Source organism: Triticum urartu, chromosome 7A, assembly GCF_056163025.1.
Source record: "Triticum urartu cultivar PI428250 chromosome 7A, HENAU_Tu73, whole genome shotgun sequence".
NCBI classification, from domain to species: Eukaryota; Viridiplantae; Streptophyta; class Magnoliopsida; order Poales; family Poaceae; genus Triticum; species Triticum urartu.
In genome coordinates this window covers 43,823,757-43,895,845 of record NC_141879.1, presented here as the reverse complement: position 1 = coordinate 43,895,845, position 72,089 = coordinate 43,823,757, and the positions used below count along the sequence as shown (strand labels likewise).

The window sequence follows — 72,089 nt, the reverse complement described above, 5'->3', positions numbered from 1 at the left end:
GTGTGTTCTAGGGTGCCTCTACCTCAGTATATAAAGGACCAAAGGGGGGAAGGCTGGCCGGCCACAAGGGGTGCGCCAGGAGAGTCCTACTCCCTCTGGGAGTAGGATTCCCCCCCCCCCAATCCTAGTTGGAATACGATTCGCGGAGGGGGAAAAGAGAGAGAGGGGGCCGGCCACCTCTCCTAGTCCTAATAGGACTAGGGGAAGGGGGAGGCGCACAGCCCATGTAGGGCTGCCTCTTCTCTTTTCCTCTAAGGCCCATCATGGCTCATTTAGCTCCCGGGGGGTTCCGGTAACCTTCCCGGTACTCCGGTAAAATCCCGATTTCACCCGAAACATTTCCGATATCCAAACATAGGCTTCCAATATATCAATCTTTACGTCTCGACCATTTCGAGACTCCTCATCATGTCCGTGATGACATCCGGGACTCCGAACAAGCTTCGGTACATCAAAATGCATAAACTCATAATATAACTGTCATCGTAACCTTAAGCGTGCGGACCCTACGGGTTCGAGAACAATGTAGACATGACCGAGATACGTCTCCAGTCAATAACCAATAGCGGGACCTGGATGCCCATATTGGCTCCTACATATTCTTCGAAGATCTTTATCGGTCAGACCGCATAACAACATACGTTGTTCCCTTTGTCATCGGTATGTTACTTGCCCGAGATTCGATCGCCGGTATCCAATACCTAGTTCAATCTCGTTACCGGCAAGTCTCTTTACTCGTTCCGTAATACATCATCTCACAACTAACATATTAGTTGTAATGCTTGCAAGGCTTATGTGATGTGCATTACCGAGAGGGCCCAGAGATACCTCTCCGACAATCGGAGTGACAAAACCTAATCTCGAAATACGCCAACCCAACATGTACCATTGGAGACACCTATAGTACTCCTTTATAATCACCCAGTTACGTTGTGACGTTTGGTAGTACCCAAAGTGTTCCTCCGGTAAACGGGAGTTGCATAATCTCATAGTTATAGGAACATGTATAAGTCATGAAGAAAGCAATAGCAACATACTAAACGATCGGGTGCTAAGCTAATGGAATGGGTCATGTCAATCAGATCATTCAACTAATGATGTGACCTCGCTAATCAAATAACAACTCATTGTTCATGGTTAGGAAACATAACCATCTTTGATTAACGATCTAGTCAAGTAGAGGCATACTAGTGACACTTTGTTTGTCTATGTATTCACACATGTATTATGTTTCCGGTTAATACAATTCTAGCATGAATAATAAACATTTATCATGATTATAATGAAATAAATAATAACTTTATTATTGCCTCTAGGGCATATTTCCTTCAAACCCACCATGGGCCAAGGCCCGCTGGATCTAGCGAAGAGGAGCTGGGCAGGCCACGAAGCGGCGCGCTGGGCGTGGAGGCGCGGTCAACGAAAACAACGCTCGTCCTCTCCTCCAGGAGATCGAGCAAGGCAGGGAAAAATAGGGCGCGTTCATCTGCCGATAGAAAGCAGAGCAGCGGCGGCCTAGGACTTGCGGTGGAGGACGGCGGGCATGGATCCGGCGGGGTGGAGCTGATCTGACCGGCGGTGAGGTTGAGGAAGCTCCAAGCGGCGGTGGCTCCCTACTACGGCAAGTCACAGAGAGAGATGTAAGGGGAAGAGAGAGAAGAGGCCGGAGAGAAGAGAGGTAGGGTGCGGGGACGCCTGGTGGTGCTTGCTCTGGCGAGCTCTATCGCAGAGGCGGCGGGGTCCAGTAGGTCAGGCGAGGAGAGGTGGTCATGGACGAGGAGGAGGTTGTGGCCTCGGACGCTCGCGGGTGCAGGGACGCGCGAAGCAGGTGGTTGAAGGCGACTGGAGGCTGGAGGCGACGCTGGTTGGGGATGAGGAGGCCCTCAAGGCAGAGGCGCACGAAGCTCGGGCGGCCGGCGACTTGACTCCGGTGATTCGGGGCTGATGAATAGCTCCGGCGCGAGGCCGCCATGTGAGGGGGGATCGGGGACGAGGGATTGGTCAGGCGGGGTAATTGCCTCGATCCGAAACTAGATCGAGCGCTAGATAGGCGAGCGTAGGGATCGATGGAGGCAGGGGCTGGCGAATTGGATCGGGGGAAATGAGGGGATCCCGAGGAAGAAAGGTAGGTGGGTGGCGGCGGCTCGGGAATGAGTGGTTGGATGGGACATGATCCCTAGATTTTAGGGTTTTGTCTGGTTATATAGGTAGGGGATTAGATGTTATACTATTTGGTCCCTCTGATAAAAATCGGACGGTCCGAGAAGAATAGGTTAGGTAGCCCAATAAACAAAACGGAGATGTTTTGTAGACGTTTGGGGATGATCCGGATCCAACGGTGACGACTGAGAGGGTCGGGTTCGGGGAAGTTTCAGACACGCACGCGAGGGGTCGGTTGGAACTTGTGGGCTGTGCAGAAGGGCTCGAGCTGAGAGAAGAGAAGAGAGAGAGACCCAGAGACCGAAAACGTCCGACGATTTGACCGACTATAATGTCGCTATAGTTATCCGTTGGGGCGTCAAACGGACTCTAAATGCGATGAAACTTGGTACGCGGCCTACTGACAACATAACAACACCGCATGCCAGCTTTCAACCCATTCCGAGAACATTTTCTGGCCACTTACAAAATAATATTTCGGATGTGCCGCGGGCGCGTGCAAGTGTGTCTGGTGATACGTCTCCAATGTATCTATAATTTTTGATTGCTCCATGCTATATTATCTACTGTTTTGGATGTTTATGGGCTTTATTATACACTTTTATATCATTTTTGGGACTAACCTATTAACCCAGAGCCCAGTCCCAGTTTCTGTTTTTACCCTGTTTTAGGGTTTCGAAGAAAAGGAAAACCAAACGGAGTCCAATTGACCTGAAACTTCACGGAACTCATTTTTGGAAGGAAAGAAGCCCAGAAGACTTGGAGTGCATGTCGGGGGATCTGCGAGGAGGTCATGAGGTAGGGGGTGCGCCCACCCCCTGGGCGCGCCCTCCACCCCCCTGGGCGCGCCCTCCACCCTCGTGAGCCCCTCGTGCCCCCCCTGACGTACTTCTTCCGCCTATATATCTCCATATACCCTAAAAACATCCGAGAGCACATTAGATCGGGAGTTCCGCCGCCAGAAGTCTCCGTAGCCACCGAAAGCCAATCTAGACCCGTTCTGGCACCCTGTCGGAGGGGGAAATCCCTCTCCGGTGGCCATCTTCATCATCCCGGTGCTCTCCATGACGAGGAGGGAGTAGTTCTCCCTCGGGGTTGAGGGTATGTACCAGTAGCTATGTGTTTGATCTCTCTCTCTCTCTCTCTCTCGTGTTCTTGATTTGGCACGATCTTGATGTATCGCGAGCTTTGCTATTATAGTTGGATCTTATGTTTCTCCTCCCCCCTCTACTCTCTTGTAATGAATTGAGTTTCCCCTTTGAAGTTATCTTATCGGATTGAGTCTTTAAAGATTTGAGAACACTTGATGTATGTCTTGACGTGGATATCTGTGGTGACAATGGGATACCACGTGATTCACTTGATGTATGATTTGGTGATCAACTTGCGGGTTCCACCCATGAACCTATGCATAGGGGTTGGCACACGTTTTCGTCGTGATTCTCCGGTAGGAACTTTGGGGCACTCTTTGAGGTCCTTTTTGTTGGTTGAATAGATGAATCTGAGATTGTGTGATGCATATCGTGTAATCATACCCACGGATACTTGAGGTGACACTGGAGTATCTAGGTGACATTAGGGTTTTGGTTGATTTGTGTCTTAAGGTGTTATTCTAGTACGAACTCTAGGGCTGTTTGTGAAACTTATAGGAATAGCCCAACGGATTGATTGGAAAGAATAACTTTGAGGTGGTTTCGTACCCTACCATAATCTCTTCGTTCGTTCTCCGCTATTAGTGACTTTGGAGTGACTCTTTGTTGCATGTTGAGGGATAGTTATGTGATCCAATTGTGTTAGTATTGTTGAGAGGACTTGCACTAGCGAAAGTATGAACCCTAGGCCTTATTTCCACGCATTGCAATACTGTTTACGCTCACTTTTATCATTAGTTACCTTGCTGTTTTTATAATTTCAGATTACAAATACCTTTATCTACCATCCATATACCGCTTGTATCACCATCTCTTCGCCGAACTAGTGCACCTATACAATTTACCATTGTATTGGGTGTGTTGGGGACACAAGAGACTCTTTGTTATTTGGTTGCAGGGTTGCTTGAGAGAGACCATCTTCATCCTACGCCTCCCACGGATTGATAAACCTTAGGTCATCCACTTGAGGGAAATTTGCTACTGTCCTACAAACCTCTGCACTTGGAGGCCCAACAACGTCTACAAGAAGAAGGTTGTGTAGTAGACATCGAGCTCTTTTCTGGCACCGTTGCCGGGGAGGTTAGCGCTTGAAGGTATATATTTAGATCTTGCAATCGAGTCTTTTAGTTTCTTGTTTTATCACTAGTTTAGTCTATAAAAGAAAACTATAAAAAATGGAATTGAATTTGTCTCATACGCTTCACTTTTTAATATCTTTCGTGAGTATGATGGTAAGGAAAATTGTGCCAAAGTGTTAGAAGAAGAATGCATTAAAATGTTTGGCACTAAATCTTTGAATGATGAGCATGATTGCAATGTTGTTAGTACGAATTGTTTGAATATCCATGATACTAATGATGATTGCACTAGTTATGATGAAAATGTCTCCTATAAACATGTCAATTTTTGTGGAGTGCATTGGGTTTGTAAGTACACACCAAATAGGGAAGATAGATATTGCAAGAGGCATAAGTACTTAGAAACTAAATTGTTGCAAGAAGAGGTAGATGAATGTGCTGAAAATTTAATTTTTCTTAGCCCTACTTGTGAACTTTGCAATGAACGTGATCATTTTAGTACCCAATGCAAATTGTTTCATGATCGTATCGTGTCCAAAAATTGTGATGACTTGATTTCCCTTGCACATCATAATGAACTTAGTTTCCTCTTGGGTTATGAAGAAATTAAATGTATAACTAAGGATATTCCAAAATTTGCCCTTGATAAAGTTCTTCATTTTGATCTAGAGAAAATTTATATGTATTGTGTGGTGAATTGCATTGAAAATCCTTATATTGCCAACTACATAAAGAAAAGAAAACAAATAGAAGATGAAGAGAATACTAATGAAAGGGAAGAGACTTCCTAATATCCTCATATTATTTCTTATGATGAATTAGGTAACGAGGAGGAGCCTCCTATTCAACCAATCTCATTAATAAGGAGCTCCAAAAAGAGGATTGAACCCACACATGATGTGGTGAAGAAGAAGAAAAGAAAAAGGAAGAGAGGTAAAAAGATTTTTCTCCCAAATAATGCTGCCCCTATTACTATTGTGCCTCATGAAAATATAATTGTGGAAGATAATTATACTTCTTATGATCTTGAAAATCTTTTTGGCACTTGCTTGGAAGAATATGATAATTGCTATACTATTGGTGCTATCCATACTATTAATTATGAGAGTGAGTATGCTTATGATTTGAAAAGGCCCAAGCTTGGGGATGCTATGTTTGATGAAGATGATGTTTTTGAGAATATATTTGCTGCAATTAATGTTTGTCCTCAGCTTGGGGATGCTACACTTAATGAAGATGATATTTTTAGTCTCCCAAGTTTTGATATGCAAATTTATAATGATGATAGCATGCCTCCTACCTATGATGATTATTGTGATGATACTTATGCTATAAAAAGTAGTGATTATATTTATAAAACTTGACATGATTATGATTACCCCTTCTCTGAACATTACTCTTTTAATGTGGAAACAATTTATTGTATCCAAGTCTCTTATGATACTCCCACTATTCCGAATGGGAAGAATTTTGCTTATGTGGAGAGTAGTAAATTTTCTATGCTTGTAGATCATGAAAATAATGCTTTAGGTGCTGGTTATATTGTTGAATTCATTCATGATGCTACTGAAAATTATTATGAGGGAGGAACATATGCTTGTAGGAATTGCAATAATATCAAGTTTCCTCTCTATGTGCTTAAAGTTTTGAAGTTATGCTTGTTTTACCTTCCTATGAAAGTTTATTCTTGTTCTCATAAGTTGTTTGCTCAAAAAATCCCTATGCATAGGAAGTGGGTTAGACTATGTGCTAGTCATATTCTTCATGATGCTCTCTTTATGTTTCAATTCTTATCTTTTATGTGAGCATCATTGAAATCATCATGCCTAGCTAGGGGCATTAAATGATAGCGCTTGTTGGGAGGCAACCCAACTTTATTTTTGTTCTTTGCTTTTTGCTCCTGTTTAGTAATAAATAATTCATCTAGCCTCTGTTTAGATGTGGTTTTATGCTTTTAATTAGTGTTTGTGCCAAGTAGAACCTTTGGGAAGACTTGGGGAAAGTCTTGTTGATCATGCTGTAAAAAACAGAAACTTTAGCGCTCACGAGAATTGCTGCCATTTTTATTTGGAGAGTGCTATTTAGTTAATTATTTTTGCATATGATTAATACATAAATTACTCAGGTCCAGCAATTTATTTGATAATTTTATGTGCTCCAGAAGTATACGTTTGATTCAGATTACTACAGACTGTTCTGTTTTTGACAAATTCTGTTTTTCATGTGTTGTTTACTTATTTTGATGAATCTATGGCTAGTAAAATAGTTTATAAACCATAAAGAAGTTGTAATACAGTAGGTTTAACACAAATATAAATAAAGAATGAGTTCATTACAGTACCTTGAAGGGGTGATTTATTTTCTTATACTAACGGAGCTTACGAGTTTTTTGTTAAGTTTTGTGTTGTGAAGTTTTCAAGTTTTGGGTAAAGATTCGATGGAATATGGAATAAGGAGTGGCAAGAGCCTAAGCTTGGGTATTCCCAAGGCACCCCAAGGTAATATTCAAGGATAGCCAAGAGCCTAAGCTTGGGGATGCCCCGGAAGGCATCCCCTCTTTCGTCTTCATTCATCGGTAACTTTACTTGGAGCTATATTTTTATTCACCACATGATATGTGTTTTGCTTGGAGTGTCAATTTATTTTGTTAGGATTTGCTTGCTGTTATCTACAACAATTTTTTGCATCTTTTATTTCAATAAAATTGGCATTGATAGCCTTTACTATGCCTATGTTACAAGTATACATGTTGTTGTTTGAAAACAGAAAGTTTACCGCTGTTGCAATAATTCCCTAGAAAAGTCAGAATGTGATAAAATTTTGAAACATTTTGCATATTAAGCTCTGATAAATTTACTACAGTGGGAATTTTCTTTCATAAATTTTGGAGCTAGGGAAGTATGGATGTTGCAGCATTCTTTACAGACTATCCTGTTTAGGCAGATTGCTGTTATGTTTGCATTGTTTGCATATGGTTGCTTCTTTAATGATTCTATTTGAGGATAGGACTATTAAATATGCAGAGGCATTTAGTATGCAATGTTGAATAATAATTTTAGTGATTTGCTACAATAGAGTATGATAAGGTTTTTGCAATGGTTTATACTAACTTATCTCACGAGTCCTTGTTGAGTTTTGTGTGGATGAAGCTTTTGAGATTTAGGGAGACCATGATATGAGAGGAATTAAGGAGACACAAAAGCTCAAGCTTGGGGATTCCCAAGGCACCCCAAGATAATATTTCAATAATTCTCAAGCATCTAAGCTTGGGGATGCCCCGGTTGGCATCCCACCTTTCTTCTTCAACAACTATCGGTTAGTACCGGTTGATCCTAAGTTTTTGCTTCTTCACATGATGTTTGCTATTCTTAGATGTCATTTTATTTTGCTTTGCTTGATGTTTGAATAAATTACCAAGATCTGAAATTATTAAATGTTAGAGAGTCTTCACATAGTTGCATAATTATTTGACTACTCATTGATCTTCACTTATATCTTTCGGAGTAGTTTGTCATTTGCTCTAGTGCTTCACTTATATCCTTTTAGAGCACGGTGGTCGTTTTATTTTATAGAAATAGATGAACTCTCATGCTTCACTTAGATTATTTTGAGAGTCTTAATAGCACGGTAATTTGCTTAAAATCCTAATATGCTAGGTATTCAAGAATAATAAAATTCTCTTATGAGTGTGTTGAATACTAAGAGAAGTTTGATACTTGATGATTGTTTTGAGATATGAGGATGGTAATATTAGAGTCATGCTAGTTGAGTAGTTGTGAATTTGAGAAATACTTGTGTTGAAGTTTGTGATTCCCGTAGCATGCACGTATGGTGAACCGTTATGTGATGAAGTCAGAGCATGATTTATTTATTGATTGCCTTCCTTATGAGTGGCGGTCGGGGACGAGCGATGGTCTTTTCCTACCAATCTATCCCCCTAGGAGCATGCTCGTAGTACTTTGTTTCGATAACTAATAGATTTTTGCAATAAGTATGTGAGTTATTTATGACTAATGTTGAGTCCATGGATTATACGCACTCTCACCCTTCCACCATTGCTAGCCTCTCTAGTACCGCGCAACTTTCGCCGGTACCATAAACCCACCATACACCTTCCTCAAAACAGCCACCATACCTACCTATTATGGCATTTCCATAGCCATTCCGAGATATATTGCCATGCAACTTTCCACCATTCCATTATTATGACACGCTTCATCATTATCATATTGCTTTGCATGATCATGTAGTTGACATCGTATTTGTGGCAAGGCCACCGTTCATAATTCTTTCATACATGTCACTCATGCATCATTGCACATCCCGGTACACCGCCGGAGGCATTCATATAGAGTCATATCTTGTTCTAAGTATCGAGTTGTAATTCTTGAGTTGTAAGAAAAATAAAAGTGTGATGATCATCATTATTAGAGCATTGCCCCAGTGAGGAAAGGATGATGGAGACTATGATTCCCCCACAAGTCGGGATGAGACTCCGGACGAAAAAAAAGAGGCCAAAGAAGCCCAAATAAAAAAAGAGGCCATAAAAAAGGAGAAGGCCCAAATAAAAAATAAAAAAATAAAAAAAAATGAGAGAAAAAGAGAGAAGGGGCAATGCTACTATCCTTTTACCACACTTGTGCTTCAAAGTAGCACCATGATCTTCATGATAGAGAGTCTCCTATGTTGTCACTTTCATATACTAGTGGGAATCTTTCATTATAGAACTTGGCTTGTATATTCCAATGATGGGCTTCCTCAAAATGCCCTAGGTCTTCGTGAGCAAGCGAGTTGGATGCACACCCACTAGTTTCTTTTGTTGAGATTTCATACACTTATAGCTCTAGTGCATCCGTTGCATGGCAATCCCTACTCACTCACATTGATATCTATTGATGGGCATCTCCATAGCCCGTTGATACGCCTAGTTGGTGTGAGACAATCTTCTCCCTTTTTGTCTTCTCCACAACCACCATTCTATTCCACCTATAGTGCTATGTCCATGGCTCACACTCATGTATTGCGTGAAGATTGAAAAAGTTTGAGAACATTAAAAGTATGAAACAATTGCTTGGCTTGTCATCGGGGTTGTGCATGATTTAAATATTTTGTGTGGTGAAGATAGAGCATAGCCAGACTATATGATTTTGTAGGGATAACTTTCTTTGGCCATGTTATTTTGAGAAGACATGATTGCTTAGTTAGTATGCTTGAAGTATTATTATTTTTATGTCAATATGAACTTTTGTCTTGACTTTTGTCTTGAATCTTTCAGATCTGAATATTCATACCACAATTAATAAGAATTACATTGAAATTATGCCAAGTAGCACTCCGCATCAAAAATTCTGTTTTTATCATTTACCTACTCGAGGACGAGCAGGAATTAAGCTTGGGGATGCTGATATGTCTCCAACATATCTATAATTTTTGATTACTCCATGCTATAATATCTACTGTTTTGGATGTTTATGGGCTTTATTATACACATTTATATCATTTTTGGGACTAACCTATTAACCCAGAGCCCAGTCCCAATTTCTGTTTTTACCCTGTTTTAGGGTTTCGAAGAAAAGGAAAACCAAACGGAGTCCAATTGACCTGAAACTTCAGGGAACTCATTTTTGGAAGGAAAGAAGCCCAGAAGACTTGGAGTGCACGTCGGGGGATCTGCGAGGAGGTCACGAGGCAGGGGGGCGCCCACCCCCCCTAGGCGCGTCCTCCACCCTCGTGAGCCCCTCGTGGCCCCCCTGACGTACTTCTTCCACCTATATATATCTCCATATACCATAAAAACATCCGAGAGCACATTAGATCGGGAGTTCCGCCGCCAGAAGCCTCCGTAGCCACCGAAAGCCAAACTAGACCCGTTCCGGCACCCTGCCGGAGGGGGCAATCCCCCTCCGGTGGCCATCTTCATCATCCCGGTGCTCTCCATGACGAGGAGGGAGTAGTTCTCCCTCGGGGCTAAGAGTATGTACTAGTAGCTATGTGTTTGATCTCTCTCTCTCTCTCTCGGGTTCTTGATTTGGCACGATCTTGATGTATCGCGAGCTTTGCTATTATAGTTGGATCTTATGTTTCTCCTCCCCCCTCTACTCTCTTGTAATGAATTGAGTTTCCCCTTTGAAGTTATCTTATCGGATTGAGTCTTTAAAGATTTGAGAACACTTGATGTATGTCTTGCCATGGATATCTGTGGTGACAAAGAGATACCACGTGATTCACTGGATGTATGTTTTGGTGATCAACTTGCGGGTTCCACCCATGAACCTATGCATAGGGGTTGGCACACATTTTTGTCGTGATTCTCCGGTAGGAACTTTGGGGCACTCTTTGAGGTCCTTTGTGTTGGTTGAATAGATGAATCTGAGATTGTGTGATGCATATCGTATAATCATACCCACGGATACTTGAGGTGACATTGGAGTATCTAGGTGACATTAGGGCTTTGGTTGATTTGTGTCTTAAGGTGTTATTCTAGTACGAACTCTAGGGCTGTTTGTGACACTTATAGGAATAGCCCAATGGATTGATTGGAAAGAATAACTTTGAGGTGGTTTCGTACCCTACCATAATCTCTTCGTTCGTTCTCCGCTATTAGTGACTTTGGAGTGACTCTTTGTTGCATGTTGAGGGAGTTATGTGATCCAATTATGTTAGTATTGTTGAGAGGACTTGCACTAGCGAAAGTATGAACCCTAGGACTTTTTTCCACGCATTGCAATACTGTTTACGCTCACTTTTATCATTAGTTACCTTGCTGTTTTTATAATTTCAGATTACAAATACCTTTATCTACCATCCATATACCGCTTGTATCACCATCTCTTCGCCAAACTAGTGCACCTATACAATTTACCATTGTATTGGGTGTGTTGGGGACACAAGAGACTCTTTGTTATTTGGTTGCAGGGTTGCTTGAGAGAGACCATCTTCATCCTACGCCTCCTACGGATTGATAAACCTTAGGTCATCCACTTGAGGGAAATTTTCTACTGTCCTACAAACCTCTGCACTTGGAGGCCCAACAACGTCTACAAGAAGAAGGTTGTGTAGTAGACATCGAGCTCTTTTCTGGCGCCGTTGCCGGGGAGGTTAGCGCTTGAAGGTATATATTTAGATCTTGCAATCGAGTCTTTTAGTTTCTTGTTTTATCACTAGTTTAGTCTATAAAAGAAAACTATAAAAAATGGAATTGAGTTTGTCTCATACGCTTCACTTTTTAATATCTTTCGTGAGTATGATGGAAAGGAAAATTGTGCCAAAGTGTTAGAAGAAGAATGCATTAAAATGTTTGGCACTAAATCTTTGAATGATGAGCATGATTGCAATGTTGTTAGTACAAATTCTTTGAATATCCATGATACTAATGATGATCGCACTAGTTATGATGAAAATGTCTCCTATAAACATGTCAATTTTTGTGGAGTGCATTGGGTTTGTAAGTACACACCAAATAGGGAAGATAGATATTGCAAGAGGCATAAGTACTTAGAAACTAAATTGTTGCAAGAAGAGGTAGATGAATGTGCTGAAAATTTAATTTTTCTTAGCCCTACTTGTGAACTTTGCAATGAACGTGATCATTTTAGTACCCAATGCAAATTGTTTCATGATCGTATCGTGTCCAAAAATTGTGATGACTTGATTTCCCTTGCACATCATAATGAACTTAGATTGCTCTTGGGTTATGAAGAAATTAAATGTATAACTAAGGATATTCCAAAATTTGTCCTTGATAAAGTTCTTCATTTTGATCTAGAGAAAATTTATATGTATTGTGTGGTGAATTGCATTGAAAATCCTTATATTGCCAACTACATAAAGAAAAGAAAACAAATAGAAGATGAAGAGAATACTAATGAAAGGGAAGAGACTTCCTAATATCCTCCTATTATTTCTTATGATGAATCAGGTAACGAGGAGGAGCCTCCTATTCAACCAATCTCATTAATAAGGAGCTCCAAAAAGAGGATTGAACCCACACATGATGTGGTGAAGAAGAAGAAAAGAAAAAGGAAGAGAGGTAAAAAGATGTCTCTCCAAATAATGCTGCCCCTATTACTATCTACCATCCATATACCGCTTGTATCACCATCTCTTTGCCGAACTAGTGCACCTATACAATTTACCATTGTATTGGCTGTGTTGGGGACACAAGAGACTCTTTGTTATTTGGTTGCAGGGTTGCTTGAGAGAGACCATCTTCATCCTACACCTCCTACGGATTGATAAACCTTAGGTCATCCACTTGAGGGAAATTTGCTACTGTCCTACAAACCTCTGCACTTGGAGGCCCAACAACGTCTACAAGAAGAAGGTTGTGTAGTAGACATCATCTGGGCTCAGAACGGACAGCGGAAGGAACTGGGGGAACCCTGACGAATACAAGTTTTGAAAACATGATGATGCAATGCACATGATGCAATGACAAGATGCACACGCAAGCGAATGACATGGCAACGACGGAGAATAACTGGGAGACACCTGGCGCATCGGTCTCGGGGCATTACAACACTCCACCACTACGAGAGGATCTCGTCCCGAGATCTACGATGGCACCGGAGGGAAACGGAGGAGGAAGAGAAGAGGTAAAAAAAGTTGCTTCTTTGAGAAACGAGTGAAACCAAAGAACCTTGAGAGGTTAAACAATTGGAAAGAAGAATACAACGGAGATGAACGAAGTTGACAATCTCTGTCAGAAAAGAGGAACAAGGAAGAACAAATTCGGGCAGCACACCGGTTGAAAAGAGATGCAAGACTTGATAAGGCGAAAAGTGTTGGGGAACGTAGCAATTTCAAAAAAAATTCCTACGCACACGCAAGATCATGGTGATGCATAGGAACAAGAGGGGAGAGTATGATCTACGTACCCTTGTAGACCGACAGCGGAAGCGTTATGACAACGCGGTTGATGTAGTCGTACGTCTTCACGGCCCGACCGATCAAGCATTGAAACTACGGCACCTCCAAGTTTTAGCACACGTTCAGCTCGATGACGATCCCCGGACTCCGATCCAGCAAAGTGTCGGGGAAGAGTTCCGTCAACACGACGACGTGGTGACGATCTTGATGTTCTACCGTCGCAGGGATTCGCCTAAGCACCGCTACAATATTATCGAGGATTATGGTGGAAGGGGGCACCGCACACGGCTAAGAAAACGATCACGTGGATCAACTTGTGTGTCTAGGGGTGCCCCCTGCCCCCGTATATAAAGGAACAAGGGGAGGAGGCCGGCCGGCCCTATAGGCGCGCCAAGGAGGAGTCCTCCTCCTAGTAGGAGTAGGACTCCTACTAGGAGGGGGAAGGAAGTGGGGAGGGAGAAGGAAAGGGGGGCGCCGCCCCCCCTCTCCTAGTCCAATTCGGACCAGGGGGGAGGAGGCGTGCGGCCCACCCTGGCTGCCCCTCTCTCTCTCCACTAAGGCCCATATGGACCATTACTTCTCCCGGGGGGGGGTCCCGGTAACCCTCCGGCTCTCCGGTTTTCTCCGAAATCACCCGGAACACTTCCGGTGTCCGAATATAGCCGTACAATATATCAATCTTTATGTCTCGACCATTTCGAGACTCCTCGTCATGTCCATGATCACATCCGGGACTCCGAACTAACTTCGGTACATCAAAAACTCATAAACTCATATAACTATCATCGAAACCTTAAGCGTGCGGACCCTACGGGTTCGAGAACAATGTAGACATGACCGAGACATGACTCCGGTCAATAACCAATAGCGGAACCTGGATGCTCATATTAGCTCCCACATATTCTATGAAGATCTTTATCGGTCAGACTGCATAACAACATACGTTGTTCCCTTTGTCATCGGTATGTTACTTGCCCGAGATTCGATCGTCGGTATCTCAATACCTAGTTCAATCTCGTTACCGGCAAGTCTCTTTACTCGCTTCGTAATACATCATCTCGCAACTAACTCATTAGTTGCAATGCTTGCAAGGCTTATGTGATGTGCATTACCGAGAGGGCCCAGAGATACCTCTCCGACAATCAGAGTGACAAATCCTAATCTCGAAATACGCCAACCCAACATTTACCTTTGGAGACACCTGTAGAGCTCCTTTATAATCACCCAGTTACGTTGTGACATTTGGTAGCACACAAAGTGTTCCTCCGGCAAATGGGAGTTGCATAATCTCATAGACATAGGAACATGTATAAGTCATGAAGAAAGCAATAGCAACATACTAAACGATCGGGTGCTAAGCTAATGGAATGGGTCATGTCAATCACATCATTCTCCTTATAATGTGATCCCGTTAATCAAATGACAACACATGTCTATGGTTAGGAAACATAACCATCTTTGATTAACGAGCTAGTCAAGTAGAGGCATACTAGTGACGTTTAGTTTGTCTATGTATTCACACAAGTATTATGTTTCCGGATAAGACAATTCTAGCATGAATAATAAACATTTACCATATAAGGAAATAAAATAATAACATTATTATTGCCTCTAGGACATATTTCCTTCAGTCTCCCACTTGCACTAGAGTCAATAATCTGGATTACACAGTAATGATTCTAACACCCATGGAGCTTTGGTGCTGATCATGTTTTGCTCGTGGAAGAGGCTTAGTCAACGGGTCTGCAACATTCAGATCTGTATATATCTTGCAAATCTCTATGTCTCCCACCTGGACTAGATCCTGGATGGAATTGAAGCGTCTCTTGATGTGATTGGTTCTCTTGTGAAATCTGGATTCCTTTGCCAAGGCAATTGCACCAGTATTGTCACAAAAGATTTTCATTGGACCCGATGCACTAGGTATGACACCTATATCGGATATGAACTCCTTCATCCAGACTCCTTCGTTTGCTGCTTCCGAAGCAGCTATGTACTCCGCTTCACATGTAGATCCCGCCACAACGCTTTGTTTAGAACTGCACCAACTGACAGCTCCACCGTTTAATGTAAACACGTATCCGGTTTGTGATTTAGAATCGTACGGATCAGTGTCAAAGCTTGCATCAACGTAACCATTTACGATGAGCTCTTTGTCACCCCCATATATGAGAAACATATCCTTAGTCCTTTTCAGGTATTTCAGGATGTTCTTGACCGCTGTCCAGTGATCCACTCCTGGATTACTTTGGTACCTCCCTGCTAGACTTATAGCAAGACACACATCAGGTCTGGTACACAGCATTGCATACATGATAGATCCTATGGCTGAAGCATAGGGAACATCTTTCATTTTCTCTCTATCTTCTGCATTGGTCGGGCATTGAGTCTTACTCAATTTCACACCTTGTAACACAGGCAAGAATCCTTTCTTTGCTTGATCCATTTTGAATTTCTTCAAAATTTTGTCAAGGTATCTGCTTTGTGAAAGTCCAATTAAGCGTCTTGATCTATCTCTATAGATCTTAATGCCCAATATGTAAGCAGCTTCACCGAGGTCTTTCATTGAAAAACTCTTATTCAAGTATCCCTTTATGCTATCCAGAAATTCTATATCATTTCCGATTAGTAATATGTCATCTACATATAATATCAGAAATGCTACAGAGCTCCCACTCACTTTCTTGTAAATACAGGCTTCTCCAAAAGTCTGTACAAAACCAAATGCTTTGATCACACTATCAAAGCGTTTATTCCAACCCCGAGAGGCTTGCACCAGTCCATAAATGGATCGCTGGAGCTTGCACACTTTGTTAGCTCCCTTTGGATCAACAAAACCTTCTGGCTGCATCATATACAACTCTTCTTCCAGAAATCCATTCAGGAATGCAGTTTTGACATCCATCTGCCAAATTTCATAATCATAAAATGCGGCACTTTCTAACATGATTCGGGCAGACTTAAGCATCGCTACGGGTGAGAAGGTCTCATCGTAGTCAATCCCTTGAACTTGTCGAAAACCTTTTGCGACAAGTCGAGCTTTGTAGACAGTAACATTACCGTCAGCGTCAGTCTTCTTCTTGAAGATCCATTTATTCTCAATTGCTTGCCGATCATTGGGCAAGTCAACCAAAGTCCATACTTTGTTCTCATACATGGATCCCATCTCAGATTTCATGGCTTCAAGCCATTTTGCGGAATCTGGGCTCACCATCGCTTCTCCATAGTTCATAGGTTCATCATGATCTAGTAGCATGACTTCCAGAACAGGATTACCGTACCACTCTGGTGCGGATCTTACTATGGTTGATCTACGAGGTTCAGTAGTATCTTGTTCTGAAGTTTCATGATCATCATCATTAGCTTCTTCACTAATTGGTGTAGGTGTCACAGAAACTGGTTTCTGTGATGTATTACTTTCCAATAAGGGAGCAGGTACAGTTACCTCATCAAGTTCTACTTTCCTCCCACTCACTTCTTTCGAGAGAAACTCCTTCTCTAGAAAGTTTCTGAATTTAGCAACAAAATTCTTGCCTTCGGATCTGTGATAGAAGGTGTATCCAATAGTTTCCTTTGGATATCCTATGAAGACACATTTCTCCGATTTGGGTTCGAGCTTATCAGGTTGAAGCTTTTTCACATAAGCATCGCAACCCCAAACTTTCAGAAACGACAACTTTGGTTTCCTGCCAAACCACAGTTCATAAGGCGTCGTCTCAACGGATTTTGATGGTGCCCTATTTAACGTGAATGCGGCCGTCTCTAGAGCATAACCCAAAAATGATAGCGGTAAATCAGTAAGAGGCATCATAGATCGCACCATATCAAGTAAAGTACGATTACGACATTCGGACACACCATTACGCTGTGGTGTTCCGGGTGGCGTGAGTTGCAAAACTATTCCACATTGTTTCAAATGTACAATAAACTCGTAACTCAAATATTCTCCTCCACGATCAGATCGTAGGAATTTTATTTTCTTGTTACGATGATTTTCAACTTCATCATGAAATTCTTTGAACTTTTCAAACGTTTCAGACTTATGTTTCATTAAGTAGATATACCCATATCTGCTTAAGTCATCTGTGAAGGTGAGAAAATAACGATATCCGCCACGAGCCTCAACATTCATCGGACCACATACATCTGTATGTATGATTTCCAACAAATCTGTTGCTCTCTCCATAGTACCGGAGAACGGTGTTTTTGTCATCTTACCCATAAGGCACGGTTCGCAAGTACCAAGCGATTCATAATCAAGTGGTTCCAAAAGTCCATCAGTATGGAGTTTCTTCATGCGCTTTACACCGATATGACCCAAACGGCAGTGCCACAAATAAGTTGCACTATCATTATCAACTCTGCATCTTTTGGCTTCAACATTATGAATATGTGTGTCACTACTATCGAGATTTAATAAGAATAGACCACTCTTTAAGGGTGCATGACCATAAAAGATATTACTCATATAAATAGAACAACCATTATTCTCTGATTTAAATGAATAACCGTCTCGCATCAAACAAGATCCAGATATAATGTTCATGCTTAACGCTGGCACCAAATAACAATTATTTAGGTCTAATACTAATCCCGAAGGTAGATGTAGAGGTAGCGTGCCGACCGCGATCACATCGACTTTGGAACCATTTCCCACGCGCATCGTCACCTCGTCCTTAGCCAATCTTCGCTTAATCCGTAGTCCCTGTTTCGAGTTGCAAATGTTAGCAACAGAACCAGTATCAAATACCCAGGTTCTACTACGAGCATTAGTAAGGTACACATCAATAACATGTATATCACATATACCTTTGTTCACCTTGCCATCCTTCTTATCCGCCAAATACTTGGGGCAATTCCGCTTCCAGTGACCAGTCTGCTTGCAGTAGAAGCACTCAGTTTCAGGCTTAGGTCCAGGTTTGGGTTTCTTCTCTTGAGTAGCAACTTGCTTGCTGTTCTTTTTGAAGTTTCCCTTCTTCTTTCCTTTGCCCTTTTTCTTGAAAGTAGTGGTCTTGTTTGACCATCAACACTTGATGCTCCTTCTTGATTTCTACCTCTGCAGCTTTCAGCATTGCAAAGAGCTCGGGAATAGTCTTATTCATCCCTTGCATATTATAGTTCATCACGAAGCTCTTGTAGCTTGGTGGCAGTGATTGGAGAATTCTGTCAATGACGCAATCATCTGGAAGATTAACTCCCAATTGAATCAAGTGATTATTATACCCAGACATTTTGAGTATATGCTCACTGACAGAACTGTTCTCCTCCATCTTGCAGCTATAGAACTTATTGGAGACTTCATATCTCTCAATCCGGGCATTTTCTTGAAATATTAACTTCAACTCCTAGAACATCTCATATGCTCCATGACGTTCAAAACACCGTTGAAGTCCCGATTCTAAGCCGTAAAGCATGGCACAATGAACTATCGAGTAGTCATCAGCTTTGCTCTGCCAGACGCTCATAACATCTGGTGTTGCTCCAGCAGCAGGCCTGGCACCCAGCGGTGCTTCCAGGACGTAATTCTTCTATGCAGCAATGAGGATAATCCTCAAGTTACGGACCCAGTCCGTGTAATTGCTACCATCATCTTTCAACTTTGCTTTCTCAAGGAACGCATTAAAATTCAACGGAACAACAGCACGGGCCATCTATCTACAATCAAACATAAACAAGCAAGACACTATCAGGTACTAAGTTCATGATAAATTTAGGTTCAATTAATCATATTACTAAAGAACTCCCACTTAGATAGACATCCCTCTAGTCCACTAAGTGATTACGTGATCCAAATCAACTAAACCATGTCCGATCATCACGTAAGATGGAGTAGTTTTCAATGGTGAACATCGTTATGTTGATCATATCTACCATATGATTCATGCTCGACCTTTCGGTCTCCGTGTTCCGAGGCCATATCTGTATATGCTTGGCTCGTCAAGTATAACCTGAGTATTCCGCGTGTGCAACTGTTTTGCACCCGTTGTATTTGAACGTAGAGCCTATCACACCCGATCATCACGTGGTGTCTCAGCACGAAGAACTTTCGCAACGGTGCATACTCAGGGAGAACACTTCTTGATAATTAGTGAGAGATCATCTTAAAATGCTACCGTCAAACAAAGCAAGATAAGATGCATAAAAGATAAACATCACATGCAATCAATATAAGTGATATGATATGGCCATCATCATCTTGTGCTTGTGATCTCCATCTTCGAAGCATCGTCATGATCACCATCGTCACCGGCGCGACACCTTGATCACCATCGTAGCATCGTTGTCGTCTCGCCATTCTTATGCTTCCACGACTATCGCTACCGCTTAGTGATAAAGTAAAGCATTACAGCGCAATTGCATTGCATACAATAAAGTGACAACCATATGGCTCCTGCCAGTTGCCGATAACTTGGTTACAAAACATGATCATCTCATACAATAAAGTTTAGCATCATGTCTTGACCATATCACATCACAACATGCCCTGCAAAAACAAGTTAGACATTCTCTACTTTGTTGTTGCAAGTTTTACGTGGCTGCTACGGGCTTTAAGCAAGAACCAATCTTACCTACGCATCAAAACCACAATGATAGTTTGTCAAGTTGGTGCTATTTTAACCTTCGCAAGGACCGGGCGTAGCCACACTTGGTTCAACTAAAGTTGGTGAAACTGTCACCCGCTAGCCACCTTTATGCAAAGCACGTCGGGAGAACCGGTCTCGCGTAAGCGTACGTGTAATGTCGGTCCGGGCCGCTTCGTCCAACAATACCGCCGAACCAAAGTATGACATGCTGGTAAGCAGTATGACTTATATCGCCCACAACTCACTTGTGTTCTACTCGTGCATATAACATCAACACATAAAACCTAGGCTCGGATGCCACTGTTGGGGAACGTAGTAATTTCAAAAAATTTCCTACGCACACGCAAGATCATGGTGATGCATAGCAACGAGAGGGGAGAGTATGATCTACGTACCCTTCTAGACCGACAGCGGAAGCGTTATGACAACGCGGTTGATGTAGTCGTACGTCTTCATGGCCCGACCGATCAAGCATCGAAACTACGGCACCTCCGAGTTTTAGCACACGTTCAGCTCGATGACGATCCCCGGACTCCGATCCAGCAAAGTGTCGGGGAAGAGTTCCGTCAACACGACGGTGTGGTGACGATCTTGATGTTCTACCGTCGCAGGGCTTCGCCTAAGCACCGCTACAATATTATCGAGGATTATGGTGGAAGGGGGCACCGCACACGGCTAAGAAAACGATCACGTGGATCAACTTGTGTGTCTAGGGGTGCCCCCTGCCCCCGTATATAAAGGAGCAAGGGGAGGAGGCCGGCCGGCCCTATAGGCGCGCCAAGGAGGAGTCCTCCTCCTAGTAGGAGTAGGACTCCTACTAGGAGGGGGAAGGAAGTGGGGAGGGAGAAGGAAAGGCCCCCCCTATCCTAGTCCAATTCGGACCAGGGGGAGGAGGCGAGCGGCCCACCCTGGCTGCCCCTCTCTCTCTCCACTAAGGCCCATATGGCCCATTACTTCTCCCCGGGGGTTCCGGTAACCCTCCGGCTCTCCGGTTTTCTCCGAAATCACCCGGAACACTTCCGGTGTCTGAATATAGCCATCCAATATATCAATCTTTATGTCTCGACCATTTCGAGACTCCTCGTCATGTCCGTGATCACATCCGGGACTCCGAACTAACTTCAGTACATCAAAAACTCATAAACTCATATAACTGTCATCGAAACCTTAAGCGTGCGGACCCTACGGGTTCGAGAACAATGTAGACATGACCGAGACATGTCTCCGGTCAATAACCAATAGCGGAACCTGGATGCTCATATTGGCTCCCACATATTCTAGGAAGATCTTTATCGGTCAGACCGCATAACAACATACGTTGTTCCCTTTGTCATCGGTATGTTACTTGCCCGAGATTCGATCGTCGGTATCTCAATACCTAGTTCAATCTCGTTACCGGCAAGTCTCTTTACTCGCTTCGTAATACATCATCTCGCAACTAACTCATTAGTTGCAATGCTTGCAAGGCTTATGTGATGTGCATTACCGAGAGGGCCCAGAGATACCTCTCCGACAATCAGAGTGACAAATCCTAATCTCGAAATACGCCAACCCAACATTTACCTTTGGAGACACCTATAGAGCTCCTTTATAATCACCCAGTTACGTTGTGACGTTTGGTAGCACACAAAGTGTTCCTCCGGCAAATGGGAGTTGCATAATCTCATAGTCATAGGAACATGTATAAGTCATGAAGAAAGCAATAGCAACATACTAAACGATCGGGTGCTAAGCTAATGGAATGGGTCATGTCAATCACATCATTCTCCTAATAACGTGATCCCGTTAATCAAATGACAACACATGTCTATGGTTAGGAAACATAACCATCTTTGATTAATGAGCTAGTCAAGTAGAGGCATACTAGTGACGTTTAGTTTGTCTATGTATTCACACAAGTATTATGTTTCCGGATAATACAATTCTAGCATGAATAATAAACATTTATCATGATATAAGGAAATAAAATAATAACATTATTATTGCCTCTAGGGCATATTTCCTTCAAAAAGAACTTGAGCAGAGGACACAACACTCCGGTTAAATGGATAAGCACGAAAATAACACGATCCTCACAACTCAAGATGATGAGAGGAGAGAGAAACAACACAATGCCTCCGGAAGAAGAAAGAATGGAATGAAATGAACGGAGGGAAACCAGATCTTGAGAGAGCACGCTTACAACATATTCCCGAACGGAGTTATTGGATTATCAACAACGAAAGGATAAGCTTGATGTGGGCTTATGGAAGACAACTCAAAATTGTGAGATGAAATTCTGCCATTAACGAAAGATTGGATTGATATCAAAAAGAAGACGAGAAGCTTATTTCACTGGGAGGATAAATGAAGAACTTGGGTCATTGATAAGCACCATAATAGCAACCATCCTTAAGATAGGCTTTAAGTGAAATATCACTCAAGATAACTCCAATGAAGAGATTGATTGGTTGCAAAGGATCTCAAGAACGAATTCAAAATGATGGGTTTAAAATATGTCATTCTAGACATCTTGTGAATCATGAAACACGAAGGGAAATCATCAACAATGACATAACACCACCTCAAATGATAAGGTAGAAAGAATTGCACTTTGAATGCAAGATGAAGAATGCTTGAACTCCTCAAAACAAGACATGTGTTGAGCACCATGTTTATTTGAGAGTATAGCTTGGCGTATCAAAATTCCCAGAGAAATCTTGAAGAACGATCGAAGATTGAAAAGAATCCTTGACGAACCACCATGTAGAAAACTGTCGAATAACTCCGGATGGACAAAAAGAAGGTCGCAAGGAAAGGAAGCTTGAAAAAGAATAAGATGAATCCTTGCATTGATTAAATGTAGCTTCGCGATGAGATAATGCGGAAAATATGGAACTCCGGAAAAGAAAGATGAACAAATGAAATCGAGAATTTTGATGAACCTCCGGAATAAGGAATTGAATTTACTCGATGAAACAAGAATAAGAATTACATTATGATTATCCTTCACCAATTTAGGTTGATGATAAGCAACGGATTTGGCATACTACTTATTCTCGTAGAAAGGATTAAGAGAGGCATAGCGCAAACTTGAGAAGGTCTTCAACGATCCATCGGTAGGATTGAAAGAACGAATGAATTGATATGATAACCAAGGAAGAGAACTCTTGAACGAACCACCATAAGAATTAAAAATGAAAGAAGAAAAGAGAACGAATCACCGGGAGGAATTAGAAAATGAATGAAGATACTTGAAGCAATTTAGATACAAGAGAAACGAAGAGATCATGAACTGACTAGAGAATACTTGAGCGATCCACCGGTAAGATTTGGAGAATGCGAGCTGAAAGCTGAAATGAATACTTCTGAGGTGATGGCCTACGGAGAATCAAACTGAAAAGACTCTTGAATTGCTCCGGATGGGTGAAAATAATATCTCACAATCGAAAATAATTGTGAGGATGGCATCAAGCTTGAACTACACATCTTTGGAAAAACGGTTGAGGATTTAAGAGGAGCTCTTCTTCGGTCTTCAAAATCTGAGAATGACGACGAGAAACACCATCATGAATTGTTGACGCACTCCCGAATGAAAAATAGAAAGGTTGAACCAACGATGAAAAGAATTTGACAGATCTTGGAGAAATACATATGACTGATGATAATTCATTCTTACGTCAAACTTGGAGAAGAATTTGAGAGTAACTCTGGGAAGATTAGAAGAGTGAGGTAAGATCTTGGGAAAAGACCTGTGGGTTAGGGCCCACTCAAAAGAAACACCTTTAGAATGAATTTGAAGAGAGATCGCACCGGTTGAATTAAATGGATTGAATGAGATAACAACCTCGAAATAACTTGAATGGATCCAGAGTGTAACCGTGAGTCTTCTGAGATATCTTCAGCACTCCGGAACAATTGAATAGCAAGAGGGGAATGATTATGAGGTGCACCGGCATGGGGAAGCATTTGAAACAAGGAAAGGAATGATCAACACTGAAAGCTTGAATTTAGCCCACCGAAGAAGAAGAGAACGAAGAATGATGAACTTGAAGCTCCGTTAGCATCTTCCTGAGAATCACCAGATAAAACATTGACGGAAAAAGAATGGAGAGACTTTACATCAATAAGATGGATACTTGATTAAGAAAACTGAGTCCTCGGAGAAAAAGGGTGGGAGGGCGGGAAAACAAAGGCAATTTGGGACGGATGAAACAAACAACGTTGAGAAGACTTGAGTTGATCTTGCGGATGTTGAAAATGATCGGATCCACTTGAAGAGAAGCACCCCGGTTGAAAAGGAATTGGCATGACAATCTCGATTATCATGAAGGATTGGTATACACATAGAAGTATGAGAACATCGCTTAGGAAAGGTATGGAATCAACATTTGACTTTGAAGCAACTCGAATACCACAACTCAAAACAAAACAAAGGATTGACTTGCAAAATAAGCCGGAAACAAACATATGATAGGTCCCATATCGTATCATGTGTCTGTTGGAAAGATATTCTAGGAGCTACTTGAATTCCCACTTATAAACTCCCGAAACTTTATGGTTATGCAATCAGGTGTTGGGGATACAGGGGAAGCATAATATCTCACCCAAAACTAACAAATCCTACATCCAGTTGTATCCATCCTTCAACACATAACCAAGAAACCTTCGGAAATCGTTTACCTCAACCTTCGAAAAGCATCCGTTATACAAGTTATGGCAATACTCCCGAACTCCCGCCCCAGTACTGGGTGGCGTCGAGGTTATCTCACCAACAACTGCATAAAAGAGATTTTCGATGTCGGCGCAACTCAGGTATTCCAGAACTGCAACGATAAAATTGTGACGACAACACCTCGGAGCTCAACTCCCCAGGACATTGCCACAACCCCTAAATGTCAGGAGGCACCAAGAACAATGTTCTCGCCACAAAACCATCGAAACAATTCCAAGATACACGCGTGATCCTTAAAAACAATTCATGAAATTTGAGAAGAGAAGAGTCAAAACTCTATGTCAGGAGGCCTCACCAGAGCAACAAAGGGACCGAGGAGTAAAAAGAATCCTACTCTCCGATATATATAATCCTATAAGACTCAAAACATTTTATTTCTAGACTCAACAATGCCAGCGATTTGATCAAGCAGGGGCTCCTAAGTCGGGGAAGGCTCTGATTACCAACTTGTAACACCCACGATGCGGCTATATCTCCCACGTGTCGGAGCACGACTTAGAGGCATAACCGCGTAGTAGGCATGTCTCAAGAGGGGTAATCTTTACACATCCCATGTACTGAATAAGAAAGGGATAAAGAGCTGGCTTACAATCGCCACTTCACACAATTACAAGAATATAACATTACATCATCGAGAATACAATCAAGGTCCATCCACGGAACCAAAATAAAGTCAACCCCAAATGCATAGGATCCCCGATCGCCCCAACTGGGCTCCACTACTGATCGTCTAGAAAGGAAACATAATAACGTCCTGAATCCTCATCGAACTCCCACTTGAGTTCGGTCGCATCCCCTGGACTGGCATCATCGACACCTGCAACTGGTTTTGGAAGTAATCTGTGAGTCGCGGGGACTCAGCAATCTCACACCCTCGCGATCAAGACTATTTAAGCTTATGGGGTAGGAAAAAGGTAGTGAGGTGGAGCTGCAGCAAGCACTAGCATATATGGTGGCTAACTTACGCAAACGAGGGCGAGAAGAGAAGCAAAGCACGGTCGTGAACTAGAAGTGATCAAGAAGTGATCCTGAAACTACTTACGTTCAAGCATAACACCAAAACCGTGTTCACTTCCCGGACTCTGCCGGAAAGAGACCATCACGGCTACACACACGATTGATTCATTTTAATTAAGTTAAGTGTCAGGTTATCTACAACCGGATATTAACAAATTCCCATCTGCCCATAACCGCAGGCATGGCTTTCGAAAGTTTAAAACCCTGCAAGTGTGTCCCAACTTAGCCCATCACAAGCTCTCACGGTAAACGAAGGATATTCCTTCTCCCGAGAAGACCCGATCAGTCTCAGAATCCCGGTTACAAGACATTTCGACAATGGTAAAACAAGACCAGCAAAGCCACCCGAATGTGCCGACAAATCCCGATAGGAGCTGCACATATCTCGTTCTCAGGGCACACCGGATGAGCAATCCGTACAACTAAAACCAACCCTCAAGTTTCCCCGAGGTGGCGCTGCAAGGGGCTTTAGTTCGGACCAACACTTAGAGAAGCACTGGCCCGGGGGGGGTTAAAATAAAGATGACCCTTGGGTTGGCCGACCCAAGGGAAGGGTAATAGGTTGTTAGGCAAATGTAAAACCAAGGTTGGGCCTTGCTGGAGGAGTTTTATTCAAAGCGAACTGTCAAGGGGTTCCCATAACACCCACCCGCGTAAGGAACGCAAAATCAAGGAACATAACACTGGTATGACGGAAACTAGGGTGGCAAGAGTGGAACAAAACACCAGGCATAAGGCCAAGCCTTCCACCCTTTACCAAGTATATAGATGCATTAATTAAAATAAGAGATATTGTGATATCCCAACATATCCATGTTCCAAACATGGAACAAACTTCATCTTCACCTGCAACTAGCAACGCTATAAGAGGGGCTGAGCAAAGCGGTAACATAGCCAAACAACGGTTTGCTAGGAAAGGTGGGTTAGAGGCTTGACATGGCAATATGGGAGGCATGATATAGCAAGTGGTAGGTGTCGCGACATAGCAATAGAGCGAACAACTAGCAAGCAAAGATAGAAGTGATTTCGAGGGTATGGTCATCTTGCCTGAGATCCCGCAAGGAAGAAGAATGAGTGCATGAAGAAGACAAGCGGACATAGTCGAACGAATCCTCACAAACGCGACGTTATCGGAACTAACCCGAAGAAGCAACACCGGAAAGAAGCAAAAATATAGTAAACAACCACCACATAAGCATGACATGATGCACAACCAAGTATGATGCATGTCCGGTTTAATGAGGCATGGCAATATGGCAAAGTGCACAAGTAATTCTACAAATTAAGTGGAGCTCAATATGCAACGAGTTGCATATTGACAAAACACCACATTCCAGTTATTTAGTTCGATCTCGTTTATGTACCCAACAATATTAAATGTTGATTAACATGGCAAGAGGTGGAGAAAATGAAAACTACCTATCTAGGCAAGTTTAAATGAGGCCGGAACAACAAGCAGCAAGTCCCGAAAAATCCTCATGAGCATATTATAGATTTGGTACTGTTCTGCCCTAAACACAATTTTAGAGTTATTAAACATGCAAAGTAATGACACCATGTCAAACTAGACATCTTTCTACCCCAAATTCATATAAAGTTTATTAAGTTTGGAGCTACGGTTATTAAGTTATGAATTTAATCATTTTAGCATGGCATTTAAGCAATTTAATGCAAACAGCAGTTTAAACATTTTAAACATGGTTGAAAGTTGCACATTATGAAACTAGATGAAAAACTAAGCATTTTTCATATATAAAACATTTTAATATGATGCACGGTTGATGAGTTTTTATATGCATGAAGTGCAAGGGTTAATATGCAAAACTGTAAATCCCTGGTTAATTAGCAAAATCGCAGAACCTAAAAAAACATCCACTGGGCTGAAACTTGCTGGCCCAACAGGAACAGGGGATCTGGAGGGGTCTGCTCACATTGGGCCTAGCAGGCCGAAACTGAAGCTGGGCCAGAGAGGAGGCACACTGGGCCGGTGGGGAATCATCACGGGCCGAAACAGCGAGGCTAGCCCAACAGGAGGAAAAAAAGAAGGGGTGCATGGCAACCCACCATGGGCCAAGGCCCGCTGGATCTGGCGAAGAGGAGCTAGGCAGGCCGCGAAGGGGCGCTGGGCGTGGAGGCGCGGTCAACGGAAACAACGCTCGTCCTCTCCTCCAGGAGATCGAGCAAGGCAGGGAAAACAGGGCGCGTTCGTCTGCCCGACAGAAAGCAGAGCAGCGGCGGCCTAGGACATGCGGTCGAGGACGGCGGGCGTGGATCCGGCGGGGTGGAGCCGATCTGACCGGTGGTGAGGTTGAGGAAGCTCCAAGCGGCGACGGCTCCCTGCTACGGCAAGTCACAGAGAGAGATGTAAGGGGAAGAGAGAGAAGAGGCCGGAGAGAAGAGAGGTAGGGTGCGGGGACGCCTGGTGGTGCTTGCTCCGGCGAGCTCTGTCGCAGAGGCGGCGGGGTCCAGTAGGTCAGGCGAGGAGAGGTGGTCATGGACGAGGAGGAGGTTGCGGCCTCGGACGCTCGCGGGCGCAGGGACGCACGAAGTAGGTGGTTGAAGGCGACTGGAGGCGGGAGGCGACGCTGGTTGGGGATGAGGAGGCCCTCAAGGCAGAGGCGCACGAAGCTCGAGCGGCCGGCGACTTGACTCTGGTGTTTCGGGGCTGATGAAGAGCTCCGGCGCGAGGCCGCCATGTGAGGGGGGATCGGGGACGAGGGATTGGTCAAGCTGGGGCTGGCGGATTGGATCAGGGTAAATGAGGGGATCCCGAGAAAGAAAGGTTGGTGGGTGGCGGCGGCTCGGGAATGAGTGGTTGGATGGGACAGGATCGCTAGATTTTAGGGTTTTGTCTGGTTATATAGGTAGGGGATTAGATGTTAGACTATTTTGTCCCTCCGATAAAAATCGGACGGTCCGAGAAGAATAGGTTAGGTAGCCCAATAAACAAAACGGAGATGTTTTGTAGCCGTTTGGGGATGTTCCTAATCCAACGGTGACGACTGAGAGGGTCGGGTTCGGGGAAGTTTCGGACACGCACACGAGGGGTCGGTTGGAACTTGTGGGCTGTGCAGAAGGGCTCGAGCTGAGAGAAGAGAAGAGAGAGAGACCCGGAGACCGAAAATGTTCGACGATTTGACCGACTATAATGTTGCTATAGTTATCCGTTGGAGCGTCAAACGGACTCCGAATGCGATGAAACTTGGTAGGCGGCCTACTGACAACATAACAACACCGCGTGCCAACTTTCAACCCATTCCGAGAACATTTTCCGGCCACTTACAAAATAATATTTCGGACGTGCAGCGGGCGCGTGCAAGTGTGTCTGGGCTCAGAACGGACAATGGAAGGAACTGGGGGAACCCTGACGAATGCAAGTTTTGAAAACATGATGATGCAATGCACATGATGCAATGACAAGATGCACACGCAAGCGAATGACATGGCAACGACGGCGAATAATTGGGAGACACCTGGCGCATCGGTCTCGGGACGTTACACGAGGCTCAAGGTTTGTGCACTCATCCCATATTCTCTTGTGCATTTGAATTCAACCCATTTGTCACTGTCAAGTTTTCCATGTGGAAAATGTATGTTGTCTTCTTATCTCCTTTGCTCTGTATAGCATTCGATCAAGTACAGACACATACTCCCTCCGTCCTAATATAAGTATTTTATAGGACGAAGGGAGTACTTTTTAATCGATTACCTCCAAGTCTAATCCACTATTATTATGCATTTATATATGCAGCAAAAATGATATAAACTCATGGGGGAGTTTCGAGGCACTCCCTGACTAATCTCTCAGTCAACTAGGAATTAAACAAGTCAAAGTCAACTGACATTACTGACTAATCTCATGCGATTTTTCGAGGCACTCCCGATAGTTGAGCCGGTCAAACTGCGTACCAGGTTGTCCTTCTCCTCATTTGCATTTGTGTAGCCGTACTGGGCTCAAATTGTGTTTTCTTTCCGTTCTCTTTTCACTCGTCTGGACTGGACCTTATTTGTCTGTCTGATTGTAGTTTGATGACTAGCAACAGGGGCCCGAAAGTGTCTTTCTCAGCTTGAGCTCATTTAAGCTCGGGTTGACAGTAAAATTCAAACAAACTAAAAAAATTTAAAGAATTCTGAAATGTTTCTGTGATGAACCTTGACAAATGTTTTCAATGGTTGCAAAGTTTCATTATGAAATGGAATTCGTAGAACTCATGGCAAAAAAAAATGATGCTCCAAAAAAGTATTTTTTGGAAAATTGATATTTTTTGCCATGACTTCCACGAATTTCATTCCATGATAATACTTTGAAAGCATTTAAAATATTTGTCAAAATTTTCCATAATATGGTTTTAGAATTTTTTTGGAAATTTGTTCCAGTTTTTGCATTTACTGTTCACCCGAGCTCATATGAACTCGAGATCAGTTAATCCGTGTCTGCGGCCTAAGGAGGCACCTCTCACAGGGCACAGGGCAATTTATCACCTTGCGTGAGACCGAGCAGGCACTTGCCTACAGTGATTGACAAGCTACGTCGGCCCAATTGTTTCCAGCGCGTTGGTTCGATTTTCTTTGATTTGTCATTCTTTTTTCTAGTATTTTTAAAAAAATCTCTATATTTATATTTCCAAATTTATAATCTAATTAAAAAGAGTGAAATAAGTTTTTTGAAATTTTTTAACACGTTGTAAATTATTTGTGGCTGTAACTTTAATAAAAGTTTGTTGCATGCAAACAATATTAGTGGCATATAAAAACTGTTCACTTGTTTTAAAAAATGTAATTGACATTTTTTACAGATGAATTACAGTAAATTTTTTAATTCAGAAAAAATGATTCCGACCATTAAAAAAATATGTTACATTTTTGAAAAAAAACATGCTTTAAAAATATGTTTTCGAAAGTTTCAGGAAATATTTGATACAATGTAAAACATGTTCGCATAGTATAAATATGTTTTTTATCGTTAAAGAAAATTTTTAAATGTGTACTTGAAAGATGTCTAACGTTCAATCAAAAAATCATCAAAACCATGTATTTAATTTCTTAAATATGAAGATTCAAAATGTTAAATGTGTATATACATTTTTATATGTATACAAAAATTTAGAACGTCTATGAAAAATATATACTTAAACAAATATATTTGTAAAAAATGTTAATCATGTTTTTTCAAAATGCTAAACATTTATAAAAATGATCCCCTTATATACAAAAACTTTAAATGTTTATGAGATAGTAAGACATGTTTTGAAAAAATTAAAACCAAAAAAATTTGTGAGAACCAAATAAAGAAACAAAGAGAAAACCAAATAAAACCCAAGAAAGAAAGAAAATTAGTAATAAAGGGAAAACCAAAAGCGAAGCATTGAAAACCTAAAGAAACTCTGAAAGATAAAATAAATGGAAAATTTTGTACTCCCTCCGTTTTTATTTACTCCGCATATTAGAGTTGACTGAAGTCAAACTTCGTAAAGTTTGACCAAGTTCATAGAAAATAATATAAACATTTACCATAACAAATTTATACTATGTGAAAGTACATTCAATAATAAATCTAATGATGTTGATTTGTTATCGTATATGTTAATATTTTTGTTTATAAAATTGGTCAAAGTTTACAAAGCTTGACTTTGACTAAAGCTAATACGCGAACTAAATAAAAACGGAGGGAGTATAAGTACCAATGAATTAGTGCCATCGGCATTTCACTTTAAGAATAAAGATGAGGAAAAAAGTTTACCAAGACTTACACTCAACTTTACACTAAAATCACAGTTTTATGGAGTGCAAACAACATTCATATAATACTGTGACTTCTGCACATATTACATAGTATTGTGTGTCTACATTTACTTACAGTCCCAACATGCCGAAAATACCTACAAAAGAAAAAAATACTAATAAAGTAAAAAAAAAGAAGGACACATAAAAACAAAAAGTTCACCAGTCCAGAAAAAAAACAGAATCTCAGAGCCAGAATCAAGGGCCAAGAAATTGACTGATCCAAATTCAAAATTCAGGCAATTTATACCTAAAGTGAAATGTAACACACCAAGCAAGACATCTCTGGTGACCAACAAGTAACTTGTGAACCAAGCAACGATGTGATTATGATGGAACATAGCTTATTATATTGGCTGCTCCCTTGAGAAGAAAGCGTTGAAAAAATATCCAGGAATTAGACGTTTGTGAGCCCTGAGCTCGAGAAGCGCCCATAAAAGCGGTGCACCGCAGGCATCTTACCTAGCATACACAAACAAAGAGAATTTAAAACAAAAACGATGTTTCTCCACCACGTCCAACCTCTACTACTCACTAGTCTTGCATTTTCCGTTCTGCCCGCACGCGCACACCCCATGATCCTCACAAACACCTCGTCTAAAGGGTTGCCTTGACGTGTAGCTATTGGGCCTGTCCATTTCCATCTTATTTTCTCCGGCTATTACAGACAGATTCGCTCGCTCACTTGTTTGCTTCTTTAGTTTTTTCTTTTATTTTTTCTTTCGGTTTTCTCTGCTTCTTCAACGGTTATGTTTATTTTTCTGTTTTTGTTTGCTTCTTTCTCAGTTTTCACTGTTTTTTTGCTTTTATTTCTATCTTTGTTCTTGCCTTACATATGTTTTGTTTGTTTTTGTTTGTTTCTTTCACGGTTTTCACTTGATCCATTCGATTGCATTGGTTTTCTTTGGTTTTTATTCTCTCTTTTTTCGGTTTCTGTGTGTTTCTATTGTGTTTCTTCTTTTTCTTTGTTTCTTTTTAAATTTCCATCGGTTTATTTTTTTGTTCAACACAAATCAACTATTTTTGTGTACATCATAAATGTATTTTATGTACACATTTCACATATTTCAAATACATGATTAAAATTTATCAAAAACTTATATTTTTATGTCAGGCTTTTATACACATTGTACATTTTTGGTATATATATCTCATACACTTCAATATATGTTTAAGATTTTTCAAATTCAAGATTAACATATTTCGAAAACATGGTCAAGATTTTTCAATACATGGTTATTTTTAATAGCAATAAACATTTTTTTTGCACACAATGTAAATTTTTTGTATACATTAGAAACAATTTAAAATAATTTTTGGACATTTGTTTAAATACAAAATTACTTTTTTAGATATATGTTTTTATGTCTACTTTTATTGAATGTCGATTATACTTTTTTTGCATACGCGAGGACCATATTTTTGCATGTTAAATATTTTTTCAATATATGATCAATATTTTCTCATACACATTGTATTGGTTTGTAAAGTATATATTTTACATATACATGATAAATATTTTCTCTATACAAATTTAACATTTTTCATATACATGATCAACTTTTGTGTATAATTTTTTTGTATACACAACAAAAATATCTCTATATACATTTCACATTTTTCAAATGTTTGCTTAAGATTTTATTTAAATAATATATGTAAAGTGTTTTTTGTAATATATATATTTATAACATTGGAATTATAAAAAAATAAAGTAAAAAACACAAAATGTGAAGAAATAAAATCTGAGGCAGTCACCTACGGCCTCCCACTTTCTGGGCCGGCCTACTTAGAGGTGTCTTGTGCGAGCGGACACTACATCTCGCTATAAGTGAGGCATAGCGCTGCCCCATTCAAAGATATGCCAAGCAGTCCAGTTCTCAAACGCACGAGAGAGATGGTGGCGGTCCCACATGCTCAATAACGATAGTTTGGAGACCTTAGTATGACTTTTATACAATGGAACTAACACCTATAATAGATACAAATAAAAATTTAGTAGTATATATATTACATATTAGGAAAATCATTATGAAGTCATAATTATATAAGAAAATGTATTTTTAAATATCAATGAAGTTTTCTAAGAAAGGGTGAATTACTGGAAATTGAACTACCCTTTCAGAAATAAGATAATAATGGCAAAAATTTACACACATTTACCTAAAAAATGGTTTTTTATAAGATAAAAGAATAATTATATAATTGTGGACATTTCCTAATAAGGAATGAATTACCGGCATTTGTATTACCCTTCAAAATATGAAATAAAAAAACAAGAAAATCAAATAAGGAGTTTTCAAAGGAAGAATGAATTGGTGGCATCGGGTATTACCATCTAAGAAGAAATAAAAGGAAAGAAGATATTGAAAAATTTGAATAGTTTGCACAAAAGTTACACCTTTTTAATAACATGCAATAATAAGCATAAAATAGTGAAAAATTGGAAAAAAAATCCTAAGAAGGAATAATTTAGTGCCATTGGTATTACCCTTAAAGAAGAAAGAAAATAGAAGAAAAACTTATTTTTTTTCAAAATATTGAAGTTCTCTAAGAAAGAGTGAGTTAGTGTCATTCGTTTATCCCTTACCAAGAAAGAAAAAATAATAATAGAACAAATAATGACAAAATTTGCAAATAACTGAAATAGAAATTATGCATTTTTATAATATAAAAAATAAGAATATAATAGTGAAATGTTCACAAAAAGGGGAAGTTTCATGAAAGAAATTAATTTGCAGCACTAGTATTATCGTTAAAACTAGAAGAACGCCCGTGCGTTGCAATGGGGCCACATTAACTTTAAGAGTTCAATATTAATATTCTCATACATATCAAATGACATTGGCGACTTTTTTACCATCAAATCCTTACACACACACACTCTATCCCTCCCTCTTCCTCACTCTCTCTCCCCCTCTCCCTCTCTCTCTCTAACACACACACACACACATATTCATCTTATTGGGTACGGGACCATAATCCATCTATTTCACACACACACACGCTAGTGCATAACAATATGGATTATGTGTATTATATTTTCCACCACAACTGAGGGAATTAATTTCATGTAAATCGGCCAGCCACAGCTCCAAGATTACGCGGAGGAGGTGGCCCTGGTCGGCGTCGGCGCCGTCTGGCGCACGCCAAGGGCCCGCTTCCAAGTGCGCGCCGGCCACCCACACCGGGTCCTTCAAGTGCCACATCCACCGCACCAACTCCCAGGGCCACGACCACGGCCAGGACCAGGGAAGCCTTCCTTCTTCGCCCCCTTCACCGGCCACGGCCAACGCGGTGCCGCGGCACCCGACCTCGCCGTCCTCGTCCTCCGGCACCGACGCGACCCAGTGACGCAGGCCAAGCATCGGCCTCGAGAATTAAGAATGCTCGACAACGGGGAGGGAAGGGAAGATCATATACATGTCATAAGAAAGGGAGTTTATTTACTGCTCCCTCAATTTATTGTTTCCTTTGTTTGGAGATTGATTACCATCCGTGAGTTAAGGTAAGGTTAATGTGATTGAGCGATTTTCTGAAAATCAATTATTTGTTTTTTTAATTAATGTGATTGAGTGATTTAAGGTAAGGTTAATTAATTTAGATTTGATCTTTAGAGATTGTTCGTGATTGATTCTACATTACTAAATAACTTGTGCTAGTATGGAAAGTTCTGATATGTTTAGATTTCTTTCGTTGTGTGAGAGGGTGATGCGAAAATAAACTGATGAAGTGGGGGGAGGGGACGAAAAAACATCTACGAAAAAACCAGCGAAGATGAGAGGAGGTACAAAAAAACCATGGGAGATGGGACAAAAAAAACCCTGGAAGCGAGACTATCAACTGCTCCATTAGGTGTAACAACGCTAATACTACACAACACTACCCCACATATCACATGTACAAATAGACCATCTTTACTCACTAATGGTTGTCGAGGATGCGAGTGTCGTCAGTGATCTTCTGGGCGTCGTCGAGCGGCTCGTCGGTGATCTATCCTTCACCACATGAGCAGTCACACATGAGCATGTAAATACTAGCTTCACATTTTCATTTCAAAAAAATACTAGCTTCACATTTTCATTTCAAAAAAAAATAACAGCTCCACACTTTCATCTCAAAATAGCTTCACATTTTCATTTAAAAAAAACCTGCTTCATATTTCCATTTAAAAAATAGCTTCACATTTTCATTTCAAAATAGCTTCTCTTTTTCATTAAAAAAATACTCGCTTCACATTTTCATTTAAGAAAAATACTAGCTTCACATTTTCATTTCAAAAAAATACTAGCTTTACTTTTTCATTGCAAAAAATACTTGCTTCACATTTTCATTATAAAAAAAATACTAGCTCCACATTTTCATTTCAAAGAAAAAAAAATACTTGCTTCACATTTTCATTTGAAAAAAAATACTAGCTTCACATTTTTATCATGGGGCCCACTTAATTAGCAGGAGCGTTGGGTTTGTCGACCCGCGCTCCTACTACTATGTACCTGTAGCGTGGGGGTATTGACCAGTGCTACTGCTACTTAACAGTACCATGGGGCTCTTACCCAGCGCTACTGCTAAGCATCTACCTATAAGGTATTTTCTAGTAGTGGTTATTTGTTGAACTAAGTATGGTGAAGACTCTATTGATTCTATCTGAACCTTAGGATTATGATGGTTAGTTGTAATGGAATATTTGGTAAGTTTGGAAGTATGCTGTTGGTTGAAATGTAATGTGATGTTGTGAAATGAATTATGATGTTGTGAATTGAATTCTGTTGATCGTATGCATTGTGGTACAATGTGATCATATGCAATTCCGTTGATGAAACAAAATGTTGTAATACTGAGGCTAGGGTTTAGCTAATAGGGATGATGCCGTACTCGACGGTTACGGAGGGTCTATGGTTAACCTATAGGGTTGATGCTGTCGTTGACGGTTGCCGAGAATCTAGCATTAACCAATAGGTTAATGAAGGCATCAACCCTATTGGTTAACCCGAGCCCCTCGGCAACCATTGACGAAGGCATCAACTCTATTGATAACACCACAACAAGTTGACAGAGTTCACGTTCAACATCAAAATCATATCAACATTTTGATATCAGCACAACAAGTTGACAAAGATCACTGCATTAATAAGTTCAAGCATCATATTCAACAACCATTCAACATATATCAATTTCAACAACAACATCATATTCAATAACCATAACCTTTAGAGGGAAAATGAAATATTTGAGGAAGTTTTGGTTTTAGCAGATCTGTTAGAACACTCTTATTCCTTTAATAAAAAAAAATTCCTCTCAAATAGAACTTATAAAGTATCTGCTAGAAAAGCCCTTAGCTTGCAGTCTTTCAATGTAGCTGGACACTTTCTGCTCGAGAGGTTTTCCCAAGTTTTTAAACTTAGAACATAGCTGAAACAAAAAAGTTGCAATGTAGGTCGAGCTCCATGGTGCCCCTTATTTAGCCATCCATTTTTGCATCGGGATTCGTGCAGGTTCTTTTGTCTTTTGTTTTTCTTAAACAAAACAATATATAAATTTTAAATTTTGCAGGACAACAAAAGATTCTAACTACAATGTGGGAGAAAACTTCCATATTTTTTCATGCATCTTAAATACTTAAAATCACTTTTGTTTTTCACTAAACAAAAATCTCATTTTGTATGTTTATGTCGGATCAAAAAATATGAAAGGTTTTTCACAATTGAGATTCTAAAGTTTGTTTGACTTGCAAAGTTTGAAGTCCATATGTTGTTTCATTCTAGAGAAAGAAAAGAGAAACTTTCATATAGTAGGTTAGTTGGCTAGCATAGATCTGAAAGCAATGTTGGAGGGGCGAGGATAAGGGATGCCATGGAGCTCAGTCTATAGAAAATTGTAATTCATTGATTTGCGACCGCAAGTATGACTATGAAAGGCAGTATTAATTATTCAAGAAGCCAAAAACGCATAAGACATACAGTACATATATACATATGCACATGGGGCAGGCAGCTGTCACCTCTCCAAATTAAGCCCGACGTCAATCAACACAGATTTGCAATGGGATTTTTGGTTTTTGGAAAAACAGTAGAAACCAGTATAGGCTGGCTTGCTCGCATGAACGATGCATGTACAGTCCATCTTCATAGCCTTACGGCCAGCCGTCAGGCTCACATCAGTGACCGCCGCCGTGCTTGTGCCCGCGCTTGTGAAGGCGGTGCTCCATGGCCTCCTCGCGGTGGGTCACCTTGGCCTGGTACAGCTCCGCCTCGGCGGCGGCGACCTTGGCCTTGCCCCGCTCGTGCGCCAGCTCACGCTCGTCGTGTGACCTCGCCGTCGCCGCTTCTGTCTTCTCGGCTACCTTGGCCTGCGTGATCTTGGCCTTGGCCTTGGCCGCGCTTGCCGCGTCCTTCACCTTCTCCTTGGCGAGATTCATCTTGATATAGTATAGAGTTGCTACTAGCTTCTTCTAGTTGCTTTGCTTATGGTGGTGAGCGAGCGGGATTATATAGCCGCCGCACGATGCTCGCTGGCGGACAGGGACGGGGTGTCGGTGGGATGGATGTGGATCAACTGCAGTTGCGCCGTTGCTGAGTGGATGGATTGTTTAGGCTGGGTTCGATTCGATAGGGATTGTTTAGGCTGGGTGGCCACATGCGTCTTGATGTCGGCCAACTTTTATAACGAACTGAAGTCGGCCCCTGCATGGACTGAGCCGTGTCCACTCATTGTTCTGGACGAGAAATATCAGGATTCAGAACTAGTCAGCTAGATAAAAACGGTGAGGACATCTGCCTCCCTATTCACAGAAAAGCTCCTAGGCAAAGACAAAATAACAAAAAGCTCCTGGCGCCTATTCGGTGTCACCAAGCATTGCAATCCCCTTCATGGTCATAGCGCCGGTAAGAGCATCTACAACACACGGGCTCTCTTGCTAGTAACTTATAAATAGTCTATTATAGATGCCCTCAACTCGCCGGATTTTATTGTCGCCTAGCACTTTCTTCTATTTAGACCATAGCTGTTATCATTGATCAACGAAGCGCAAATATGTAAAGTAGTATATAGACAAAGGCGGCTGCTGTAAATCAGCCTGACATATTTCTTTTGGAAATCAGTTGGGTGGCGGGCCGTCGGATCCTTCCTCTCGCAACCGTTGGATCGATCAAACACATGTTGTGCCACAATGAAAGCAACCATGTGACGCGCCATGGAAGCAACACCACCGACTTGCAAGCATCAGCCGCATTCCATCGCTGGCAGAGCTGGGCGTTCGACAACAATGGCAGTGCGGCGATGTGTCATTGTAGTGCCAAAACAGGCGCAATGGTGCTCCAACGCAGCACCGGCGATGCTCAATTGCAGCGCCAACACTGGCGCGGCGGTGCTCCAACACAGCACTGGCGGCCTATCGTAGATCCAGCGATGCTCCATTGCAACGCCACACTGGCACGGCGGTGCTCCAACGCCGTGATGGTGACCATCGTTGCTCCGGCGATGCTTCAATGCAGCACAAACACCTGCATGGCATTGCTCGAACGCAGCTCCGACGATGCTTCATCGCAGCTGCATCGCAACACCGCCGGTGCAACAAACGGCGACCGCTGCGGCGAGGTGGGTTGGAGCACTAGAGCTGTTGCAACCCTGATGGTGCCCCCTTCTCAGCAAAAATCTTGTCGTCACCGCCTTCGTCCCCCGTAGCACAGTGGTGCCTCTTTGCAGCAGCAACACTCCACGTCGGATATGGGGTGAGAGAGGGCAGGAAGAGTGGAGCCGGCACGGGCATGGCAGGACACAGAGCGAGGCACCAACTCCGGCCTCCCTCTTCCTTCTGCGTTGCAGCACCGACACATGCGGTGGCCGTCATCGTTCCTCTCGGATCGCAGCAGCGGTGCACGGTTGTCGGAGTTCTCCCTCTCCCAGAGCGACGAAGAAAGAGATTCGAAAGGGGAAAACGGAGTAAGGAGAACGAGTGGAGGAGCATATCTGCCGCGGAAGAAATATGGTTGGGTGCGTGGAGGGGGGAGCGGTGGGCGGCGCACAGCGGTGCCTGTCGCGCGGAGGATGCGGTTTACGATGGAGAGAAATCAGTGGGTTGATTTTAATACTTCCTCATAGACAAAACTTAACTCAATCTGTTACTAATTATTCACGCCAAAATACATACATATGCACATGGGGCAGGCAGGCAGGTCTCACCTCTCCAAATTAAGCTGGACGTCCATCAACACACATTTTGACTGGGAGTAAAAGAAGGAAAAAGAGTTGGAAACAAGTACAGGCCGGCTTGCTAGCATGAACGATGCGTGCACGGTACATCTTTCTAGCCGGCGGCCGGCCGTCCGGCTCCTTTATGCACATCAGTGGCCAGCGCCGTGCTTGTGCCCGGTGCCGGCGCGCTTGTGGAGGCGGTGCTCCATGGCCTCCTCGCGGTGGGTCACCTTGGCCTGGTGCAGCTCGGCCTCGGCGGCGGCGACCTTGGCCTTGCCCCGCTCGTGCGCCAGCGCACGCTCGTCGTGCGACCTCGCCGTGGCCGCCTCGGTCTTCTCGGCCACCTTGGCCTGCGTGATCTTGGCCTTGGCCTTGGTCGCGCTCGCGGCGTCCTTCACCTTCTCCTTGGCGTGATTCATCTCGATATCGTAAGTATATTGATTTGGATCTGGCTACTTCTTCTTGCTTTGCTGTCCCTTCCCTGGTGCTCGAGCATGGTTTATATAGCCGGACCATTACGTTATGTCGACAAGGACGTGGTGTCGGTCGGATAGAGATGGATCAACTGCAGGCGCGCCGCTGCTCAGTGGATGGATTGTGTATTAGGCGATGATTCGTTAGGGACAGGACACAGAACCGTGGCCACATGCGTCTTGAAGTCGTCCACCTTTTAAAAATGAACTGAAGTCGGCCACCTGCCATCGACTAAACCGTGTCCACTCGTTTTCGGAAAATATCTAGATTTGTGCTACGGCTACTTTTCTTCCGGAAAATGATAAGTCCAAATAATTTCAGAACACTTAGGCCGTTGTATTAACTCGCATCTCATTTTTTGTTTCTTGACATAAATAAATAAATCAACTAATGAAAGATGTGTTTGCTTTCAATGACTTGAGACTATCAAACACGACATGCAGTGCTCAGTTCATTGTATGCAATGGTATTAATTAGTAAATAAATATTAAGTTATATTGTTTTTTTACTTTGCATTTGTCGAAGATGACTTATGCATCTGGATAGAGGAAGTACAACTAGTAGTACGAGACATGGAAACGGTTAGCGAATTCTCAACAAAAAGAAAAAGAAAACAGTGGGCAAGACTACTTTTGGACAGGCGGAGCCGACATTTTTTAGAATATACCGAGAATATGGTAATCAATATCCTTCCGCCGGAGCCACCGTCCACAGTAAGCATGTCCCGTCCCGTTCTATTGTAGTAGTTAGGTTTAGGGCTAGGGTTCATTTGCTTTAGGGTTAATTTGTTTGGAAGCATTAATTATTTTGGTAGGGTTAATTTTAGAATTTGTTTGCTACGGTTAATTTGATTACTATGGTTAATTTGTTTGGTAGTGTTAAATTTTAAATTTTAGAGTGACTTGTTAATTTTAGAATAATTTGTTATAGTAGTAATATGACTTGTTAATTTTAGAATGATTTGTTATAGTAGGAATATGACTTGTTAATTTTAGAATGAAATGTTAATTTCACTATGAATATGCAGTTACCTTCATTTTCTTATAGGGAATCATATACTAAGTGCCAATGTTTTGGCAAAACGGTTATTGATTTATGTTTTGCCAATTTTCTGGAACTTAATATATCCAATACTAAGCAAAGGTCGTGAAAAATATTCGTGGATCTTAAACTTTATATATCAACATGTTTGAGATCTCACATTGTTAGGTTCATTTGCATTTATTTTCTATAATTATTTTGCTAGAACACTAACTGAAGTATGTGATTCATATTGTGTTGTAGTACATATCTTAATTTGTTTTACATAGAAGCACGCTAGTAGAAAACATGGCATCAGTCCCTGTTCTAAAGGGCCTTTAGTCTCGGTTCTGCAATCAGGACAAAACGATCGGGACTAATGCCCATCACTTTTAGTCCCGGTTGGCTTACGAACCGGGACTAAAGGAGCTCCACGTGGCCGCTGTGGGGCGCCCAGACAGGAGGACTTTTAGTCCCGGTTGGTAACACCGACCGAGACTAAAAGGCAGCGACGCGTCCATAGATGCCAGGGTATTTTTTTGTTTTTTGAAAGGAGGGGTTTAGGGGTTTTCATATTGTGTTTCCTCCTTTTATTTTTGTGTTTACCCTTCAATTCATTTACATTTAGAATTTCATTTTTATTTAATGTCTTCCATTCAACTCGACGCTAGCTACTACACATAGCAATGAAGGAACCATTACACAAGATCGTCATGAACATATATAGAGAAGTGACCTCACTTTCTCCATGCTTGGTCGAACAACAAGTTTTCGTATATCTATACGACACTACTACATATATACAATATAACATCTCTTACGATCCCTGACATCATCTACCAAAATTGCATTGCAATTCCTGATGGTATTCTCCGTCTGTAGGTATGGCGTGGTCAACAAAGAATCCCACCAATTCCTCTTGAACTGCTCGTATGCGATCATGTGGTATGAGTTCATCCCGCATCTCCCAGATCTAATTTAAAGAAGGGGGTCAATACATATATATGAATGAAACTCAACACAATTGATGGTAATAAAATAAAATTGTGAATATTGTTTACGTACTTCAAATTGTTGGTCAGATAAGCCCCGCTCAAAGGTCGAGTGGCGAATGAACTCGCAAACGTAGTATTCACATAAATTATTCCCGGGTGCCTGCCACAAGTACTTTACGAGAATAGAGTTCAGTCAAACTGATAATCAAACATGATAATGGTATTGATGAAATTAGAATCAATGAGAGATGCACGGAACTAGCTAGTACTACTTACTTTAGGGTGTGTAAATCGCAACTCCTTCTTCAGACTCGGAACCATTCTGATGAACTTTTTCCAAACTCTTCCCAGCAAAGAAAATGATTACTTGATATCAGGAAATGAACGAAAGTTGCCGATATGGTGCGATAATGATTGAACTTACTTCTGGAGCATTTCACTCATGTCCGCCCACAACTTAGCCTCTTTACGTCTCGAGTCTAAGACAGTTACTACTCCCCCGTCAAGCTTAATGGATAGCAGAATAAAGTGAAAGCTACGCACGCATAACTCATCAGTTACACTTAACCTCGAGTAAGCGAAACTGAATATGCACAAGACAGTAACATTCACTTGAAGTTGTAAGGAAAGAGTATTTTCCTTTTGTTTTGATGTCGAAGGAACATGTCTAGCAAGTTTTCCTCAGCAACTTTGGCTCTCTTTTGTACCGTAAATGATTTACGGTATTTGGGCTAATGAACCCAATGTCATAGATTTGTCCTCTTTTGCATTCGGCAATCTTCAATCTGCATAATAAAGTGAGGATAATTATATATACATGCAATGAACGAGCTGAGCTAGAGACTTAATTAAAGAAATAATGCTTACAAACAGTAGCAAGTCACGAGAGTTTTGTCGATGGCATCTTGATTGAATAACTGAAATAATTCCACAAATTCAACGTACATCAGGTCGACTCCAAGGAAGTCATTCTCATCCTTAATTCCCAGCAAGATACTGTCAGTCCCATCCTTGCTGCAGGTTTCCAAGTACCAGTAATGCAATCTTCGCATCATCGTTGGTAGATGTGGGAGCTGATCAGGTTTGACGAGAGGCTTCCCGTGCTCGTATCTAAAGGGCGCTAGTACCTCAGCCATTTCAAACTATACATCATCGCCCACGTAATCACCAAGAGTGGTACCATCGCTAGCCCCGGATGATTAGTGATATCGGTAAACACCTTGAGCGGGGGGCACGATTGTTTCTCCTATTCTCCGAGCTGGAGAATTGTTTTCCCACTCCGTCTTGCAGCACTGCTAGTACTTCCCGACCACCGCGCTTCATCATATGTCTTTTCAATATAGCGGTCATAGTGTGATAGTGGCGGAGATGGTGGTGGTCACCTAAGGGCATCAAGAGAGCGCTTTTCTTTCACCGGATCTATTTTATCCTTTGGAGGTGGAGGTTCCCATTCAAAATGGGCCTTCACTTCGGCAGCCACGATGTCCTTGTTTTCCTCATCAGTCCTCTCATATGGTAACTTTGGAGGAGCCCTGAGGCTTGGACCAGCTCTGAATTTCTTCCTTGTTGTACTGCTAGCCGCCGGAGCGGCGATGCCTCTCTTCCGCCATTGCTGAGGCGGCGGAGGAGGTGGAGTCCGCTGATGCGGCGGAGACAGCTGAGGTGAAGGAGGATTCTGCAGAGGGGCCTCCTCCGTCGGAGTCCGCTGAGGCAGCGGAGATGGCTGACGCGCTGGAGATGACTGAGGTATCAGAGATAGTCGAGCTGGACTGTGAGGGGTCTGCTGAGGGGCCTCCTCCGGCTGAGTCTGTTGAGGCGGTGTCTAGTTTGGAAGCAAGATGTTTTCCTTTCTCCATAGACAGGTAGTCCTTAAGGCATTTTCTAGAAGAATCTCCCCTTCACCTTTAGGGTAGTCAAGCTCCAACCCTTCAACTATGTCCATTGTTTCATCCACCCAAACAATAGCAAAGGCATGTGGAATCGGACGGCAATGGAAAGTTCCCTTAGGTCGAGGAGGTAAGACATAGCCGACCGTCTCCTTGAAGGTCAGGTTATGGCATTTCGCCATTAGCACACAATGTTCATTCTCCGTGATACCATCTATGGGGTAGCGAGGAGCCGTGATATTAGGCTGAACGAGCTCCGTGGATGCCACACTACTTTTCTGCTGAGATGGTGGGGTAGCTTCATGACCGGCAGTATGGAATGAAGGATCTTCATGCCGCTGAGATGGTGGGCCGTTAGCTCGCTGGCTCTCAAGTTCCTCTAGTTCCGCTAATCTTTTTTCCATCTCCTGCATTTGGTCTGCTTCCTCTTTCTTCTTTCTCCCTCGGCCTCTATAAGTGGCACTGCTCCGGAAACCCATACTTCCAGGGAATGGAGCCTGATGTGCCTCGTGTTCATCCAGGGTGTTCAGGATTCCCAAGGGCCATTGGCAACTTGTCCTTCTCTCTGTCGGGATGGAACCTCCCTCTCCCGCACATCCTAGATTGCTTCCCGAATATTTTGACCGGTGTCTCAAGTTGAGCTTTCGTGTAAACACATTTCCCTGTTTGCGGGTCCAAAGTTCCCCCAACCGCGAAGAACCAAGTCCTTGACTGATCGGGCCAGTTCAATGTCTCTGGTTGGACCCCTTTAGCAAGAAGGTCGTTCTCAGCTTTGTCCCACATAGGCTGGGCTTTGCCGTAGCCACCTCACCCTGTAACATGGTGACACTACCTCTTTGCAACATTTAGCTTATTTGTCTCTCAACTTTTCTTAGCTTTCTCCGATTTCTTGTACGCCACAAATGCGGACCAGTGATCTTTTATCTTCACATATTGACCGGTGAATTATGGACTCTCGTCTTTGTCGACAAACTTGTTCAATTTTTTCTCCCAGTTCTTGAATAGTTCTGCCATCTTCTTAAGAGCCCACGACTTGACTTGTCGCTGTATAATTGGGTTATTTGGATCCACCTCTGGCGGTACGCTGAAATTTGTCATCAGCGAGTTCCAAAGCTCATCATTCTGTCTATCGTTGACATAAGAAACTTCAGGGTCCTTCTTCTTATTCCATTCTTGGATGCTGATCAACCGGGATGCTGTCCCTAACAACAACTCTGCACTGATGTACAAATTTGTATTTGGTCCGCTTGGGAGCAATCGGTTCGCCATCTAGAGTGATTACTTTGATCGTGAACCTTTCATCAGTGCCCATCCTTTTCTTCGGGCCTCGTCTCCTTACAGAAGTTTGGCTCGATGCGGAGGGCTAAAAGAAGAAAGAAGCTTTAATATATGCACATACCAAACAATTAATGCATATATATATATCCTCGCCGGACTTTGCAACAATTAAGGCTCCAACACTGGCGGAGCTGTCATGATCTCCTCCCTCCTCCATTCGATCACCGGAGCCGTCATGATCTCCTCCCTCCTCCATTCGATCACCAGAGCCGTCACCCTCTCTTTCCTTGCCATTTGTGTAGTTGAGAAACGAAAAGGTGATATCACCTTCTTCGCGGATTATATCCCCCAACAACTCATCTTTTCCTAAGTCTCTGTCCATACTTTTTGCAAATATTACAACATAGAAATTATATACAACCATGAGAGATGGATTAGTGGCAAACATAGACCTAATCAAAACAAGGAATCGTATGCATATGAGCAATGGATTAGTGGCAAACATCATGCAAAATTGACAAGTTTTATAACAGTCAGTTTCAGACGATCGTCGAGCACTCGATCACCCCCCTCATGTCTGATGAGTCGTCCTATCTTTGGAGAGAGGATACTTTGCGAACCGCCTCAAAATCAAAGTTATCGGGGTTATGTTTTAATGACCCCCCTCATGTCGAAGTTATCGGGGTTATGCTTTAATGACCCCCCCTCATGTCGAAGTTATCGGGGTTATGTTTTAGCGACCCCCCTCTCATGTTTTCATATGCCTCAAAATCAAAGTTATATATCGGGGTTATGTTTGCCACAACTTTGCCATATAAGGTCAAAAGCTCTAAATTTCATAACTTTGCCACAACAAAAATTTCTTCAATGAACATCAAAATGAACTCTAAATAAACTCTAAAGACAAAATTATCATCCATCCATCTAAACATATCTATCTATCCATCTAACATCTCATACATATTTGATGCAACAAACATAACATGGCATGGCAGAAACATAGCAATGACAACATGAACTCTAATGCAAAAAAACTGTTCTTTGATTTGCAAAGGAGCTATATTCTCGCCAATTCTTTTGCACCCACAAAAATTACTCCATCTATTTGACAACACCCACAACCCATTCCACCAAAAACATTTGGTTCCATAGTTCAAAATTTTCAAATTTCATTCAGTTCAAATTTGGACCAGATTCAAACTCCATGGTCAAAGTACAATTTAAATTGCTCCAATTTTTTTGAAACTTTGCCAGACTCTCTTTTGTGCATCAACACCTCACAACAAGAATTCACAAAAGTTCCTAAAATTCCTAGAGCCCTCTAGCATTTCATCATACACTTGATGTGCACTGTTTACTACAGTCAAAATTTTTAGTAAATTCAGAATAGTTTTTATTAGGATGACCACTTTAGAGCATGCTTTAGATATGCTATAGGAGTCCTACATGGCAACAAAAGGTATGGAAAGAATTTACTAGTTACCCTTAACAAAACATCCTTACTGAACATGTTCATTTGAGCTACAGATTTGAGGCTAGCATCAAGGCAAAATACAAAGTTATATAACAACATTTTCTAGACTTGGTGAAATTTAGCATATGCATTATGGTAAGTGCTGGCAGCAGCTCGGAGGAGGAGAGGTTCACTAGCAGGATGGCTCGTCGGGGCGGGCTGGCGGGACAACGCGTGGGGGAGGGGGGGGCTCGGCAACGGCGTCGGGCAGCACTTGGGGACGGCAACGAGGAGCGGGCTCGGGGAGGAGGGCGAGGAGGTCTAGTGACGAGGACGACGGGGAGGTCTGGCGACGAGGAGCAGGCTTGGGGACAGCTCGGAGGCGACGGAGAGCTCGGGCAACCTGGCGGTGTCGACGTGGTCTTCAGTGTCGTCGGGGGAACTGCAGATGGCTTTTGGAAATTTTCCTAAGTGCTGCTTATATACAGAGACCTTTAGTCCCGGTTGGTGGCTCCAACCAGGACTAAAGGCCCCGCTTTAGTCCCGGTTCGAGCCACCAACCGGGACTAAAGGTCTGGCACAGTGGTGTCGAAAGTTCAGTACCACCTCGCTAGTTGAGAGGTGCCCACACTGGTTTATAAGCCCCACTGCGGCTAAGTTGTCGAACTCCCATTAATGCAGACAGTACATGCCTAACCTTTGTCTCTGCCCTGTTGGGCCTGCTTGCCACGCGGGCCTGAATCCTGGCCCATGTACATATGGGTTTCTAGTCTTATGCCGGCCGTGGTGGCCTAGTAGGAGACATTTTTTAATTCTTATGTTATTTTAGTTTGCTATTAAAGTTTTAACAAAAATACTTTATGAAAATTCTTTTTCCTATTAAAGTTTTAACAAAAAAATACTTTGATAATTTTAGTTGTATAAATTTTATATAATTTTAAGTTAATATTGTTTTGATAATAACTAGAGGTTTATAAAAGCTTTTTAGTTAATTCTTTTTGCTATTGAAGAATATTATATTTTTTTAGTAGACTATTTTTGCTATTAGAGTTTTATAAAAGCTTTTTAGATCATTCTTTTTTGCTATTAGTTCATTCTTTGAGCTAAATGACCCTGAAATTTAAAAGCACTACAAATGAACTCTGAAAAGGTTGAAACTTGGCATGGTATCATAATTTCACCCATATAGCATGTGCTAAAAAGTTGAGAGGGTTATGGGAAAAACTGGATGTACTTCGTGTACAAACAAGACAATCTCTTTCGAAGTATCAGGGTTTCGGACGAAAACTCATCTATTACAAAAGGGATTTCAATATTTTAACATATTTTAACTCCAGACTTTTTGTGCGTTCAAAATGCACCGTTCAAAGGCACATCATCAATTATCAACTCTTTCTGACTTCATTTGCTATTATTCAAGCATTTAATGATTTATTTTGAACTAAATGACCCTGAAATTATCAACTCTTTCTGACTTCATTTGCTATTTTTCAAGCATTTAATGATTTATTTTGAACTAAATGACCCTGAAATTTCCCTACTAGGGAAAACCCTAGTAGTAGCGCGGGTTTTGAGGCTATCAGCAGCGCGGGCAGCCGCGCTACTACTATGGTGCTACAGCTAACTGTTAGTAGTAGCGCGGTCTGTACCCGCGCTACTAATACTGACTATAACATCATCGCTTTTCCAGAACCCGCTACTATTAGTTAGCTGTAGCGCTTTCCTAGCCCCGCGCTACTACTATATCTTTCATCATTTCCCCCCGCTTCCTACCCCGTTTCAATTTCAATGAACTGCAATTTCCAGATACTAGGTACTACTAGATATCCATTTCATAAAGCATTATAGGTATTGGGTAGTATTCCCTCCGTTCCAAATTACTCATCGTGGTTTTAGTTCAAATTTGAACTAAAACCACGATGAGTAATTTGGAACAGAGGGAGTACTAGATAACAATTCCATATATAGTCAACATGCATCCTCAAAAGGTGATATCGACGACGATCATCATATGTAGTTCTAGATGATATAGCCACACACACATATGTAGTTCTAGATGATATCAACGACGATCATCATCCGCAAGCCTGGGCAGTGGGTGTTCCTGATAGTAATTAGGATGACCTGTCCAACACGAAGATTCTTGCCAACGAGGAATCTCTTTCACCCAACCGAGTTTAAGTGTGTGTGACCGTCCGTGTCCATGCGGTAAGTACAGGTGGTGACGGAGTCCCTTGCAGTAAGGCATAGTCCAGCTGAGCCTTCTTCATCAGGCTCGATACCACAACTCATAGATGGGCTCTTTGGCAATTTCTGAATAAGAAAAACATATCAATTAATAAATAGCCTCGCACATACTTTTGCAAATATATTTCTATTAAGTATAGATTTCTACACTATCAAAAGACACAGTATTACACATTTGTACTAAGCATGAATTCTACTAATAAGTATATATGGATTATCTACACTATTAATAGTTCCTTGGATTCTACACTAATAAGTATGTGATTGGACTCTACACTAAAGCATATCATCGACTAGATTCCACACAGCATATCATTGGACTCTACACAAAGCATATCATCGGTAATTTGCATTTGTAAGTATAACGTACCATATCATGCCGATCGACCATGGTACTTGTCAGGCGGGTCACGAATGGCACCCCGACAAAGTCATCATGTGGCGGAATTATGTCCCATAGGTTGCACACCTCCTCCTCGCTCAGCCTCATTCTTTGAGCTACGATGGCTTCATGAAGTGGGTCCTCATCATCTTCATCGAGTGGGTCCTCATTATCTTCATCATCTTCATCATCTTCGTCATCTTCATCATATTCCACCAGGTTGATATAAATGACAGCCAACTTGGGTCTTTCTGCTCTGAAGGAGAAGTTGATCAACTCACCACCAGTAAGACGCATGCGGGCGAGGAAACGAGCCCATCCATCTCCTCCAATCTGTGACATATTGTGTCCTTTCTCAACCTCCATAGTGTACGCCCCCCCAGGAGCCTCAAATGTCACAGTGTCTCCTGTTAGCTTATTGAATTTCAACCTCACATTGCATGGGACGATCTGTGTAAAAAAAGCAAAATGACACAATGCAGTAATGCCAACACTAAAAATAAAATAGTTGTTACATTTCATATAATTCCTACCGCCGCATGACAAAAACTCGGCTGGAAGTAGATGCCGAACAGCTTGCCAGTTGCAAGGCTGCTGGCGCACCTTGACTTGCACAGTTGACATGGTGGTGGTGGTGGTGGCGCCATTTTCCTAAAGCAATATGAGCAAAGGATTAACGATCCACTTCACAAGAAACAAAAATAGTAGCATGTGATATTTTTGGTTCTTCTTCAGTTATATTTTCATAGTGGAAACGATCCCAAAAAGTAAACAACAAGCTCTCAATTAACTTACTAACATCTTCTATAATAGAACCAACAACTAGCAGGCAAATGCCAAATCAGCCAACAAGATTCACAGCCAACAAGTTCTCAATTAGCTTACTAACACCTTCTAGAATATCTCTAGATGAAGAGATTCTTCCGTGAGAAGCAATTTGATGGGCAATTATAATCCTAACATCTAGTAACATATAAGATGACAAGGTATCACCTACGAAAGCATTTCAGTGGCAGCTATTGCCGAAAAAACTATTTGGCCCCTACCAAAGGTATAATCCTAAGATCTGTAATAAGTTATCTACCAAATCAAGGTACCACCTACCAAGACACATTTCATCTAATTTGGCCCCTATTTCCTAAGATAACTGATTAAAAAGACAAGTGGCAAATTTAATTGGGATTAACTTAGCACTTGCAAACTAAATACTTGTACCACCTACCAAAGAAATTCAACTAAATTGGCACCTACATTTTGCAAAAAATAACTTATTATAGGAAAACAAAAGCATCTAGTTATCCATATGAAATTGGTAAGCCCTCGCTGCATCTAGGTAGGGCAGCCCTCGGGGGGTGCTGACGAGGAGGAGGGGGGTGGCATGGTGACCTCGGTCAGGGGTGCTGATGAGGGGAAGGCCGATGACTTTCCTACGAGAGGGGGCGACGACAGCGGCCGATGAGGGGATCAAGGGCGGTTGGCCAAAGGTGCCCGGCCAGAGCTCGCGGGCGGTAATAGAGTGGGCGGTGAGAGGGTGGAGGAGCAGCAGAGGGGCGGCGAGAGGGGGGAGGAGCATTACCTGCGGCGGCGGTGGTAGTGGCGCGTGGCGGCGAAGGAGAAACCCTAACCGCAGCTGCCGGCGTCGGGCGGAGGGGGATGATTTGAGAGATGAGCGTGCAGGGGGGGGGGGCAGGCCGCGTGTTTTGTTTTGCTATAGCAGTAGCGCGGGTACAGGGAGCGCGCTACTGCTAAGCCCAATATCAGTAGCGCTTTGTCCTGAAAAAACGCTACTGCTAAGGCTAAGCATGTAAAAACATCAAAAATATACATTGGTCATCATTGATCTTTTTGTGTAGAATGTAAATAGTCAACATGAATCCTCACCGTACCTGTATAGGGACAGGTGAAGATTCATATTGCAGCCACAAATCCTACACATACAGTTCAATGAAGACCAAGTGCTCGAGATAGTTTGAGAAGTAACATATTTAAGGTGGTAAACACCTTGTTCGCTTAGCAGTATGGGACTAAACTTAATTAGTTGCAAGAGGGGATGATACTTAGTAGCAGCGAGTTTTAAAGAAAAATGCTGCTACTAAGCACTTTAGCAGTAGCGCGTCCAGGAGAAGGGCGCTACTACTATATCTAGCCTGGAGGCAACACCGTGGCAATTGTAGTAGTAGCGCTCGTTTCACCTAGATCGCTACTTCTACTGGGCTATTAGTAGTGCGATCTTCTGAAGCTCGCTACTGCTAATTAGCAATAGCGTTTGTTTTTAAACCTTGTTGCTGCTAAGATTCTGTGTATAAGGTTTTCCCTAGTAGTGTTTCAAAGCACTACAAATGAACTCTGAAAAGGTTTAAACTTGGCATGGTACCATAATTTCACCCACATAGCATGTCCTAAAAAGTTCAGAGGGTTACGGAAAAAACTGGATGCACTTCGTGTACAAACTGGACAATCTCTTTCGAAGTATCAGGGTTTCAGACGAAAACTCATCTGCTACAAAGGGATTTCATTTTTTAACTTATTTTAACTCCAGACTTTTTGTGCTTTCAAAATGCACCATTCAAAGTCACATAATCAATTTTCAACCCTTTTGTGACTCCAGTTGCTATTTTTCATGCATTTAATGATTTATTTTGAGCTAAATGACCCTGAAATTGACAAGCACCACAAATGAACTCTGAAATGGTTGAAACTTGGCATGGTATCATAATTTTACCCACATAGCATGTGAAAGTTTAGAGGTTTACGGGAAAAACTGGATGCATGATACATCTCCAACGTATCTATAATTTTTGATTGTTCCATGCTATTATATTATCTGTTTTGGATGTTTATGGGCTTTATTATACACTTTTATGTTATTTTTGGGACTAACCTATTAACCCAGAGCCTAGTGCCATTTTCTGTTTTTTCCTTGTTTTAGAGTATCGCAGAAAAGGAAAATCAAACGGAGTCCAATTGACCTGAAACTTCACGGAACTTATTTTTGGACCAGAAGAAGCCCACGGAGTATCAAAGATGGACCAGGAGAGTCCCGGGCTGCCCACGAGGGTGGGGGGCGCGCCCACCCCTGGGCATGCCCCCTGCCTCGTGGACAGCCCGGAGATCCACCGACGTACTTCTTCCTCCCATATATACCCATATACCCTAAAAACATCGGGGAGCACAATAGATCGGGAGTTCCGCCGCCAGAAGCCTCGGTAGCCACCGAAAACCAATCTAGACCCGTTCCGGCAACCTGCTGGAGGGGGAATCCCTCTCCGGTGGCCATCTTCATCATCCCGACGCTCTCCATGATGAGGAGGGAGTAGTTCTCCCTCAGGGGTGAGGGTATGTACCAGTAGCTATGTGTTTGATCTCTCTCTCTCTCTCTCTCGTGTTCTTGAGGTGGTACGATCTTGATGTATCGCGAGCTTTGCTATTATAGTTGGATCTTATGATGTTTCTCCCCCCTCTACTCTCTTGTAATGGATTGAGTTTTCCCTTTGAAGTTATCTTATCGGATTGAGTCTTTAAGGATTGGGACAATTACATTTCAGCCCTTAGTTGTGTCACACCCGTTTGTTTTGCCCCTAAATTCAAAAAACCCTAAGTCTTGCCCAACCCTGTTTGCTGCACTTATGTTTTTGCCCTTCCGTCACGGCTCCGCCTGGTCAGCGCCGTTTGACCATAACCAGCGGCCGTTTATGGACATTTTTGCCCCTGGGCTGGTTGCCCTTATTACTTCCTCCTCGTTCAGCTGAAGTGAAAAAAAGAGCGACCGCGCGGCAAAAGCAGAGGAGGAGAAGTGGGAGGAGGCCTGTCCTCATAACTACAGGCTTGTCCTCATCATCATCTTCAAAATGTTCCATGTCCTGTTCCTCCTGCTTCTCATCATCATCAGTGTCAGAAAATTCTGCTGGTATATAATCCTCATCTGCTGCATCTTCCTGGTTATTGTGTTGGACATAGCCAGGATACAGTTTCACATCCTCTTCATCAGACAATATTGCCTCATCAGGCATAGCTTCCTCCACAACATGATCAGCCACTTTCTCTGGCTGTGCTTGGCTTTGACTGCAAGAAGGATCAGAATTGACTCTAGCAATTGGAGTTCTAGGTGGCTGACAAGCAGTACTGCCTGCTCTTGTGCTTGACCTGCGTTGTACACCTGAACCCCTTGAACCCCTTGAACCTGATGGCCTAGAAGACATGCTTTCTGCTCTAGTTCTCTGAATAACTTTAACTTCAAAGTTACATGACATGGTTCGTGCATTTCTTCCAAACATCACTGCTAACTCATCATCATACTGCACAGGGACCCAATTAACTTTCTCACTATCCCAGTACCTGAACTCTACTGCATCAAGCACACCCCAGGGATACTAGGAAGAGATTGCATTTCTAAATTCATTAAAACTACTATTGTTGTCCACCACTATTGGGAAATTAAAGCCACATCCTTGTTGCTTTGTGCCGACAGAACCTAATACAGTTGTCTTCATTCTTATAGACAGAGAAAATGCTCTTGTGGGATCCATCCTATTATGCAAACAGGGCATAAATCAACACACAATAACAAGAAAAAACTACCTACATCATGTAGATCCAGTGTAAAATAGCTTACTCCACCAGATCCAAAGGAGAGAGGAAGGGAAGGAGGGAGAGAGCCCCTACTCGACCAAATCCAGGGGGAGAGAGACAGCTAGGGAGAGAGGGAGGGAGTACCCCGATGGAATCTGGCATGCCCGCATGGATCCCTTGTCGCCGCCGCCACCGCTGTCCATTGGGTGGGAGGAGCATCGATGGCCCGGCCGCTCGCCAAGGTCGCCGCCACCACCGGTGCATTCCCCGCTGTCCATCAGGTGGGAGGAGAATCGATGGCACCACTGCTCGCCAAGGTCGCCGTCGCTCAGAACTAGGGTTCGTTGAGTGAGATAGAGTGAGATGGGGAATGAGAGTGAGGCAGGACCCACCTGTAAGAGCAAGCTAAGGGCAAGCTGTGTCCATAAACGGCCGCTGGTTATGGTCAAACGGCACTGACCAGGCGGAGCCGTGACGGGAGGGCAAAAACATAAGTGCAGCAAACGGGGTTGGGCAAGACTGAGGGTTTTTTGAATTTAGGGGCAAAACAAACGGGTGTGACACAACTAGTGGCATGGATGTAATTGTCCCTTAAGGATTTGAGAACACTTGATGTATGTCTTGCGTGGGATACCCGTGATGACAATGGGGTATTCTATTGATCCACTTGATGTATGTTTTGGTGATCAACTTGCGGGTTCCGTGACCTTGGGAATCTATGCATAGGGGTTGGCACACGTTTTCATCTTGACTCTGCGGTAGAATCTTTGGGGAACCCTTTGAAGTTCTTTGTGTTGGTTTGAATAGATGAATCTGAGATTGTGTGATGCATATCGTATAATAATACCCACGGATACTTGAGGTGACATTGGAGTATCTAGGTGACATTAGGGTTTTGGTTGATTTGTGTCTTAAGGTGTTATACTAGTACGAACTCTATGATAGATCGAATGGAAAGAATAGCTTCATGTTATTTTACTACGGACTCTTGAATAGATCAATCAGAAATGATAACTTTGAGGTGGTTTCGTACCCAACCATAATCTCTTCCTTCGTTCTCCGCTATTAGTGACTTTGGAGTGACTCTTTGTTGCATGTTCAGGGATAGTTATGTGATCCAATTATGTTATTATTGTTGAGAGAACTTGCACTAGTGAAAGTATGAACCCTAGGCCTTGTTTCAACGCATTGCAATACCGTTTACGCTCACTTTTATCATTAGTTACCTTGCTGTTTTTATATTTTCAGATTACAAAAACATGTATCTACCATCCATATACCACTTGTATCACCATCTCTTCGCCGAACTAGTGCACCTATACAATTTACCATTGTATTGGGTGTGTTAGGGACACAAGAGACTCTTTGTTATTTGGTTGTAGGGTTGCTTGAGAGAGAGCATCTTCATCCTACGCCTCCTACGGATTGATAAACCTTAGGTCATCCACTTGAGGGAAATTTGCTACTGTCCTACAAACCTCTGCAGTTGGAGGCCCAACAACGTCTACAAGAAGGTTGTGTAGTAGACATAAAGCTCTTTTCTGGCGCCGTTGCCGGGGAGGTTAGCGCTTGAAGGTATATCTTTAGATCTTGCAATCAAATATTTTTGTTTGTTGTTTTATCCCTAGTTTAGTTTATAAAAGAAATGGAATTGAGTTTGCCTCATACGCTTCATCTTTTTAATATCTTTCGTGAGTATGATGGAAAGGAAAATTGTGCCAAAGTGTTAGAAGAAGAATGCATTAAAATGTTTGGCACTAAATATTTGAATGATGAGCATGATTGCAATGTTGTTAGTATGAATTCCTTGAATATCCATGATGCTAATGATATGCAAAGCCAGAAGCTTGGGGAAGCTATGTTTGATGAAGATGATATTTTTTGTCCCCCAAGTTTCGATGAGAAAATTTATTATGATGAAATCATGCCTCCTATTTATGATGATTATATTGATGAAAGTGGATTTGGAGACGTCATGACTTTATTTTGTGATGAATCCACTATTTCGGAAGAGGTTCCAATTGATTATGAGAACAAAGTTGCTATCTATGATGATTATTGTGATGACTTGTATGCTATAAAGAATAATGATATCCATGAAACTTGTCATCATGATTTTAGTTTTCAATTGGATTATGCCTCACATGATAATTATTTTGTTGAGTTTGCTCCCATTATTATTCATGAGAAGAATTTTGCTTGTGTGGAGAGTAATGAAATTTCTATGCTTGTAGATCATGAAAATAATGCTTTAGGTGCTGGTTATATTGTTGAATTCATTCATGATGCTACTGAAAATTATTATGAGGGAGGAACATATGCATGCAGGAATTGCAATAATATCAAGTTTCCTCTCTGTGTGTTGAAAATCTTGAAGTTATGCTTGTTTTGCCCTCCTATGCTAGTTGATTATTGTTCCCATAAGTTGTTTGCTCACAAAATCACTATGCATAGGAAGAGGGTTAGACTTAAATGTGCTAGTCATATTCTTCATGATGCTCTCTTTATGTTTCAATTCTTATCCTTTATGTGAGCATCGTTGAAATCATCATGCCTATCTAGGGGCGTTAAACGTTAACGCTTGTTGGGAGGCAACCCAATTTTATTCTTGTTCTTTGCTTTTTGCTCCTGTTTAGTAATAAATAATTCATATAGCCTCTGTTTATATGTGGTTTTATGCTTTCAATTAGTTATTGTGCCAAGTAGAACCTTTGGGAAGACTTGGGGAAAGTCTTTGCGATCATGCTGTAAAAAATAGAAACTTTAGCGCTCACGAGAATTGCTGCCATTTTTTTATTGGAAAGTGCTATTTAGTTAATTATTTTTGAAGATGATTAATATATAAATTCCTCACGTCCATAAAATTATTTGAGAATTTTATGAGTTCCATAAGTATACATTTGATCCAGATTACTATAGACTGTTCTGTTTTTGACAGATTTTGTTTTCTATGTGTTGTTCGCTTATTTTGATGAATCTATGAGTAGTATCGGAGGGTATGAACCATATATGAGTTGGAATACAGTAGATATTACACCAATATGAATTTAGAATGAGTTCATTGCAGTACCTAAGTGGTGATTTATTTTCTTATACTAACGGAGCTTACGAGTTTTCTGTTAAGTTTTTGTGTTGTGAAGTTTTCAAGTTTTGGGTTAAGTTTTGAGGGATTATGGAACAAGAAGTGGCAAGAGCCTAATCTTGGGGATTCCCAAGGCACCCCAATGTAATATTCAAGGACAACCAAGAGCCTAAGCTTGGGGATGCCCCGGAAGGCATCCCCTCTTTCGTCTTCATTCATCGGTAACTTTACTTGGAGCTATATTTTTATTTACCACATGATATGTGTTTTGCTTGGAGCGTCATTTTATTTTATCTTGTTTTGCTTTCTGTTTAAATAAAATACCAAGATCTGAAATTCTTAAATGTTAGAGAGTCTTCACATAGTTGCATAATTATTTGACTAATTGATCTTCACTTATATCTTTCGGAGTAGTTTGTCGTTTGCTCTAGTGCTTCACTTATATCTTTTAGAGCACGACGGTAGTTTTATTTTGAAGAAATAGATGAAATCTCGTGCTTCACTTATATTATTTTTAGAGTCCTAAACTGTATGGTAATTTGCTTTGGTTATGAATTTAGTCCTAATATGATGGGCATCCAAGATGGGTATAATAAAAACTATCATATAAAGTGTTGGGTTTCGTAGTAATTTCAAAAAAATTTCCTACGCACACGCAAGATCATGTGATGCATAGCAACGAGAGGGGAGAGTGCTGTCTACGTACCCACGCAGACCGACTGTGGAAGCGATGACACAACGTAGAGGAAGTAGTCGTACGTCTTCACGATCCAACCGATCAAGTACCGAAACTACGACACCTCCGAGTTCGAGCACACGTTCAGCTCAATGATGATCCCCGGACTCCGATCCAGCAAAGTGTCGGGGAAGAGTTCCGTCAGCACGACGGCGTGGTGACAATCTTGATGCACTACAGCAGCAGGGCTTCGCCTAAACTCCGCTACAGTATTATCGAGGAATATGGTGGCTGGGGGCACCGCACACGGCTAAGGAATAGATCACGTGGATCAACTTGTGTCTTCTAGGGTGCCTCTACCTCAGTATATAAAGGACCAAAGGGGGGGGGAGGCTGGCCGGCCACAAGGGGTGCGCCAGGAGAGTCCTACTCCCTCTGGGAGTAGGATTCCCCCCCAATCCTAGTTGGAATAGGATTCGCGAAGGGGGAAAAGAGAGAGAGGGGGCCGGCCACCTCTCCTAGTCCTAATAAGACTAGGGGAAGGGGGAGGCGTGCAGCCCATGTAGGGCTGCCTCTTCTCTTTTCCACTAAGGCCCATCATGGCTCATTTAGCTCCCGGGGGTTCCGGTAACCTTCTCGGTACTCCGGTAAAATCCCGATTTCACCCGGAACACTTCCGATATGCAAACATAGGCTTCCAATATATCAATCTTTACGTCTCGACCATTTCGAGACTCCTCATCATGTCCCCGATCTCATCCGGGACTCCGAACTCCTTCGGTACATCAAAACTCATAAACTCATAATATAACTGTCATCGAAACCTTAAGCGTGCGGACCCTACGGGTTCGAGAACAATGTAGACATGACCGAGACACGTCTCCGGTCAATAACCAATAGCGGGACCTGGATGCCCATATTGGCTCCTACATATTCTACGAAGATCTTTATCGGTCAGACCGCATAAAAACATACGTCGTTCCCTTTGTCATCGGTATGTTACTTGCCCGAGATTCGATCGTTGGTATTCGAATACCTAGTTCAATCTCGTTGCCGGCAAGTCTCTTTACTCGTTCCGTAATACATCATCTCACAACTAACATATTAGTTGTAATGCTTGCAAGGCTTATGTGATGTGCATTACCGAGAGGGCCCAGAGATACCTCTCCGACAATCGGAGTGACAAATCCTAATCTCGAAATACGCCAACCCAACATCTACTTTTGGAGACACCTGTAATGCTCCTTTATAATCACCCAGTTACGTTGTGACGTTTGGTAGCACCCAAAGTGTTCCTCCGGCAAACGGGAGTTGCATAATCTCATAGTCATAGGAACATGTATAAGTCATGAAGAAAGCAATAGCAACATACTAAACGATCGGGTGCTAAGCTAATGGAATGGGTCATGTCAATCAGATCATTCAACTAATGATGTGATCCCGTTAATCAAATAACAACTCCTTTGTCTATGGTTAGGAAACATAACCATCTTTGATTAACGAGCTAGTCAAGTAGAGGCATACTAGTGACACTCTGTTTGTCTATGTATTCACACATGTATTATGTTTCCGGTTAATACAATTCTAGCATGAATAATAAACATTTATCATGAAATAAGGAAATAAATAATAACTTTATTATTGCCTCTAGGGCATATTTCCTTCAGTCTCCCACTTGCACTAGAGTCAATAATCTAGATCACATCACTATGTGATTAACATCGATAGTTCACATCATCATGTGATTAACCCCCATAGTTCACATCGCCATGTGATCAACACCCAAAGGGTTTACTAGATTCGGTAATCTAGTTCACATCGCTATGCGATTAAAACCCAAAGAGTACTAAGGTGTGATCATGTTTTGCTTGTGAGAGAATCTTAGTCAACGGTCTTTCACATTCATATCCGTTATGTATTTTGCAATTTTCTATGTCTACAATGCTCTGCACGGAGCTACTCTAGCTAATTGCTCCCACTTTCAATATGTATCTAGATCGAGACTTAGAGTCATCCAGATCAGTGTCAAAACTTGCATCGACGTAACCCTTTACGGCGAACCTTTTTGTCACGTCCATAATCGAGAAACATATCCTTATTTCACTAAGGATAATTCTGACCGCTGTCCAGTGATCTACTCCTAGATCACTATTGTACTCCCTTGCCAAATCAGTGCAGGGTACACAATAGATCTGGTATACAGCATGACATACTTTATAGAACCTATGGCCAAGGCATAGGGAATGACTTTCATTCTCTTTCTATCTTCTGCCGTGGTCGGGCTTTGAGTCTTACTCAACTTCACACCTTGTAATACAGGAAAGAACTCTTTCTTTGACTGCTCCATTTTGAACTACTTCAAAATCTTGTCAAGGTATGTACTCATTGAAAAAACTTATCAAGCGTCTTGATCTATCTCTATAGATCTTGAAGCTCAATATGTAAGCAGCTTCACCGAAGTCTTTCTTTGAAAAACTCCTTTCAAACACTCCTTTATGCTTTACAGAATAATTCTACATTATTTCCGATCAACAATATGTCATTCACATATACTTATCAGAAATGCTATAGTGCTCCCACTCACTTTCTTGCAAATACAGGCTTCACCGCAAGTCTGTATAAAACTATATGCTTTGATCAACTCATCAAAGCATATATTCCAACTCCGAGATGCTTGCACCAGTCCACAGATGGATCACTGGAGTTTGCACATTTTGTTAGCACCTTTCGGATTGACAAAACCTTCTGGTTGCATCATATACAACTCTTCTTTAGTAAATCCATTAAGGAATGCAGTTTTGTTTATCCATTTGCCAGATTTCATAAAATGCGGCAATTACTAACAGGATTCGGACAGACTCAAGCATAGATACGAGTGAGAAGCTCTCATCATAGTCAACACCTTGAACTTGTCGAAAACCTTTTGCGACAATTCTAGCTTTGTAGATAGTAACACTACTATCAGCATCCGTCTTCCTCTTGAAGATCCATTTATTTTCTATGGCTTGCCGATCATCGGGCAAATCCATCAAAGTCCATACTTTGTTCTCACACATGGATCATATCTCAGATTTCATGGCCTCAAACCATTTCGCGGAATCTGGGCTCATCATCGCTTCCTCATAGTTCGCAAGTTCGTCATGGTCTAGTAACATGACTTCCAGAACAGGATTACCGTACCACTCTGGTGCGGATCTCACTCTGGTTTACCTATGAGATTCAGTAGTAACTTGATCTGAAGTTTCATGATCATCATCATTAGCTTCCTCACTAATTGGTGTAGGTGTCACAGAAACCGGTTTCTGTGATGTACTAATTTCCAATAAGGGAGGAGGTACAGTTACCTCATCAAGTTCTACTTTCCTCCCACTCACTTCTTTCGAGAGAAACTCCTTCTCTAGAAAGTTTCTGAATTTAGCAACAAAAGTCTTGCCTTCGGTCTTGTGATAGAAGGTGTATCCAATAGTTTCTTTTGGATATCCTATGAAGACACATTTCTCCGATTTGAGTTCGAGCTTATCAGGTTGAAGCTTTTTCACATAAGCATCGCAGCCCCAAACTTTCAGAAACGACAACTTTGGTTTCTAGCCAAACCACAGTTCATAAGGCGTCGTCTCAACGGATTTTGATGGTGCCCTATTTAACGTGAATGCAGCTGTCTCTAATGCATAACCCCAAAACGATAGTGGTAAATCGGCAAGAGACATCATAGATTGCACCATATCTAATAAAGTACGGTTACGATGTTCGGACACACCATTACACTGTGGTGTTCCAGGTGGCGTGAGTAGTGAAACTATTTCACATTGTTTTAACTGAAGACCAAACTCGTAACTCAAATATTTTACTTCTGCGATCATATCGTAGAAACTTTCATTTTGTTACGATGATTCTCCACTTCACTCTGAAATTCTTTGAACTTTTCAAATGTTTCAGACCTTTGTTTCATCAAGTAGATATACTCATATCTGCTCAAATCATCTGTGAAGATTAGAAAATAATGATACTTGTCGCGAGCCTCAATATTCATCGGACCACATACATCAGTATGTATGATTTCCAACAAATCTGTTGCTCGCTCCATTGTTCCGAAGAACAGAGTCTTAGTCATCTTGCCCATGAGGCATGGTTCGCAAGCATCAACTGATTCATAATCAAGTGATTCCAAAAGCCCAGCAGCATGGAGTTTCTTCATGCGCTTTACACCAATATGACCTAAACAGCAGTGCCACAAATAAGTTGCACTATCATTATTAACTTTGCATCTTTTGGTTTCAATATTATGATTATGTGTATTACTATGATCGAGATCCAACGAACTATTTTCATTGGGTGTGTAACCATATAAGGTTTTATTCATGTAAACAGAACAACAATTTATTCTTTTACTTAAATGAATAACCGTATTACAATAAACATGATCAAATCATATTCATGCTCAACACAAACACCAAATAACACTTATTCAGGTTCAACACTAATCTCGAAAGTATAGGGAGTGTGCGATGATGATCATATCAATCTTGGAACCACTTCCAACACACATCGTCACTTCACCCTTAACTAGTCTCTGTTTATTCTGCAACTCCCGTTTCGAGTTAGTAATCTTAGCAACTGAACTAGTATCAAATACTGAGGGGTTGCTATAAACACTAGTAAAGTACACATCAATAACATGTATATCAAATATACTTATGTTTACTTTGCCATCCTTCTTATCTGCCAATCACTTGGGGTAGTGCCGCTTCCAGTGATCAGTCCCTTTGCAGTAGAAACACTTAGTCTCAGGCTTAGGATTAGACTTGGGCTTCTTCACTTTGAGCAGCAACTTGCTTGCTGTTCTTCTTGAAGTTCCCCTTCCTCCCTCTGCCCTTTTCTTGAAACTAGTGGTCTTGTCTACTATCAACACTTGATGTTTTTCTCGATTTCTACCTTCGTCAATTTTCCGCATTACGAAGAGCTTGGGAATCGTTTCCGTTATCCCTTGCATATCATAGTTCATCACGAAGTTCTACTAACTTGGTGATGGTGACTAGAGAATTCTGTCAATCACTATCTTATCTGGAAGATAAACTCCCACTTGATTCAAGCGATTGTAGTACTCAGACAATCTGGGCACATGCTCACTAGTTGAGCGATTCTCCTCCATATTTTAGCTATAGAACTTGTTGGAGACTTCATATCTCTCAACTCGAGTATTTGCTTGAAATATTAACTTCAACTTCTGGAACACCTCATATGCTCCATGACATTCAAAACGTCTTTGAAGTCCCGATTCTAAGCCGTTAAGCATGGTGCACTTAAACTATCAAGTAGTCATCATATTGAGCTAGCCAATCGTTCATAACGTCTGCATCTGCTCCTGCAATAGGTCCATCACCTAGCGGTGCATCAAGGACGTAATTCTTCTGTGCAGCAATGAGGATAAACCTCAGATCACGGATCCAATCCGCATCATTGCTACTAACATCTTTCAACACAATTTTCTCTAGGAACATATCAAAATAAACACAGGGAAGCAACAACGCGAGCTATTGATCTACAACATAGATATGCTAATACTACCAGGACTAAGTTCATGATAAATTAAAGTTCAATTAATCATATTACTTAAGAACTCCCACTTAGATAGACATCCCTCTAATCTTCTAAGTGATCACGTGATCCAAATCAACTAAACCATAACCGATCATCACGTGAGATGGAGTAGTTTTCAATGGTGAACATCGTTATGTTGATCATATCTACCATATGATTCATGCTCGACCTTTCGGTCTCCGTGTTCCGAGGCCATATCTGTATATGCTTGGCTCGTCAAGTATAACCTGAGTATTCCGCGTGTGCAACTATTTTGCACCCGTTGTATTTGAACATAGAACCTATCACACCCGATCATCACGTGGTGTCTCAGCACGAAGAACTTTCGCAACGGTGCATACTCAGGGAGAACACTTCTTGATAATTTAGTGAGAGATCATCTTATAATGCTACCGTCAATCAAAGCAAGATAATATGCATAAAAGGATAAACATCACATGCAATCAATATAAGTGATATGATATGGCCATCATCATCTTGTGCTTGTGATCTCCATCTCCGAAGCACTGTCGTGATCACCATCGTCACCGGCGTGACACCTTGATCTCCATCGTAGTATCGTTGTCGTCTCGCCAAGCTCGTGCTTCTACGACTATCGCTACCGCTTAGTGATAAAAGTAAAGCATTACATCGCGATTGCATTGCATACAATAAAGCGACAACCATAAGGCTCCTGCCAGTTGCCGATAACTCGGTTACAAAACATGATCATCTCATACAATAAAATTCAGCATCATGTCTTGACCATATCACATCACAACATGCCCTGCAAAAACAAGTTAGACGTCCTCTACTTTGTTGTTGCAAATTTTACGTGGCTGCTACGGGCTTATGCAAGAACCAATCTCACCTACGCATCAAAACCACAACGATAGTTTGTCAAATAGACTCCGTTTTAACCTTCGCAAGGACCGGGCGTAGCCATACTTGGTTCAACTAAAGTTGGAGAGACAGTCGCCCGCAAGCCACCTATGTGCAAAGCACGTCGGGGGAACCGGTCTCGCGTAAGCGTACGTGTAATGTTGGTCCGGGTCGTCTCGTCCGACAATGCCGCCGAACCAAAGTATGACATGCTGGTAGGCAGTATGACTTATATCGCCCACAACTCACTTGTGTTCTACTCGTGCATATAACATCAACATAAATAACCTAGGCTCGGATACCACTGTTGGGTTTCGTAGTAATTTCAAAAATTTTTCCTACGCACACGCAAGATCATGTGATGCATAGCAACGAGAGGGGAGAGTGCTGTCTACGTACCCACGCAGACCGACTGCAGAAGCGATGACACAACGTAGAGGAAGTAGTCGTACGTCTTCACGATCCAACCGATCAAGTACCGAAACTACGACACCTCCGAGTTCGAGCACACGTTCAGCTCAATGATGATCCCCGGACTCCGATCCAGCAAAGTGTCGGGGAAGAGTTCCGTCAGCACGACGGCGTGGTGACAATCTTGATGCACTACAGCAGCAGGGCTTCGCCTAAACTCCGCTACAGTATTATCGAGGAATATGGTGGCTGGGGGCACCGCACACGGCTAAGGAATAGATCACGTGGATCAACTTGTGTCTTCTAGGGTGCCTCTACCTCAGTATATAAAGGACCAAAGGGGGGGGGAGGCTGGCCGGCCACAAGGGGTGCGCCAGGAGAGTCCTACTCCCTCTGGGAGTAGGATTCCCCCCCAATCCTAGTTGGAATAGGATTCGCGAAGGGGGAAAAGAGAGAGAGGGGGCCGGCCACCTCTCCTAGTCCTAATAAGACTAGGGGAAGGGGGAGGCGTGCAGCCCATGTAGGGCTGCCTCTTCTCTTTTCCACTAAGGCCCATCATGGCTCATTTAGCTCCCGGGGGTTCCGGTAACCTTCTCGGTACTCCGGTAAAATCCCGATTTCACCCGGAACACTTCCGATATGCAAACATAGGCTTCCAATATATCAATCTTTACGTCTCGACCATTTCGAGACTCCTCATCATGTCCCCGATCTCATCCGGGACTCCGAACTCCTTCGGTACATCAAAACTCATAAACTCATAATATAACTGTCATCGAAACCTTAAGCGTGCGGACCCTACGGGTTCGAGAACAATGTAGACATGACCGAGACACGTCTCCGGTCAATAACCAATAGCGGGACCTGGATGCCCATATTGGCTCCTACATATTCTACGAAGATCTTTATCGGTCAGACCGCATAAAAACATACGTCGTTCCCTTTGTCATCGGTATGTTACTTGCCCGAGATTCGATCGTTGGTATTCGAATACCTAGTTCAATCTCGTTGCCGGCAAGTCTCTTTACTCGTTCCGTAATACATCATCTCACAACTAACATATTAGTTGTAATGCTTGCAAGGCTTATGTGATGTGCATTACCGAGAGGGCCCAGAGATACCTCTCCGACAATCGGAGTGACAAATCCTAATCTCGAAATACGCCAACCCAACATCTACTTTTGGAGACACCTGTAATGCTCCTTTATAATCACCCAGTTACGTTGTGACGTTTGGTAGCACCCAAAGTGTTCCTCCGGCAAACGGGAGTTGCATAATCTCATAGTCATAGGAACATGTATAAGTCATGAAGAAAGCAATAGCAACATACTAAACGATCGGGTGCTAAGCTAATGGAATGGGTCATGTCAATCAGATCATTCAACTAATGATGTGATCCCGTTAATCAAATAACAACTCCTTTGTCTATGGTTAGGAAACATAACCATCTTTGATTAACGAGCTAGTCAAGTAGAGGCATACTAGTGACACTCTGTTTGTCTATGTATTCACACATGTATTATGTTTCCGGTTAATACAATTCTAGCATGAATAATAAACATTTATCATGAAATAAGGAAATAAATAATAACTTTATTATTGCCTCTAGGGCATATTTCCTTCATAAAGTGCATTGAATACTATGAGAAGTTTGATTCTTTATGATTGTTTTGAGATATGAAGATGGTGATATTAAAGTTGTGCTAGTTGAGTCGTTGTGAATTTGAGAAATACTTGTGTTGAAGTTTGCAAGTCCCGTAGCATGCACGTATGGTAAACGTTGTGTAACAAATTTGAAACATGAGGTATTATTTGATTGTCTTCCTTATGAGTGGCGGTCGGGGACGAGCGATGGTCTTTTCCTACCAATCTATCCCCCCAGGAGCATGCGCGTAATGCTTGGTTTTTGATGACTTGTAGATTTTTGCAATAAGTATGTGAGTTATTTATGACTAATGTTGAGTCCATGGATTATACGCACTCTCACCCTTCCATCATTGCTAGCCTCTTCGGTACCGTGCATTGCCCTTTATCACCTTGAGAGTTAGTACAAACTTCGCCGGTGCATCCAAACCCCGTGATATGATACGCTCTATCACACATAAACCTCCTTATATCTTCCTCAAAACAGCCACCATACCTACCTATTATGACATTTCCATAGCCATTCCGAGATATATTGCCATGCAACTTTCCACCGTTCCGTTTATTATGACACACTTCATCATTGTCATATTGCCGTGGACATCGTATTTGTGGCAAAGCCACCATGCATAATTTATCATACATGTCACTCTTGATTCATTGCCCATCCCGGTACACCGCCGGAGGCATTCATATAGAGTCATATCTTGTTCTAGTATCAAGTTGTAATCATTGAGTTGTAAATAAATAGAAGTGTGATGATCATCATTAATAGAGCATTGTCCCCCAAAAAAAGTAAAAAAAAAGAAAGGCCAAAAAGGAGAGAAAGGCCAAATAAAAAAAGAAAGGAAAAAAAGGCCAAATAAAAAAATAATAAAAAATAAAAGGGACATTGCTACTATCCTTTTTTCCACACTTGTGCTTCAAAATAACACCATGATCTTCATGATAGAGAGTCTCTTGTTTTGTCACTTTTTCAGATACCTGTGGGAAATTTTCATTATATAACTTGGCTTGTATATTCCAACAATTGGCCTCCTCAAGTGCCCTAGGTCTTCGTGAGCAAGCAAGTTGGATGCACACCCACTTAGTTTCTTTTGTTGAGCTTTCATACATTTATAACTCTAGTGGACCCGTTGCATGGCAATCCCTACTCCTTGCATTGACATCAATTGTTGGGCATCTCCCTAGCCCATTGATTAGCCGCGTCGATGTGAGACTTTCTCATTTTTGTCTTCTCCACATAACCCCCTCATTATATTCTATTCCACCCATAGTGCTATATCCATGGCTCACGCTCATGTATTGTGTGAAAGTTGAAGAAAGTTTGAGATTACTAAAGTATGAAACAATTTATTGGCTTGTCATTGGGATTGTGCATGATGAGAGCATTCTTGTGTGACAAAAATGGAGCATGACCAAACTATATGATTTTGTAGGGATGAACTTTATTTGGCCATGTTATTTTGAGAAGACATGATTGCTTAGTTAGTATGCTTGAAGTGTTATTATTTTATGTCAATATTAAACCTTTGTCTTGAATCTTATGGATCTGAACATTCATGCCAAAATGAAGAGAATTACTTAGAGAAATATGTTAGGTAGCATTCCACATCAAAAATTCTGTTTTTATCATTTACCTACTCGAGGACGAGCAGGAATTAAGCTTGGGGATGCTGATACGTCTCCAACGTATCTATAATTTTTGATTGTTCCATGCTATACACTTTTATATTATTTTTGGGACTAACCTATTAACCCAGAGCCCAGTGCCAGTTTCTGTTTTTTCCTTGTTTTAGAGTATCGCAGAAAAGGAAAATCAAACGGAGTCCAATTGACCCGAAACTTCACGGAACTTATTTTTGGACCAGAAGAAGCCCACGGAGTATCGGAGATGGACTAGGAGAGTCCCGGGCTTCCCACGAGGGTGGGGGGCGCGCCCCCTGCCTCGTGGACAGCCCGGAGATCCACTGACGTACTTCTTCCTCCCATATATACCCATATACCCTAAAAACATCGGGGAGCACAATAGATCGGGAGTTCCACCGCCATAAGCCTCCGTAGCCACCGAAAACCAATCTAGACTCGTTCCGGCACCCTGCCGAAGGGGGAATCCCTCTCCGATGGCCATCTTCATCATCCTGACGCTCTCCATGACGAGGAGGGAGTAGTTCTCCCTCGGGGCTGAAGGTATGTACCAGTAGCTATGTGTTTGATCTCTCTCTCTCTCTCTCGTGTTCTTGAGGTGGTACGATCTTGATGTATCGCGAGCATTGCTATTATAGTTGGATCTTATGATGTTTCTCCCCTCTCTACTCTCTTGTAATGGATTGAGTTTTCCCTTTGAAGTTATCTTGTCGGATTGAGTCTTTAAGGATTTGAGAACACTTGATGTATGTCTTGCGTGGGATACCCGTGGTGACAATGGGGTATTCAATTGATCCACTTGATGTATGTTTTGGTGATCAACTTTTGGGTTCCGTGACCTTGGGAATCTATGCATAGGGGTTGGCACACGTTTTCGTCTTGACTCTCCGGTAGAATCTTTGGGGCACTCTTTGAAGTTCTTTGTGTTGGTTTGAATAGATGAATCTGAGATTGTGTGATGCATATCATATAATCATACCCAGGGATACTTGAGGTGGCATTGGAGTATCTAGGTGACATTAGGGTTTTGGTTGATTTGTGTCTTAAGGTATTATTCTAGTATGAACTCTATGATAGATCGAACGGAAAGAATAGCTTCATGTTATTTTACTACAGACTCTTGAATAGATCGATCAGAAAGGATAACTTTGAGGTGGTTTCATACCCTACCATAATCTCTTCGTTTGTTCTCCGCTATTAGTGACTTTGGAGTGACTCTTTGTTGCATGTTGAGGGATAGTTATGTGATCCAATTATGTTATTATTGTTGAGAGAACTTGCACTAGTGAAAGTATGAACCCTAGGCCTTGTTTCAACGCATTGCAATACCGTTTACGCTCACTTTTATCATTAGTTACCTTGCTGTTTTTATATTTTCAGATTACAAAAACATGTATCTACCATCCATATACCACTTGTATCACCATCTCTTCGCCGAACTAGTGCACCTATACAATTTACCATTGTATTGGGTGTATTGGGGACACAAGAGACTCTTTGTTATTTGGTTGCAGGGTTGCTTGAGAGAGACCATCTTCATCCTACGCCTCCTACGGATTGATAAACCTTAGGTCATCCACTTGAGGGAAATTTTCTACTGTCCTACAAACCTCTGCACCTGGAGGCCCAACAACGTCTACAAGAAGAAGGTTGTGTAGTAGACATCAATGCACTTCGTGTACAAACTGGACAATCTCTTTCGAAGTATCAGGGTTTCGGATGAAAACTCATCTATTATAAAGGGAGAAAGTTTCACTTTTTCTTTGCGTGTGTCCCTTGCTTATTGCGCCGTAACCATGGATAATCTTCATCGTTTAACAGGAGGATTGGGCCAGCCTTCACTTTGAAGGGAGGAATTTCATGAAACTTTTTATAATCTTCAGACATGTGTGTCTTGTCCTCCACTCCCATGATGTTTGTTTTCCCTGTAAGAACTATGTGGCGCTTTGGATCATCGTATGATGTATTCGCTTCCTTATCTTTTATTTTTCTCGGTTTGGTAGACATGTCCTTCACATAGAAAACCTGCACCACAACATTGGCTAGGACGAATGGTTTGTCTGTGTACCCAAGATTGTTGAGATCCATTGTTGTCATTCCGTACTCCGGGTCTACCTGTACCCCGCCTCCTAACAGATTGGCCCATTTGCACCGAAACTAAGGGACCTTAAATTCATGTCCATAGCCAAGTTCTCATATCTCCTCTATGTAACCATAGTATGTGTCCTTTTCCCTATTGTTGTTTGCTACATCAAAGAGTACACCACTGTTTTGGTTGGTGCTCTTTTTATCTTGGGCGATCGTGTAAAATGTATTCCCGTTTATCTCGTACCCTTGGTAAGTCAATACAGTCGAAGATGTTGTCCTGCCCAACAAGTACAACTCATCTCCAATAGTGTAGTTATGCATGAGATGTGTTTGCAACCAACTGCCAAAAGTCCCGATGTGTTCAAGTGTAATCCAGTCGTCAGACTCCTCTGGTTGTTTGGAGCGTAGAATATTCTTGTGTTCATTGATATACATGGCCCCAAGTAGAATTTTGTAGAACTGTGTAGTGTGCTTGCGCCCAAGAATATCCGTCCCTACATATTATTGAATCTGCTCCTAGCGTGTCTTTTCCAGTTAGTCTCCCCTCATACCACGATTGAGCGACACCAATCAGCTTAAGGTTAGGAATAAAGTCAACACAAAACCCAATGACCCCTCTATTTGATGGACTATGGAGATGCTTCCTTCCGGCCTAGAATGGCTACAAACATATTTCTTTAAGACTCTCAAGAACCTCTCAAAGGGGAACATATTGTATAGAAATACAGGACCCAGAATGGCAATCTCGTTGACTAGGTGAACTAGGACGTGTGTCATAATATTGAAGAAGGATGGTGGGAACACCAACTCGAAACTGACAATACATTGGACCAAATCATTCCATAACCTTGGTAGAATTTCTGGATCGATTACCTTCTGGGAAATTGCATTGAGGAATGCACATAGCTTCACAATGGCTAATCAAACATTTCCTGGTAGAAGTCCCCTCAGTGCAACCGGAAGCAGTTGCGTCATAATCACGTGGCAGCCATGAGGCATTAGGTTATGGAATTTTTTCTCTGCCATATTTATTATTCCGTTTATATTTGACGCGAAGCCAGACGAGACCTTGATACTGAGCAGGCATTCAAAGAAGATTTCCTTCTCTTCTTTGGTAAGAACCGTAGCTGGCAGGACCTTGATACATCTTTGTGTTGGGGAACACAGTAATTTCAAAATTTTCCCACGCACATGCAAGATCATGGTATTGCATAGCAACAAGAGGGGAGAGTGTTCTCTATGTACCCCCGTAGACCATAAGCGGAAGCATTAAGACAAAGCGGTTGATGTAGTCGTACGTCTTCACGATCGATCGATCCTAGTATTGAAAGTACGACACCTTCGCGATCTGCACACGTTTAGCTTGACAACGTCCCACGAACTCACGATCCAACAGAGTGTCAAGGGAGAGCTTCGTCAGTGCGACGGCGTGATGATGGTGATGATGATGCTACCGGAACAGGGCTTCGCCTAAGCACCTGTACGATATGACCGAGGTGGACTATGGTGGAGGGGGGCACCACACATCGCTGGAAACAATCAACTTGTGTGTCCTAGGGTGCCCCCTTGCCCCCGTATATAAAGAAGCAAGGGGGAGGACGGTCGGCCTTGGGGCGTGCCAAGGAGGGGAAGGAGTCCTCCTCCTAGTAGGAGTAGGACTCCCTCTTTCCTAGTCCAACTAGGAGGAGGGAGGGGGAAGGAAGGAGAGGGAAAGAGGGGGCGCTGCCCCCCTCCTTGTACAATTCGGACTCCCAAGGGGGGGGGGTGGCCAGCCCTATGGCCCCTCCTATTTCTCTCACAAGGCCCATGTTGGCCCATTAATTCCCCAGGGGGTTCCGATAACCCCCCGGCACTCCGATAATTACCCGGTGACCCCCAGAACTCATCCAGTGTCCGAATATAGTCATCCAATATATCAATATTTATGTCTCGACCATTTCGAGACTCCTCGTCATGTCCGTGATCACATACGAGACTCCGAACTACCTTCGGTGCATCAAAACACATAAACTCATAATACCGATCGTCACCGAACGTTAAGCGTGCGGACCCTACCGGTTCGAGAACTATGTAGACATGACCGAGACACATCTCCGGTCAATAACCAATAGTGGAACCTGGATGTTCATATTGGCTCCCCAATATTCTATCAAGATATTTATCGGTCAAACCGCATAACAATATACGTTGTTCCCTTTGTCATCGGTATGTTACTTGCCCGAGATTCGATC

The 72,089-nt window shown here is 42.2% G+C and overlaps 2 protein-coding genes across 2 annotated transcripts; both read right to left on the bottom strand.

Moving 5' to 3' along the window:
- Nucleotides 1–37,259: 37,259 nt before the first annotated feature.
- LOC125523250 (uncharacterized) lies at nt 37,260–37,828 on the bottom strand. Its single transcript, XM_048688300.2, has one exon. It carries the CDS (start codon nt 37,770–37,772, stop codon nt 37,512–37,514), a length of 261 nt encoding a protein of 86 aa, XP_048544257.1. The 5' UTR covers nt 37,773–37,828; the 3' UTR covers nt 37,260–37,511.
- A 1,623-nt stretch (nt 37,829–39,451) lies between these two features.
- LOC125521151 (uncharacterized) lies at nt 39,452–40,035 on the bottom strand. The gene has a single exon (XM_048686199.1). It carries the CDS (start codon nt 39,964–39,966, stop codon nt 39,697–39,699), a length of 270 nt encoding a protein of 89 aa, XP_048542156.1. The 5' UTR covers nt 39,967–40,035; the 3' UTR covers nt 39,452–39,696.
- Nucleotides 40,036–72,089: the final 32,054 nt, after the last annotated feature.

Bases quoted from the DNA above. Each gene is read 5' to 3' on its own strand.
- LOC125523250 (XM_048688300.2), bottom strand. From the start codon at position 37,772: ATGAATCTCGCCAAGGAGAAGGTGAAGGACGCGGCAAGCGCGGCCAAG.
- LOC125521151 (XM_048686199.1), bottom strand. From the start codon at position 39,966: ATGAATCACGCCAAGGAGAAGGTGAAGGACGCCGCGAGCGCGACCAAG.